The sequence below is a fragment of the Vigna unguiculata genome, chromosome 4 (genome assembly GCF_037176805.1).
Source record: "Vigna unguiculata cultivar grain cowpea cultivar isolate G323 ecotype 2 chromosome 4, ASM3717680v1, whole genome shotgun sequence".
In the NCBI taxonomy this organism is placed as follows: Eukaryota; Viridiplantae; Streptophyta; class Magnoliopsida; order Fabales; family Fabaceae; genus Vigna; species Vigna unguiculata.
Window position 1 is genome coordinate 17039440 of NC_140795.1, and position 72089 is coordinate 17111528.

Sequence of the window (72089 nt, forward strand, 5' to 3'; positions counted from 1 at the left end):
TAACCATAAGAAACACATTAGTTCATAAAATGTGTTTTCAGTCTTCAACTTTATATTGTTTTTTATTTTAGAAATGAATATAATTGCGTAATCAAAAATAGAAATAACAAGATATTTTTCTCTCTAAGAATGTTAGCAAATGATTACTCAAATAATACTAATAATAATAAAAATATAAAATGATATAATAATAATTATTAAATCAAAAATAATACTAAGACATATATATATATATATATATATATATATATAAAATAATGAATATTAATCAGATATCAACAAATATAATAACAATAATAAATAAAAAATAAACAAGGAAAGGAATAGAAATATCCTGGATTGAGGCACGCATAACGCTATCCTTAGAGAGAAAACGCCCCTACTGCACAGGGCTAAACAAATACACAATGATATGTGTTTCAAATTATATGCGTTTCTCTCCCAAGATACAACAACAACCCATCAGATCGATTGAGTGCAGCGAAGGATCTCCGAAACTTATGAACACCACTTTCTTAATAATAAATATAGACAAGAAAAGAAGAACATTGTAGAGAAAACTCTAGTGTTTGTTGTCCCTGTTGTTGTGTCTTTTCCCATGCACCTAGGTGATATTTATAGGTAGAAAAAGGAGACAAAGAAGTAAATAGCAAAGAAGTAAATAGTAATAAGAATATAGTTGTTAGTCATAAAACTTGAGTAACTGTAAGTTTTTTATTTTAATTATTTATTTTTTAAATTATATTAAAATATTTTCAAGAATAAAAAATAAATAAACTAAGAAAAAAAGAATATTCGAATACCTATCCTCCTAAAAAAAGCTAATAGATGTGTGGTTGCTAAAAATAAGTTAATCAATATCATTAATTAATACAAAATATTACATTGGCATTGAGATTGTGTTATGTTTTAGTATGTATATATTTTGATAGTTATATTCATAGTTCTAGATGTTTATGCATGTAGATTCTATCAAGTGAAAGTTGGTTGGATTTGGTTGTTGTGCTAATCATCAGTAGCGAAGTAACGATCAGCAAACTCTCCTAAGCCAGGGATGACATGAGAATTCTCATTGAGTGATACATCAATCTCTGATGTTACAAGTTTTATCAGTGGAAATCTCTCACACACTGCATTTATTCCTTGTGGTGCCTGCATGCATCAAAGTTTCTTAATAACAATGCAATCAAAACAAAAGGGTAAAGAAAACAAATCAAACTCACTTACTGCAACTAAGTTTAGAAATATGATATTAGATTCTGCTACACCTTTCTTCAGAAGTAGAGAGATAGCTTTCACTGCAGAGTTTCCTGATACTTACTAATATTAGACACTCCTTCAAGCAAATTTAAGTAGGCCAAAATTCAACTCAAGTAGAACTAGCATATATGTATAAATATATTTTTTTTAATGATTTAGGTTCAAAAGATACATAATATTTTTGCTTATCTTGTGAGGATTTTTTATTTGTGTAATCTTTTTTCTTTGAAAGAAGATTTACTACGTATTTAAAAGTTTCACATTTACACTTTTAATGTATATCTATGGATATTTTTGTACACACATTCAAAAAATCTTAATATTTCACTCATTTATTTATATATTAGTTATTGTCAATAAAACAACACAAATCAGGATACGAATACACTAGATTAATGAGGTGGGTATTTAGGTTTGAGCACAAAGGTTACCTGTGAAATCTGAAACCCACATAATATCCTGTTCCTAAAAATTAGAGACGGTTTAAATTTTGGGTAAACAATTTTATTTGCTGCTATTGGGAACTTTTTGTTTTTAATTTAATGTAACAAATATAGTTTTAATAAAAAAAATGGGTAAGCTAGGTAAAAATAAAAACTTTAAAGATCGTTTTGACAATGAACATCATGTATAGGTGATTATAGTGTAATAAGATAAATATTTATTATAAAGTTTCATTTTATAAAATAAATTTTAGAACATATTTATCGATTATTATCATTTGATGTAATTAGTTAAGTATGCTAATTATCTCTAATAATAACTAATTATCTAATTGTTGTTTTCAAACATACATTTACATTTAATCAATTATATAGGTATATCTTAAAGTTTAAGGGACATTCAAAATAAGGGAAAAATAATTAAAAGTAATATATATATATATATATATATATATATATATAATATTGAGTTAAAAATGTTTTGTCGCTTAACATGTAGTGTAAATTAGAATTAGTCCATTTTCGAAACTTTTGACCAATTTAGTCTTTCATCTTAAAAAATGCGTTGATTTAGTCATTTTAACCAAATTTTGTAAGTTTATTCGTCGTTTCAAACTTGCGTTGCTCAGCTAATATTGAAGCAAAAAATGTGTCAAATAATGTAAACAAGTCAAATGTTATCATGAAAAATTTTTGAAACGTCAAATTAACTTAACAAAATTTGGTTAAAAGAATTAAATTCACATATCTCTAAAGTCGGGGACTAAATTGGACCAAAATTTCAAAGATTAAGGATTAAAAACACATTTAACAATTTTGTAGTAAAATTAATACTTATAGTTTGCACATACCGATAGTTTATTAGGTGACATCAATGCTTAGCTTTATGATCAAAATGACAAGAGATAAATACACTTAATAAAAAGAAGTATTTAGGTGAAGAAAAGAAAATGAAATGAGAATGGTAAAGCCCATTTGTTATATGGTTTGAAGATGCAAATCTCAATCATAATACAATATACATTTCTCAGCCTAATTATTTATTTAGTTTGTTATTCTAGCACATACCTTTTTTATTGCATCATTGTAATGTTTTATTATTCTATGGACAATGATATTTTGAGAACTAAATTATGACAACTTTTTATTACAACCAGAGGTAGTATCTTCTAAGTGATTTTGGAATATAGAAAAATAAGAAAATGGTAGAATGGAAAGCCACTTCGAAGATGTCACCTCAGGTTGTAAGGAAAAAGTTGTTAAAATTTAGTTATTAAAAAATTATTTTCCTTATTCTATTCATGCTTTCATGTGTTACTATTGATGATATATTGAGTCATCTTTTACATATAAGTAATGAATAAAGTGGCAAGTAAATTGTCAATTTATGTGTTTGTATTTTGGAGATTTTGTGACCTTAAACTCAAGGCGATTTAGTATGCTTATATCAATTTGGTCTTTCTATTATTACAATAAATAATACTTATTTTAGAACCTTTTGAGAGAATATGAAGTTATTTATCCAAAATCAATTTATCCTAATAGGTCTCCACTAATATTGACTAAGATTATGTAATTCACACCCAATTGTCTTACCACTCCATTCTCCACTCTACTTTTTCCATTTCATCCTTTTTACATAACTTTATAAATTCTGCGATGCAAGTTAATAGAATTGAAGGATAATCAATAATAACATTTACACAGTCCATTACTAGCTTGTTATTCTCCTTTTCCGCTTTTGTTCTTATCCCATTACACTAGGGCCTTCATTGAGTCATGATAGAAAACATACCTCAATGAGCTCTCGTATGACATTATACGCTTGCTAGAAATGGATGGAAAGAAAAGAGAAATAGTATTTTACTCGGTTTGAGACAATGGAATCATTCTCATCTAATAATATGAATATTCATTCGCCTTTCTAGGTGAGGAATGTAAAATTGGATTTTCTAATTGGATTTTGTAATATTTAATGGTATAGATATGATGCGACAAATTTTTAAGGCTGAGCAATTTTTTTTTTTGGATAATAATTATCATACACATATGAGCAAATATTAACCATACTTGTCAATCACATAGAGAAAGAAGTCATCCCTTGGTTTCAAGTAATGTTTAGGGATCTATTTTTAATATGGGTGGCTTTCACTTGGAAACTAGAGCTTTAATTTGGCCCCTCTCCATATAAATATCCATGATCTAACTTTTTCAAGCTTACTCAAATAGGTTATGTGCATGATGTTCAGCTTTATTATATTATTTTCTAGGAAACTTAAAACAAACATTCATTATGATGTTATTGCTCAATAACCTCCTTGATTCGCTTTGTGTCTGTATCTAAACTATATGAGTAGAAATACATGGCTAAGCCCCGAACTCACATTAACACTCACCAATCCAAAACACAAACCCCAAACTCTACCTTATCCTTTACTCCAAACGTTAAAATCTTTTAACTTATCACTATTACTTTTGAATCCTACAAATCCCAACACAACCTTAAACAAGAGAACTCAAAACATTAAAATAACGTCCCCTACTAAAATGCAACTGTGTAGAGAGAAAGGATTATGTTTTATTTGTGATGAAAAGTCTTATCTGGTAAATAGATGTCCTAATAAGCATTATTTGCTTCTAAAGATGGAAGAAGATTACATGGATAATCGTACACTTGACCCTATTATTGAAAATATGGAAACATTCACACTATAAGAACATCCTTTGTCCGATAATGCATTAAAATGTTCATTTGGATTGGTACTAATGAGATTATAAAGCACTATCAATGACATGAAAATTTAGAAGTTGTTGGACAGTGTGAGTTTTGATAATTGTTTATAGCCTTAGCTTTCTGTGGAACCAATTCCTATTCAAGTGCTTATAGGAAATGGTAAGGTTGTAGTAGTTGAAGGATTGGTCAAAGAATTAAAAATAAAGATTCAGGATCATACCTTGAATGTACTTGTCTACTTGCTTCTAGTTCTAGGTGTTGACTTGGTTTTGGGCTTGCTTGGTTAGCAACAATACTACAACACATTGCAAATTATAACATTGTAGACTTTAAAGTTTTTGGTTGATAATCTCTTTATTACCTTACATGGGGAGAAAAGTAAACTACTGACCTAAGCCTATTTTCATTAGTTGCTTAAAATGCATTACACTCGCTCTATATCCCCCTTGGATCATTAGCTAGACTTGCCTACCACTATGGAACCAGAACTAGTCTTGTTAAATACTTTTAAGGAAGCGTTTGTTCCCTTAGGTTTGCCTCCTAATAGATGTCAAAATCATGTCATTCCTTTGTAAAATCATGTGTGAGTATTGTAAAAAGTCCAAATGGTCATATACTATTTTTCTATATCAAAATAATTGGGTATTAGGATGCAAAGTCCATGGACTTCTAAAGGAGGACTTTGGACATTATTTATCGGGACATCATTTCATAGTTAAAATATATCAAAAAAGTTTGCAAAGTCTCATGGATCAGGCAATACAAATCTCATAACAATAGAACGAGTTGCATAAGGTCTTAGGTTGACCATTAAATATAAGTCTAGTATAAAGATTAAAATTATTAGTTCCCTCCCAAGATTTTTTTTATAAGTTGTTATCTAAACCTCAAATATAGATGATACCCTTACTTAAAGAAGCATTACCTTTAGTTTTATTAAACTAACATGAACATTACTATCAAATATTATGTTCAAAAAAATTTAATATGTTAACAAGTGAAGTTTTTGAATACTCTACCTTTAAGTTTGCTTCAACCCTTGCCTATATTGAATCAAATTTAGGAAGACCATGCAACTTTCAAATCAACTTTTCGTTGTCTCAACCTTGGATTCAAGATCGGTTTTAATGGGGGAGGAAATGTAATGAACATAAAGGAATGAAAGGTGGCTGAGGAATTTGGAAATATAGATAGTAGGGATCGCATGTTAAACAATCTGTGTGACACAACAATCAACTACAACTCTAGACCTAAAACAACCAATTCACAATTGAATTATTAAGAATGGAATGGAATGGAAATAAGTTTATATAATCTTTTCTTATAGAGAGAAGAAAGACAGTGGAATGTATCAATTGAACCCTTCAACTTAAGGTTCTTCTCTTGGCTTTCTTTTACGCAACTCTATGTAAATTCTTCTATACATGTCAATAGAATCGGAGGATAATCAATAATATGTTTACATAGTTTATTACTAGGTAATTTCCCAGTCCCTATTTATGTTTTTATTTGAAGAATTCTTATCTCATTACACCATGACAAATTTTTAAGTTAGACAAAACATGTAATAATCACATCATGAAGCATGTCTCACTCTTTTCTTTTTAGGTAATTCATATCTTGTTTCTTCCCAAAAATTAGAGTAGAAGTTCAAGTGTATTAATCAATCTCATTTCCCCAATCAATTGATATAACAAAACTATAGGAAGAAAAAAAAATTGACAATTGATGTCACTTTATTCACATGTGCTCTCCATCTTTAACTATCTTTTCATCTTTGGGTAAAGACCTTTCTAAGCCATGATTGTGAATCATTATGAAAAAAAAAAGCTTATCTAATTATTGTGATGACAAGTTTAGGCTTATATAAAAGGCTTATTTCTTCCTCTTTCTTATTGTTTATGATTTTGAAGATTTTATACAAACCATTTATTGTGATCTTACCTAAATCTTTTAGAGAAATCCAATTACACCTATAAAGGCGCAAATTGGCCTAAATAGATTCCAAGAAACTAATCTCAAGAAGCCTTAACTTTAATGGGCCAATTAGGCTAATATCCAATCACCATATTTGTGGATAGTGCGAGTATTCATAGTTGGCCATTTCCTTTTGCACCCCATAATTTTCTTCTACACCCTATTAATATTAAAATATTCATTTTGTCCTTCAATTTAAAGTTTGTTTTGAATTTTTCAATTTGAAAATCATTCGAATTATGCAATTTGAAACTAAAAAAAAATGTCTACTTAATTACACAACCAGAATAGTAATTTTAAAGTCAATTTTGACTATCAAATTATGTCATTCACAAGTCCATATTGTATTCCAAATCACAACCTAAAGGCTCCTCATTTTATGTAAAAAAAAATGACTTCTATATTATGTAATTTGGAATCAAAAGTGATTTCTTGAATGAACAAATTTGGAAGCTTTTTCTTTTGCATAAAAATAAAGATTTTTTGGATTATGTGATTCGAAATATGACATTGACTTCCGTATTACATAATCTCAAAGTTATTTTTGGAAATTTGACTATGGATTGTAAAATTTGAAAGTACTTTTGAACTAGACAAAATTTTTAAGAAAATACTTTTTGAACTCTCCAATTTAGAAGTATTTTGTTTTGTTGCAATTTCTTATAACCAAATTGAGTAGGTGGATGATGTTTTTCTCAATGATATGAGGAATGCTTGAATTCATCTACTATAAAATATTTTCATCTCAAAATGTGGAGTAGCAAGCCCAAAGATTAATAAGAATTATGCTATTAAGATGAATTACAATTACAATAGACAAACCAATGGCAATGAATGTTGAAATGCTTAGAATGATTCTTTTATGTCCCAAATTTTGAGGCACTTTACCTAGGATAGTGTTCATATAAATGTTGGGATTTACAAAAATAGGTTTTGGAATGACAACAAGGCATGATATGTTCATTTTCCTCCTTTACATACTCATATGAGGCGCAAGTGTGAGATATTAAGGTGCAAAAAGAAGAATCCTTCATAGTTTTGTGTAGGATGCAATTATCAAGTTTTTGGGCCTTCCTACATAGCCCACAAATACCTTACATGTTATGATAGGATTTGGATGTGTTGCTCTTGAACCCTCCAACATTCAATTTATGGTTCATTGTCCTTTTAATGTAAATAAAAATCATTTTGAACTTCCATGGTCTTATGAAAATTATCAACCTTTGAAGTTCATTCAAGGATTTTGCACCAAAAGAATACCCCTAATAGAATTTAGTGCTCATAAATATTTCATTACCATTTGTTTTGGAAAAAAATGCATCTAGATTGGTCATAGGAGTTATGTTAAAGTAATAACACCATCATATATCTTATTTCAATAAGACATCTCTTTCCTGGTCTCCTTCAAGCTTCTACATACATTTGAAGGTTCACTCAAATACCTACTCACCAAACTAACAACTTGGGCAAGATATGATCTATTGTAAGCAATCACATACATCAAACTTTGCATTAGATTATCACAAGGAGCATAAGACATGTATTCCTTCTCTTCATCAATCTGAGTAGAATTAAACTTTGAAATATGTATAGAATTTGTCAAAGGTGTATGAATTTTGAACATTCCATCCCAAAACTTCTCAGAACCTTTTGGATGTAATTTATCTTAGAAAAAAAAGAGTTTCTTTTGGACTCAATACCTCTTGATATTCATCCTCAAAATCACTTGTTGTGTTAATATCTTTCATCTTGAATTCACTATGTAGTAATGACTTCAACCACCTAGTTTCAGCCATAATTTAAGATGTGATCAACATAGCATATACTTACAACACAAGTAGATAAACTCGCCAATTTTCATCTCCTTATGATAGACACATATGTCATAAGGACTTCTATTTTACCCTTAAGAAACAATGACCTACTCAAACCTCTTAAACCATTGTCTATGATATTGTTTGAATTCATACAATCATCTCCTACTACAACAAATCTTAAAATTAGCGACGAAAGATTACCAACAGATTAATATTCTTTGATAAGTTATCATTTCTAACAAAATTACAAAGAGATTTCTATGTTAAATTTATCGACAAAAATATTCATCGGTAATGGTTTTATTCTCGACAGATATAATCCATTAGTAAATGAGCGAATGATTTTAAACTAAAATTCCATCCTATGATAGCTTGTCTCCATTGTGAACTGAAAGAGAAGGCAAAGGGCAAGTGTGAGAGGGTGAAACACAGACTCCAACTTCTTCACCAAATTGATTGCAAAAAGGATAGGATTAACACCTCTTGTTCTTGATTGACTCTTGTTCTTGATTTGAAATCACTAATTATGAGGGTCAATGCAAGGACTTTGATCGAAATTCGTTTTACCTTGATTGAAAATCAATATTGTGGATGTTGCCGCTGGACAGCTTTATCTCTAGTGCAAATCAAAAGGGAAGGCAGAGGGCGAATGTTAGAGTGGCAAAACGTAGATTCCAACTTCTTCACCCAATCCATTTGAAAACATTTAGGATTAATGTTCTTGTTCTTTATTAACAATTGTGCTTTAACACTTGTTCTTGATTCCAACTTGTTTTTGTAGTGTCTTTAGTTTACACATATAATCCTCCTTACCTTCCACCTCAAAGCGTTATAGTTGTCGCATTACAAATTTCTCCTTTAAGTGACTATAGAGAAAGGTCATTTTCATGTCCATCTATTCAAGGTTCATATCTTCATTTTTCATAGGAGTAAGCAAGACCTTGATGGACATGTGCTTGGATACCAAAGATAATATCATATTACAATCAATGTCCTTTTTATGATTGCAACCCTGACGTTTCAGAAGAACTTTAAATAAGAGATAATCTGATGTAGATGTGTCATCAAATGCTTCATTGTTATCATTTTTTTCCTAATGTAAATGCTACAAAAAATATACTACTATATATCAAACATTATTGCCAACAGGTGAATCACCACCCTCTCTACTATTAAATGCTATCATAGTTGACTCATTAGATGCACTAATGTCGTACCTAAATGTAGTCACTTCATTAGTTGTATGACTTTTAAGTACTTTTGGGATCTTCTTCTTCAAGACCCACTTTCAACCAATAATACTCTTACCTAGTGGTGTCCTTACCATTTATTGAGGGTCATGTTTTACAACAACTACATCTCTTTATGAATGGTCAAAATCCAATTGGCACCTTTCGCATAAGCAACTACCTTATGAAACATAGTAGGTTTATGTTAGCTTAAATTACTTTGATGCATCGAGATTTGATGAAGATATTGCGTATGGACTTGACTAGATTATGATAGATTGTTGAAGGCTTAACAGAGTAATGAGACTTGAGAAATAGTATGTTGATCAAACTTGATGTGTGCTTAATATGACTATCACGCGAAGATCTTGAAGCTTGAAGGTTGGATCTTGACATCAATACATTTTTTACATAGAATATTATCTTATGTCTTATTATAGTCTTAGTTTGTTAAATGGGCTTTTAACAAGTTAATTGGTTGGCTGTTATAGTTCTGTTATTAGCATATTCATTCAACTAAATTATCATTCAATTAGTTGATTTCACTTAAGTCAAGCGAAATCAACAGATTGAACAGATAAATCAACATGTTTACTATGCTAATAGGTAGATTATAGAGTCTGATTTTTCAAAGAGACTAGTAATGGTTGTGATTTTTTAGCGTGAAATTAGTGTGAATACTTTACAAAATTCTCTCTCTCTAAACTACACAGATATGCAGTTGCTCATGTGGTGTTCTTTGCTTCTTAGAGCATTTTTTATGGTGTAAGAGACTTGGAGAAAAAGTTTTGGTTAGCTAGCGAGAGCTACTACAAAGGTTTGATCTTTTTTAGGTTTATGTGTGTTGTTTGGAAGGTTTCTAAATTTGTAAGTGGGAATCTTGTTGTGCTTTACTTAGATTCTTTTGCGATTCAAGGGTCTTGGTGTAGTTTGTCTTTTCAAAAGTGTAATCTTGTTGGATTTTGTAAAACTTTTGACATAGTGCAAAGTTGGGCTAAGGTTGCCTTGACAAACTAGATGTAGCTCAGATTTGAGTGAACAAGTATAAAATTCTGTGTGTATTTGTTTTATCTTCTTTTCCTTGCTTGTTCATTGTTAAAAAAATGTTTTGAATAATATTTTTATAGTATTTTGATGATTTGATGTAATCTGGAGTTGTAACCCTACTTGTACTACTAATTGGAGTTGATCTTGATTAATTGTGCTGCGAGATTATAACTTTATAATCAATTATGTTTTCTTTATAATTTTTTGAGTTTTTCAATCTGTTGAATAGTTGTTTTAATCTGTTGAATTATGCTAGTATATTTGTGTGACTCTTTGTTAAATGAAATCAACCTGTTAACTTTATTTTCAATCGATTAAAAATGTATATTCTAGTAGAGATTGCTTGTTAATTTGTTGGTTAATCTGATTCAAAGTAAAGGATTTTTATAAAATCAAATTGAACCTAATTTTCTGTAATAGTCAATTTAGTCACCTCTTCTTGGCTAAGAAAGTCTTTTAAAACTTACAATTGGTGTCAAGTGCAGGTTCTTGTAAGATAATCGAGTTTGATCCTAAAACATTTTTTGAAATGACTGAAAATAAACTCCTTTTTGCAGAAGGTGGTTCTATAAAAAGCCCTTATATGTTTAGTGGTATAAACTATCATCTTTGGAAAATTTGCATGAAAATTTTCATTGAATCAATTGACCAAGGAATTTGGAATGCACTCATGAATGGACCATTCATTCCTAAGCATATTGTTGATGATAAGTAGATTGACAAGCCTTAGGCCTCTGGACAAAAAGATGTGAAGAAGGAAGTGTAATATGATTATGCAACCAAGAACATCTAAACATTTGCATTGAATATGGATAAATTTTTCAGAATTTCTCAATGCAATAGAGCAAAAAATATGTGGCATGTGCTTGAAGTCACACATGAAGGAACCAATGATGTGAAGAGGGCTAGGAAGCATGCATTGATACAAGAGTATGAGTTGTTAAAGATGCAACAAGGTGAATCCATAACTAAATCCGAGAAAGGTTCACACACATTGTCAACCATCTCATAAGCTTGGGAAAGTAATTTGACAAAGACTTGGTAAACATCAAGGTCTTGAAGGTTATTGATAGAAGTTGGCAACCTAAAGTCACTGTTATCTTAGAATCAAGGGATTTATCAACAATGATTGTTGCTACCTAGTTTGGAAAGCTTAGAGAGCATGAGATTGAGATGAATAGGTTGAATGAACGAGTAATGAGAAAAAGGTTAAATAACATGGCCTTGAAATCTAGCATCAAGAAAGATGAGGAAAATGATGAGGATCTAGTTGAATCCAAAGAGAATGAGAATTTGAATCTACTTACCAAGAAGTTTGGAATGTATCTAAAGAGAAAAGGTAACAAAGGTAACTAAAGGAGGTACAATTCTAAATGCAATAATTCAAATAGTACTCCTAATTTCACTTGTTGACGGGAATCAAACCAAAGAAAAAGGTATTGAAAGGAAAAAGGAAAGCAAGCCCAAGGAAAGACGTGCTTACATTCCTTGGGAAGATAAATTGATTGAACAACTAGCTCATCACAAGAAGAAAGTGAAGAAGCAAACTTATGTCTCATGGCTGGATATGGGTTATCATCATCAAGCCAAATAAGTTCTTTGTCATCAAAAGACAATCATGATTATTACCAACTACTGCATGACTTTGACGAATTGCATGATGTAGCTAACAGAGTTGTTGTCATAAATAATTGACTAAAAGGTTTAAATAACTAGCTAGAAAACAAAGTTAATCACCTAGAAACAGAATTAACTAATTTAAAAGTTGATTTTGAAAACATGTATATGATTTACAATAATTCAACCTATTATAATGAAAATCAGTGATGTCAAAACCTTGTGAAAACTACACTATTTTAGAAAAAAAAAGTCAAATACCTTATAAAAACCTATGTATAGAAGATTCACAAGAGGAAAAATAAATTTATAAGTTGTTCTTAGCTCTCAAAATTGTGTTTTTAGAAAGGCTATAATTGGTTACAATTCCTTTAGTGAAAAGAAAGTCAAGAAGTTTGCTAATTTCTTTTGCACCACCAAATGAAGTGATATATCGTTGATTGCTTGTAATTATTGTATGATAAAAGGTCGTGTTTCTAAGAACTGCAAAGCAAGAAAATATGATGTACCTAAGGGATATTTGAAATGGATCCCAAAAGGACCAAGAATAGATTAAACATGTTGGACGTAACATATCAAGGGTACCATGTAATGTAAATCTATTTTATAGGTCGCAAAGAGTGATAAGAAAGATTTATGGTACCTAAATAGTTCAAGGTACATTGTAAGACCCGTAAAAATTAATTAATTAAATAATTAATTAATTAATAAATGCGGGTAGTGGGAGCCTTTATGGCATTTAATTCTAACATGTGTGATGTGGAGAAGTACTAGTTCAAGTGGTTGAGAGAACTTAATTGTGTGAAAGGACTTGGGTTCGAGTACTTAATTTATTATTATTTTTAATAATATGCTTGAGCAGGTTGAGGGATAATATAATCATAGGATTATATGAATTACCACTAAACGTGAATTGATTAAATGGTTGTGCATTGATTTGGACATAGGCATGGTTATGGGTTCAAACCTTGGTAGTTTCACATTAAACTTTATTTTTGCTAAGATTAGTTTTGGTATGAATATGAAAAGCCAGAAACCCTAGCGGCCAAGGGAGGGCTGGAAAACCATCATAATACAACCATTGAATGACAATTAAACTTAGTTTTAATTGTATTTTCGTTTTGTATCATTTACCTCACATTAAGACAACATTTAGTGATCAATTAAGGGTAAGAGAGAGTGCTTTTGTGGCTGCCATTGTTGCATAGTGGGAGGAGTACGAAAATTGAGAGTTGGTTGAGGACTGAGTGAGGAAAGGAACTGAATTGGAAGAGAGTCAAAGGGAGGCCATTGGTGATCAAGGGAACCCTCCAAATTTTCAATTTTAAGCAAAAGGATCCAGGTTAGGGGAGCTAAACCGTACCTTTTGTTATTGTGTTAATATTTGCATGAAATGTATGATAAATTAAATGCATAGACTCTGTTATCTCGTGTATTATTGTGTTTTCTGGAATTTCTAGAAACCGCCTGGCGGGTGATAAACCGCCTGGCGGCACGAGCCTTGCCGCCAGGTGACACGTGATTGCACACCTAGTTTCTAGGTTTCCTGATGAACTACCTAATGATTATGAACATCTGCCAGGCAATGTGAGTTGAATTGACTCTATTTGGATGTTTTTCGTGTTCTAGGAGGTTTCTGATCGGGAAGAAACCACATTCTAATCGTGATAATGATTAGACCCCGTATTTGCCTTGAAATTCATAGAATGAGGGATTAATTGAGATGAAAATCACATGAAGGTTATCTTAGGGTTGATGAATTGGGGATCTCTATAGTGGCACTAATCTAAATAGAAAAGTGTGAATGAATTCGGGTTTGGGAAGTGTTAGAGATGAATCGTAATCCTAAAAGCTGGAAGTGTATGTTATGGAGTTGTGAAATTGATTAAAAACAAAGTTGTGTTCATGGGTTAGGGTTCGCAGGGCATGGGAAATTTGGGGTTCCTGGAACTACAGGAACTGCCTGGCGGCATCTTGGCTGCTGCCAGGCGCCATATCAGAGTGGTATGTTTGTGAGTTTTGGGTGTGAAGTGGTGGTTGGGAAACTAAATTAGGTCATGGGTGATGAAATTGTGGGATTTGAAATACTATAGGGAGTTTCCTAAACTGAAAACTATGGTAATGGAAAGGGACTTATGACTTATGAGGTTAAGGGAGAGAAGCAATAGAAGATTTCTAAGTATTAAGGTGAATTGGACAATTAAAGGACTGGATTATCTTGGTAGTGAATTTAATTGTGTGAGATATTGTGTTCTTAATATTTATGGAAAGCCTATTATAAAATTAAGTTTGAATGTGGGTAAGGATTACCAATACTATGATTTAAATGGGGATGCCTTAATGTAGTAATGATGTTGATGAGTAGGTGCAATAGCCACTCTAATAGGCACAGAAATGACAGTTAAATTGGTTGATAGCCTATAATTTTGTATTCAGTTTAGTGGGAAGTTGAATTCTTAAAGAGAATTGAAGGATAACACACTTTGTAAGTTGCGAATGATAGTGGTTAATGCATAAGGGCATATATATATATATATATATATATATATATATATATATATATATATATATATATATATATATATATATATATATATATATATATATAATTATTTAGACATGGATATAAGAGGATTCAGCAACCTGGATGCATGATATTACAGTACTAAAGTGTTGGAACTCGACTAAAAATGTGCAAAACTACTTAGATGCATGTTACTGGTGTAGTGCCTAGCGGCGATGTCTGAACCGCTAGACGATAATCACGAAACAGTGCGTTCTGGTGCAAGTAGGTGGTCCTGCCAGGCGATAGTTGTTGCGTCAATGGGCTCTTGGAATGCTTGCGCCTGGCAGTGATGGTATTCCCGCGAGCAGGGCTACAGCGTTGGTATTTTCAGAGGCGCTACGCGCCTGGCGGTACACGTCCCCCGCCAGGCGGCCTAGAAGTCTGCAACTATTTTGGGTTGTGCTTGCTTTGATTGCGTGGTCTACAAGACTTCTATGATATCTTAAAGGTCAGTTTGCTTGTGTTCCTTGAGTTGTGGCTCGGGATAGGGGTTAAGCATATGGTATTCCTTGAGTTGTGGCTCGGGATAGGGGTTAATCACGTGGTATTCCTTGAGTTGTGGCTCGGAATAGCATCTCTTGAGTTGTGGCTCGGGAAGGCGGATGAACACGAGCAACTCTTGAGTTGTGGCTCGGGTTGGCGAGTGTGAGTGTGCGGGTTGTGGCTCGTATGATGGGTCCAGTAGATTGCCCTCCTCAGTAATAAGCTGACGAGTTTGGTAGTCTTGGGACATTACGAATGCTATTCGTATTGGGAACTCCACCTAGCGTTATGGTATATGATCCATAGCATGGTTTTCCGCACGTGCTCTATCAGTTGTGGCCGATAGGTGTGGCAGCAAGACATCTTGAGGTACTCACTAGAAGACGTAGAATACGGTTAACATGGTTGTGACCATGTGGTATGAAATCAAAGGATGGAATTCATTTGGTATGATTGTGTTATATATATATATATATATATATATATATATATATATATATATATATATATATATATATATATATATATATATATATATATATATATATATATATATATATATATATATATATATATATATATATATATATATATATATATATATATATATATATATATGTGTGTGTGTGTGTGTGTGTGTGTGTGTGTGTGTGTGTGTGTGTGTTGTATATATGTTTTATTCTATTAGCTCACCCCATCTGATTGTGTTTGGCGATGGTCGTGTATGCGGTACACGGGAGCTGATTATGTTCCAGGTGGATCCGATGAGATTTAGAGACGGAGCATGGGCTAGCTTGGGAGTTTTCCATAAAGTTGTTTTTAATTATTTATGGAATTTACATATTTGTAATCATTGATTATGAACACGGTTTTATTTTAATAGAGTTTATTAGTTGAATTCGAGATACTTTATGAACGAAATAAAGTTTTAAATTTCCCGCATTTTGGGAAAAGTTATTCAATAAATTAAGTTATTTATTAATTCTCTATTTTATTACTTTAAATCTATAATATCTGGTCGACATGTTACACACATGACTGATGATCAATCAAAGTTTGCAAAGTTGAACTTAAAGGGTGAAGGATTTGTGACTTATAAAGATAACAACAAAGGAAAAATCCTTGGAACGGGAACAATAAGCAATTGATCCTCATTCAACATCAAAGATGTACTCCTAGTTGAAGGCTTAAAGTATAATTTGATTGAACCTAGTCAACATCAACTTTGTGATAAGGGATACAAAGTAGTGTTTGAACCTAGTCATCATCTTATTTTTGATGCATTTGGTAGCATTGTATTTTTAGGAAAAAGAATTAATAATATATACTTACTTGGTCAAAACCATGCATCATATAGCATATATTGTTTTCTTACAAAAGAAGATGGTACATGGTTATGACATAGAAGGCTTTGCACATACATATACAACATTAAAATCGGCTAAAGAGAAAATAGTTGGTTGAGGAACTAGCAAAACTCAAGTTTCAAAAGGACAAGGTGTGTGAATCATGTCAAAAAGGAAAAGAAACAAATGTTTCTTTTAAACCTAAAAATTGTGTTTCAACATAAAGACCTTTACAACTACTTCACATGGACCTATATGGACATTCACAAACCATGAGTCTTGAAGGGAACTTCTATGCATTAGTCATAGTAAATGATTTATCTATGTTTACATGGAAATTGGTTTAGCATCCAAAAATATCATGTTTTCAAAATACTTGCCATGATCTTAGAAAATGAAAAGAGTTATGAAATAGTTTCTATTTGAAGGGATCATGGAAGAGAATTTCAAAATGAGAAGTTTGAAAACTTTTGTGAAAAACGTGGTATAAAACACAACTTTACTACTTCTATAACTCCTCAACAAAATGGTGTAGTTGAGAGGAAGAATATATCACTTGAAGAACCTTTTGGAACCATGTTGAATGAAACCTTATAGCCAAAATACTTTGGGGCTGATGCAGTCAACACAACTAGCTATATTTTAAATTGTGTGTTGATTAGGCATATTTTAAAGAAAACCCCTTATGAGCTTTTCAAAGGTAGAAGGCATGTTCTGACTCACCTAAAGGTATTTAGTTGTAAATGCTTCATTCTAAATAATGGAAAAGAAAAACTTGGCAAGTTTGATGCAAAAAGCTAATAAAGGAATCTTTCTTGGTTATGCTACAAATAGTTATGCACATAGGATGTATAATAAAAGTCTTATGATTTTTGAATAGTCTGTACATGTTATATTTCATTAATCTAACTCAAAGTTGCAAAACCAAGTGGTAATTGATGTAGATGAAGATGATGCCATTCTAGGAAAGCAAGCTAGAACAGAAAATGAATTAGATGAAAAGGAAAATCAAACAACTGAAATACCTGTTCACAATAACTTACAAAGGATTGGACTACTCTTAAAGGACTGTTAAAGGACAACATCATTTGTGATATCTACTAGGCGCAAGCTTAATAATTTGTATCACAAGTTGAACCAAAAAATGTGAATGATGCATTAAATGATAGTAATTGGATCATTGCCATGCAAGATGAATTTAATCAATTCACTAGAAATTATGTATGGTATCTAGTTCCTACAAGTGATGATATGAATATAACTGGTACAAAATGGGTGTTTAGAAATAAAATTGATGAAGATGGTAACATAGCTAGGAATAAAGCTATGCTAGAAGCTAAAGGTTATAATCAAAAGGAAGGAATTGATTTTGATGAAACATATGCACCTATTGCTAAACTAGAAGCTGTGATATTGCTATTAGCATATGTGTGCATGTGTAACTTTAAATTGTTTCAAATGATGTTAAAAGTGCATTCTTGAATGAAGAGATGTATGTATCACAACCACTTGGTTTTGAAGATCATCTTTACCCTAATCATGATTTTAAATTGAAAAAGGTATTATATGGTTTAAAGTAAGCACCACGTTAGTGGTATGAAAAGCTAAGGAACTTGTTACTATCAAAATGGTATACTAGAGGTGTTTTTTATAAAACCTTTTTCATTAGAAAATATGAAAGTGATGTGATATTTGTTCAAGTGTATGTTGATGACATTATCTTTTGTTCCAATAATAACTCCTTATTTGAAGAATTTATTGCAGCCATCTAGGATGAATTCGATATTACCATGATGGATGAGCGAACCTACTTTTTTAGGCTGCAACTCAAACAACTTGAGCCGGGAACACTTGTAAGCAAGTCAAAATATTGTTTTGACCAGTTGAAAAAGTTTGAGACGGAGAAATGCAAAGAAGTTATCACCTGATGGCCACAAACTGTTAATGGATTCAGATGAAGCTAGAAAGCAAATTGATGCAACAAAATATAGAGGACTAATTGGATCATTGCTCTATCTAACCACAAGTAGGCCTGATATACAAGTAAGTGTGTGCATGTGTGTAAGATTTCAATCCAATCCAAAGGAATCACATTATAAAGCTCCAAAAAGGTTTCTCAAGTATCTAAAAGGGACAATCAATGTTGGATTGTGGTATTCAGTTAACTCCAAGAAAAATCTAAGTGGATTTTCATATTCTGACTTTGCAAGTTGCAAATTGCATAGGAAAAGCACAAGTGGAATATGCAACCTACTTGGCTAAAGTCTCATATAATGGAATGATAAGAAATAAGCATGTGTAGCACTCTCTACAATTGAGGCAAAGTATATGTAGTTGGCTATTGTTGTGCACAAATCATATAGCTTAGGCATCAACTCTTGGATTATGGAGTGAAGTTTGTAAAAGTACATTTGTATTGTGATAACATTAATGCAATATATCTAATTGAGAATCCAATACAACACTTTAAAACTAAACACATTGAAATAAGGAATCACTTTATTAGAGATCATGTGTTAAAAGGTAATTGTAAAATTAAGTTTGTTAAAACAAAAAATCAATTATCTAATTTGTTCACAAAACCATTAGCTTGTGATAGGTTTTACAAGCTAAGAATTGAATTACGAATATTGGATATGAAAAATGTGGTCTAATATTTTTTTTATCCTGTAAATCATATAACTCCATTTGTTGATTTCATTTAAATAAGCTAATGTGTGCATAAAATGTCATTTGACATATCTAGCTCGTCAATTTAACAATTTTATGTGTTGGTTTCACTTAAACAACTATTGTGTGCAAGAAATATGATTTGATGCACTTTTAACCTATTGATTTTATAATTTTATTTGTTGATTTCAGTTAAACAACTACTATATGCTAGAAGTATGACTTGATGCACTTTTAACATGTTGATTTTATAATTCTATGTGTTGATTTCACTTAAATAGCAAATATGTGCATGAAAAAGATTCAATAGTTACCGAGTCAAAGTCATTATCATGTGATCAGGCACAGTTTGTTTGTAACAGCTATTGCATCTACTATTTGTTGCTTTTCATCTTCCATTAACCATAAAGCATACTTATTATGTAATTCCAATGTCTTACATGATCTAAACTTATTACTTCACTCTTAACAACTCATGGAAATACAATGCTTTTTGCTGATACAAATAATCTAATGCATTTAATATGCTCTAATTACATGAAAATGAGTGTATATAGAATTACATATAAAAAGGTGTCCCAAGTTTAATATTTAATTTAATGTTTAGATCTTATAAAAATATTTTTTTCAATTATTATATATTTTTTCATTTTAGTGTCTAATAACATAATACATATCATATAATAACATGATCATTTAATGATGAGATATTTTATCATATTATCATTTAAAGATATGATAAACTATACTACCATTGTGATAAACTCTACTAATGCAAAGTCCATTTGACTTCCCTCAATATATCGCGAGTTTAAAAAAAAATTGAAGACTATAAAAATGCGATAACATTTTTTAAATTATTAGGAACGTTTAGACATCAGTTTTTTGAAAAACTGAAGCCTATAAATGAACAAGCTTCGATTGTCTCGACCAATGATTTCAAAAATGCCATTGTATTTAAAATATTTTATTTTAGTTGCAATCTTTAGGCTTCAGTTTTTTGTAAAACTGAAGCATATTAGTTTATAGGCTTCGGTTTTACTGAAGCCTAAAGCTCAGCTTAGGGTTCATTTCATGAATTTTACAAAGGCGCTAAGTCCATGTTTTATTGCACTGTTACAATATATTTCATTCTCTTCTTCACCACTACGAACATCATTCTTCCACCATTCTCACTCCTTTGTTCTTCTTTTTTACACCATCTTTGTTGAACCAACATCCAACACATTCTCATTGTCCACCACAATGAACAAGAGTTCTTGAGGACCTACACCGCTAAACCCGAGTTCTTGAGTACCTTCACTCTTTGTCGTCACTACTCAATGTCGAACATTGGTTAGTGGTTTTTCTTTCTTTCCCATTCAATTTAATTTTTTCTTGCATTTTTCATTAAGTTTGCATTTTCCTTGAGGTTGGTTGTTACTAAAGTTTGCAATTTTTGTCACCATTCGTGTCTAAGTACTATTGCATTGTGGTGGAATTGATTAGCTTTCCAAAATGTGCTCAGGGTTGCATCCTCCTCCATTGTTGCTCGCATTTCGTGCTCCCAGTTTCCTATTATTTAATATGAGGCCTATACTTTTTTAATATGCTAATTTTTTTTTCTCTGTTAGATATGATAATTATATGATTAAATATATTGATTTATTTTCATTGATTTGTGATTGTTGTCACATTAAGTTGGCCTTAGTTTTCTATTTGGGATTGAATACGAAAATTATATACAATCTCCAAGTTTTTGAAAGAAATTGTATTTTTTTCAAATTAATATAAGAGGCAGCAATAAGAATAATTTATATGTATTGACTCTTGAATTGTTAGACTGGACAGTTTAAGAAGATTAATCAATTTTTCATAGTTTATTAGTGTGTGTGTGTGTGTGTGTATATATATATATATATATATATATATATATATATATATATATATAATTATATGTCTTAAAATTCATGAATATTTACCAATATTTTTTATTGATCTTCTTGTACATATTTGATTGTGGTTGATAATTATTTTTATATCGAGTAACTTAAAGACCAATGCGAAATGCTAGCAAGATTTTGTGAAATTTAAGACATGCTCTTTAAAATTATATGTACCTATAAACTAAAAAAAATTGAATCTTCTTGAATGGGATAAGGTCACACCTTGAATACAAAAGTGAGGGCATCATACATTTAAAGATTACAAAAATTGTTCACACGATTTCAGTATATATAGGTATGGATCGACATTGGATTAATTCACCATGCATGATAGAGGACTATCCCTTTTATCCAATGTAATGGAGAAAGAATCTTTAAGTCGTAAGAATTTGAGGACAAATTCTCTTCAAGAAGGGGGTATGATAAAGGACTATCTTCTTATTTAATACAAAAAGAACTTGAGGAGGAGCCTTTGCAATTCAAAGGATGTGAAGATCATGACTTGAAACATAATTATAGAATAATTTTTAAGCATCAAAGTGTCTACGGTTTATTTTAATTTTGTAAGTTCGTTGGGTGAACATTTTGTTCTTGTTTATAATTTTCAAGTTATTTTTTGCCTAATATCTTTGGGCTTTCTTTTAGGATTTCTTAGGTTGCTTAAACATTTGTGACTATATATAGGGGCACCAAATACATTTGTACACACTTTTGAGTCATATTATATACATTTACATTATTTGAGAAGGGGTTCTCTTGGTTTTTGGTTTATAACTCTGATTCTTATCAACGATTAACATCTTTGAGGTAAATCTACACTTGACATATCAATATGTTAGATTGAGGTGACCCCAATCCTTGTCTTGTTTCGTGTTCTTCTCTGATTTGTTTTTGCGGCACCTCTTAAGGATTCAAATTCAAAAACGATCAACTCTTTCATATATGAATTATTTTTGTTGGCCTTTAAAGGATTCAAATTCAGAAGCGATTGTACCATTTCCTTGATAGGATTGTATCAACAAATCATTATTGAGTATGACAGAGGAGTTAAATAATTTATACAATTTGCACAACGTAATAAGGGTAGAAGTGGTGATGAAGTGAAGTTTAGATGTCTTTGTCTAAACTGTTTGAATGGGGGAAAGTAGAATGCAACTAAAATTAGAGAATACCTTATATCTAATGGTTTCCTTCGAAGTTATACAACATGGACATGGAGCAGTGAATTAATAGACTTCCAATTGTTTCCTGAATGGAACATGTTGTCGATTCCACCATGGAAGATCGATTGGAAGAAGACCAATTAGAGGATATGGTTCATGATGTTGGCATGAATTTTTTTGTTTAGGTATATGTTTAGTGTCAGTAAGAATGCAGGGTTGAGTGATGTATATGGGTTCATGGACCCCAATCTCATTCATTTTGGCAATAAGTTTGATGACAACCAAGCATACATCACCAATTGTTTTGAAAGGGAAATTATAGTCACTTGTATACATTTGTAAGTGTAGTTTGTTGTATTGTAATTATAATTCATCATTTTAAGGTATAACACTAATTTTATTTTAAATTTAAGCTTCATTGGCAGCTAATATAATTTCCCTCAAGGAGAACATTGTTGTATGGTTTTGCTCATTGCACAAGTTTCCCCTAAGCATCTCAAACAAGTAATATATCGGTAAGAACCTCAATCTTATGTATTTCTTTGTTATATAAGCATATCCTAAGACATTGTCCTTTTCCTAGTTCATTTGCTAGACATAGCATGTTGTTAGGGAGATCAACTAATACAACTCAAAAGCTTCCATGATTGCCTCTCCATGTTTCCTATTTTGGTTCATACATAATTGTTTGATTCCTTATCTTCCTCAATTATTTATAATTGTGTTCATAAATTGTAGTGTCATAAATAAATTGGCTCATATAAGTGTGGTTACTATGTTATACAATGAATAAAAACAAATTGTTGTGCTCATGTTACAAGTTGAGAAACAACAATAATTTAATCGAGTCAAATACTTTGCCACTTTCACTTTTTATATACTAAGTGAAATCGTTTTCTTTTGTGCAGAGATTGAACAATCTCAAATCAATGCACTAGAACTCAATAGAGTATCTAAGGAAACCTTGTGCAAAATATATAGTAGAAATGTATAATAATGTGTAATTAAGATGTGTGGAACATTGATTTGTACATTATTTAAAGCGCTTTGATTAGACATTGTCAATTATTGTTGTATCTGGGTTTTTTTTGTTGGTTCTAGTTGTTTATATTCTGTCAAAGTTTGTTATTTAGGCAGACAGGCAAACAGAAAAAATATTTAAAAATAATGTCTAGAAAAGGCTTTGATTCTGAAAATAATTGAATCATAAACGAAAAATAGGCTTCGAACATGGTAATAACCAAAGCCTAACCCCTTTCTAATTTTAAACATAATTTACATTTAACGGGAGAAGAACTAAAGCCTATTCAATTATATGCTTTAGTTTTTTAAAGAATTGAATTCTCTTCTCTCCTTAAATTTAAATTATTTTTAAAATTAGAAAGGAATTAAGCTTCGATTATTACAAAAAAACTGAAGTCTTTTCGTTATCTTTTTTTTTTCTATCTTTCTTGATAATGTTATGCTTTCGGTTTTCAAAATCGAAGCCTAATATGAAGTTTATGTTCCAAAACAAAGTCAAAAGACCTCCATTTTTTACTTCACCTAGGTATGCTTCGATTGTGGAACCAAAATACAATATTCAAAAGAATCGGTGCCAAAACTCTTCCCTGTACTAGTGCCATCACAATTTTTTTAATATAGAGAAATGAAATAAAAATAAAATAAAATATAATAAATTGGAAAAAGCAACTAAGAAAATTAAAAAAAAAAAAAGAAATGCAACAAAATTAGAGAAAAAAAATTGAAGATACCAAAATTGAAAAGTGTTACATTTAAACATATTAAAATATTTTTCTGAAAATTTACTCAATTTTTTAAAGAAAAAAATATTTATTTAGTTTAGAAACTATTTTTATTTTTTAAAAGTCTATAATATTTTTTAAAAAGAAAGAAAAGGAAAAATAGAATAAAAACTTAGTTAGAAATATTGTATTTATAAAATGTTTCGCTTGTGTTAGAATAAGAAATTCCAATGATTTTAAGAAATTAAAATAATAATATTTGAATTATCCGTGATCAAATTCTCTTTACTTTTAAATATTTTTGTTTGTATACCAAAATATCGTACATTTCAAATTTCTTTGTTAGAATAAAGTAATTGAATTTGTTTTTCAAGATAAAACTTCATTTGAAAAATATGTATTTTAAAATTAAAATTTACAAAAAAAATTAGTTAAACTTAAATTAAAATAATATTTGACAATTCAATTTTATTTTTTGTTTATCAATATGGCCTAATTCACAGAGCTTAGACCTAACCCACATGGATTAGAGCCACCAACAAAGTCCATGAGGTCAAAAAGCTCACATAAGAAAATCCTAGAAGGTTAAAATATTAGCAAAAGTCATATGAGCCAAGCCCAACTAATACGTCGATTTATGTGAATCAATCTTAGGTCAACATAGACAAGGTTGGATCAAGACCAAGTCATGTAGGTCGTTCAGGTGGGATCTAAGTCAAGTTGTGTTGAGGTTAAGTCAAGGTTCATAGAGTTTGGTTAGAGTCAAATACACCTCACGCTAAGTCGAGTTTACCTGAGTTGAAGTTCAAGACAAGTCGATCGAGGTTGAAGCTCAAGACACGTAGACCTAGGCCAAAGATTGATACATGTCGGTTTAGGTTAAAGGTTGAGACAACTCGGCTTGGACCGAAAGTCAAGACAAGTGGACCTGAGTCGAAGGTTGAGACAAGTTAGTTTGGACCATGAAATGAGCTGAGTCAATCCTAGTTGAAGATCAAGTTTAATCGATCGGGCCAAAGAATTGAGCCAAGTTAGTTGGACCGAAGAATTGAGCCAAGCCAGACTAAGCCAAAGGTAAGGTTCATCCGAGCTAGCCCTAACAAAAGGTTGAGCTAAGTTAACCCATACCAAAGGTCGAGCTAAGTCGGCCTAAGTCGAAGGGATGAAGGTCAAGCTAAATCAGCTTGGTTTCAAGGTAAGTTGAGTCTACCCAACCAAAGGTCAAGTTTTCAATTCGGCTAAAGATCAAAGCGAGTTTGCATAGGCCGAAGGTCGAGTCAAATTGGTCCGGGAAAAGGTCGAGTCGAATCGAGAAAACCAAAGGTTAACTCGAGCCAATTTGGGGCGACAATTAAGGTGAGTCATCCGAGGCTAGAAAATTGAGTTGATATACCTTGAACCGAAGGTTGAGCATAGCCAGAGTCGAAGTTATGTCGAGTTGTCTCGAATAGAAGATTGACCTGAGTTAGCTCAAGTTAAAAGGTAGAGCTAAGCCACCAAGGCCGAAGGCTTAACCTTTCAACCTACGTTGACTCGTCTGAACCTTCAGCTCAGTCAACTCGTCTGAACCTTTAGTTCGGGCTTACTCAATTTAACCTTCAATATGTGTTAGCTCACCTTTACCTTCGATCTAAGTTAAATGTCTTTGATTTAAGAGTTGATTAAAGTCTTATAGTAAGATCAAATCCACATTGATCCTGATCCTAATCCACTTATAATCCACTTTAAGAGGAAGTTATAGGGAGTGAGACTTTTTTATGTCCCTCCCATTTGATAAACCAATAAAATGAGAATTATTTAAAGATGATTGAGGTTAACCCATAGGTCATGGATCAAATTGCCTAATAAAAAGGAGATAATTAGTTGTGAAATTTCAATTTCCAATTTTAATAAATTTTAAATTTTATTTTAATTATTTAAAATACTTCTTAAAATTTAAAATTTCTTTTCGTCTACACAATTCGTTTTGTATAAAAAAAATTTAAATTCACTAAATAAATGTTCTTCTCCTAAATTAACTAGTTCAAACACGTTTTTAGGCAAATATTTTTTTCTGGCAAAGTGAACAACTTTGAAAGTGTTAAGTAAAAAGTGTATAGTGTAAAACCTGTAGCGAGAACCGGATCGAGTAACAAAACATGACGACTTGCAATGTCTTTCGGCAGCTTCTCATATATTAACTGCATTATATTATGCAGAGAAAAAAAAGTGAGTCTTATAGTTTTAGTTTATAATAAAAAAAAATAATTAGAATGGTAAGAATTTTATATATTTAATGTATGACAATTGATCTATCTGAAAAATTTTAGAATCTCACGAAAATTATTGAAATTATGCGGCAAAAGTTTGAGTACTTATTTTTCTTTGGTTATATCAAAATTCAGGATTGTTGAGTATCTATTATCGAACATAAAATGATAAAGAATAGAGCTCAAACTTTAAAACAAAATATACATGATGGGTTTTTTCATAGAGAGGTCGTTATATATATATATATATATATATATATATATATATATATATATATATATATATATATATATATATATATATATATATATATATATATATATATATAATATAATATAATATAATATAATATCAGTCTAACATACATAACTACTTTTAGTTCAAAATTTTAAGAAATTAATTTAACTTTATATAATATTTTTTCCCAATATTAAACTTTAACTGACATTTTGATTATACCTAGCAATACAAAAAGATAAATATGATAGGATATTATTGTTTATGATAAAAACAAAAGTCAACCAAAATTGAAAAACAAAGGTTGCCTTATGAAGTCGAACGAAAAAAAATTCCCATTCATTTATTTTTTGTCAAAGAAATAATTTGACAAATATTTGATACCAATAATAATTCCATATTACAATATATAGTTATTTTGCACTATTATTTTGTTCCTTTACGCTTTTAAGTACCTATAACATTCAAAGTTTAAAATGATTTCCATATGATGTTTTTTTTTTTTTAAAGGTTAGTAGGAAGAGATTATATATATTTGATTCCCAACTTTTAAACCTTAAACCTTATAGATTTTTATACAAGAAATTTCCATCATTTTTAACCAAAACTCTAAGACATTAAGTTTATGAATCTTTAACTTATAATAATTCAAGTATGAGTTTAAGTTTCATATAGAATAAAAGTAACAAAGTTATACATCATATAAGAAAATAAGACTTATATACTCCATATCTAGAGTAGGGATGTCAACGGGGCGGGTAGGGTACGGGTAGGGTACGGGTAGTAGTTTTTCCGTACCCTACTCCCTGAATAAATATCCGTCATGTACCCATCCTCATATCTATTCGGGTAACCGTTATGCGAATACCCACATATATTTTAACATATTTTAATTGTAAATTGAAATAAAATAAAATACATCACATTTATAAATATCAAACAAAGTCCAAATAACCTATTTAAATAATGTTGAATTGCAATTTACAAAGTAATGAAAATTTTTTAAAACCAATTAACAAAGTAATGAAAATTTTTTAAAACCAATTAACAATTTTTTAAAATCAATGTGTTAATATTTTAATCATATTTTTAATTTAAATTAGAGTATAGCGGGTACGGGTATCCACGAGTACGAATACTATGATACTCATACCCACCCCGTTAACATGTAGGTATACCCGTCCCATTACCCATGAGTATTCATTTCCTACCCGTTACGAATTTTATCCACGGATACCTTCGGATACGAATTTTTTTGACATTTCTAGTCTACAGTTTTTGGATCAAAAGTAATGTCAATTCGTATGTTGATTAGATTCAAATTTTATATATATATATATATATATATATATATATATATATATATATATATATATATAACCTCTTCCTAACCGATCCTCGAAAAAAAGAATAAAAAAACATTATCGCTAGAGAACCCATTACAAAAACTCATCATTTTCATATGATTTTGTTGGCAAAAGCAATACAAGTCTAAATGCTGAAGCAAGATTTTGATGACGATAAAAGAAGCCTGAAAGCCATCTGGAAGGCAATATGAAGAACATGTGTTGTTATGTTTAAAGCTATCTTGTAAAGTGTAATTAGAATAGTTAGAATCAATATTGCACAAAGAAAATTCTAGTATTTCTCGAAAAATCAAAGTGATAATCGATTATCACTTAGGATAATCGATTATCTGGAGCTAAGTTAATTTTTTTTCAGGAAAGCATTGGAATAATCGATTATAACCTCTAATAATCGATTATCTGTTCAAAAATTTGTTTTTCATAAAATACACTAGTGATAATCGATTATCCTGGTCAGTTGGGCGCGACTGTTCAGTTTTTTTACCTAATTTTTTTGGAACCCCTATTTAAGGAACATCAGAGTTACTTCTCACTTGCCTTTTTGAGAAGCTAGAGTGCTAGTGTTGTGACTACAAGAAAGTTCTCTGAGTGTTCTCAAAAGAAGCTTTGAAAAACCTAGTATGGGTAGAGTGATAACTTTTCTTGAGAGGTGTTCTAGGAGATTGAGTGTTGTTGTTGTTGCTAGGAAAGCTAAGGTCAAGTTTTTCTGTGTGATTCAGAGAAAGGTGTTCATCTCTTGTGTGTTCAAGAGAGGTGTTTTCTTTCCTTGCTCTTTTATTATCTGATTGTAATCTGTTATTTGTTAGTGACTTAGTTAATCTCGTTTTTTAGAGATTAACAACTGGACGTAGGGTCTTTTGATCCGAACCAGTATAAATACTTGTGTTCAATCTTCTTCTCTATCTCTTTATTTCATCTATTATTGTGTTCATAGAAATTAATATTTGATTTAATCGATAAATTTTGGAAAAAATTTAAAGTATTAATTTTATTACTTAAAACCAATTCACCCCCCCTCTTGGTTTTTGTCCAAACGCTTAAACATTCCGCTGCACGATACCAACAATTGGTATCAGAGCTTGCTTTGATAGTTATTCAAATTTTTTGAAAATGGTTGGACAGAATCAAACATTTTCTGAGGGTGCGTCTATCAACAGACCTCCTCTATTTACTGGTGAAAATTATCCTTTTTGGAAAGTTAGGATGCAAATTTTTCTGGAATCTGTTGATAGAAGTATTTGGGATGCTGTGTTAAATGGTCCATTTGTTCCTGTTAATATTGTAAATGATGTGTAGGAACCAAAGCCATTCTCACAATGGACAACAGATGAAAATAGACGAGCTTAGTATGATGTAAAAGCTAGAAATATAATTTCATCTGCCTTAACCCTAGATGAGTTTTACAGGATCTCAGTCTGCACCAGTGCACAAGATATGTGGGAAATATTGCGTGTGACTCATGAAGGAACGAACGATGTAAAAAGGGCACGCAATAACTCCTTAATCCAAGAATACGAAATGTTTCGGATGCAATAAGGAGAAACTATCTACGAGTGCAGAAACGATTCACAAACATCGTCAATCATCTCACAGGTCTAGGTAAAACTTTTGACACTGATGAATTAAATATAAAAATTCTTAAATCCTTGAACAGGATTTTGCAACTGAAGGTGACAGCCATCACGAGTCATAAAATCTTGCGACAATGATGATGGCGGCTCTATTTGGAAAGTTGAGAGAACATGAGCTTGAACTAGGCAGAATAAATGAAGAAGAAGATATTGGAAGAAAGAAGAACATTGCCTTCAAAACTGAAGTGGTTAAAGGAAAAAAGCAAAAGGAAGAAGAAGATTCAGATAACGATGAAAATCTTAGTCTTATGATTAAGAAGTTTACAAAATTCATGAAGGCCTAAGGTAAAAATCAATTCAAGAACAACAAGAAGGATAATCAAGGATCATCCTCAAATTTAAAATGCTACGGATGTGGAGAATCTGGACACGTTAAGGCTGATTGCCCAAAGTCAAAGAAAAGTGAAGAAAAGAAGGGCAGAAAATTCTTTAAAAAGAAGGCATACATAGCATGGGAAGACAATGCCTCAAGCTCATCAAATTCTAGCGATTCTGATAATGAAGAAGCAAATCTATGTTTGATGGCTAATCACGATGATTCTGACAGTGAGTTAAATTCTACTTGCAATGAAAATGACTATGATGATTTGTATGATGCTTTTCAACAATTACTTGTTAAATCTAGTAAATTTGATACTGCTCATAAAAAGTTAAAATTTGATTTTAAAGATTTACAAAGTAAATTCGAAAAATCTCTTGAAGAAGAAGAATTTCTAAAAAATAAAATTTCAATATCAGAAAATAAAGAAAAAGAAACTGTTGAATGTGCTTCATGTAAAAGTTACATGTTTGATATATGTATTTTGGAGAAACATCTTGAAGATGCCTTAGAAAATAAAAATTGTGAAAAGTTTAATCTCAAGAAAAACCCAAATAAGAACAAGCATGCTCATAATCATAATTTTAAAAATAAAACTAAGAGATCTCGTAGAGTTTTGGTAGAAAAAGGAACATCTCATTCTATGAATACATATGCATGTACTGCTACATGTTTTTATTGCATGAAAATGGGTCATACTTCAAACAAATGCAATATTAAACATTTTGGTGTTCCAAATGGGAAGTATCATTGGGTGTCTGTTCATAAGTAGATATTTTTCTTCTAACCCTAAGGACCCAAACAAGTTGTTGGGGACCTAAATGAATTGTTTCCTTATTTTGCAGATAACTTCTAAATCCAGAAGATCAATGTGGTATCTTGACAGTGGTTGCTCGAGACACATGACTGGAGACAAAAAGAAGTTTAAGAACTTTAAAAGAAAGGAACAAGGATTTGTCACTTATGGGGATAACAACGAGGGAAAAATACTTGGAACAGGTGATGTAGGTGGAAGAAATACTTTGGAGATCAAGGATGTACTGTATGTGGAAGGACTAAAGCACAATCTTCTCAGTATAAGCCAATTATGTGATAAAGGACTCAAAGTAATATTTGAGAGTGACTACTACACTATTCCTCAAAAGGACTCCAAAGAAGTAACCTTACAAGGTATGAGACACAATAACATTTACTTGATTGATCTTGATAATGCATCATCTAGTGATATAACTTGTTTGGTTGTTAAAGAAGAAAAATCCTTGGTTGTGGCATAAACGAGCTCCTCATATTCACATGCAACAATTAAACAAACTAATTTCTAAAGAATTAGTAATTGGATTGCCAAAAATAAAGTTTGAAAAAGATAAACTATGTGATGCATGTCAAAAAGGAAAACAAGTAAAATCGTCATTTCATTCAAAAAATGTGATTTCTACATCAAAGCCTTTAGAACTTTTGCATATGGATTTGTTTAGTCCTTCAAGAACAAAAGGTTTTGGAGGAAATTACTATGCTCTTGTTACTGTTGATGATTACTCAAGATATACATGGACCTTCTTCTCACATTAAAAAGTGAGGCCTTCAAAGCTTTTAAGAAATTTGCAAAAGTGATTCAAAATGAAAAAGATTTGAAAATTAAAGTTTTGAGAAGTGATCATGGTGAAGAATTTCAAAATGAATTGTTTGAAAAATTTTGTGAAGAAAATGGAATTATGCATAATTTTTCTGCACCTAGAACACATCAACAAAATGGAGTTGTAGAAAGGAAAAATAGATCTTTAGAAAAATTAGCTCGCACAATGTTGAACGAATATGATGTGCCTAAATATTTTTGGGCTGATGCTATGAGCACAGCTTGTTATGTATTAAATAGAATGCTCATTAGACCAATCTTAAAAATTACCCCCTATGAATTGTTTAAAGGAAGAAAGCCTAATGTAGCACATTTAAAAATATTTGGATGCAAATGCTTTATTCTAAACAACGGAAAAGAAAATTTGGGTAAATTTGATTCTAAAGTCGATGAAGCTATTTTCTTAGGATATTAATTAACTAGTAAAGCCTATAGAATTTTCAATAGAAGAACCTTGAATGTGGAAGAATTTGTGCATGTTGTTTTTGATGAAATTGTGGACCTTGAGGAGAACCCTCTTGAGTCAAATAAAATAAATGCAAGTGATGAAGAATATTTTAAAGAAGCTCTTGATGATATGTACCTAAATAAGAACTCATTGACTGAACCTGAAGATCTTGCCAAAAGCTGGAAATCACCTAGAGGATTGTCTCTGGAAAATGTCATTGGAGATATATCAAAGGGAGTAGTTATTAGAAATATGTCAAATTTTTGTATGGCTGTTGCCTTTGTTTCACAGATAGAACCTAAAAGTGTAGAGGAAGCTCTTCAAGATGATCAATGGTTTATAGCAATGCAAGAAGACCTGAATCAATTTCAAAGAAATGAAGTTTGGGAACTCATTCCTAGGGATGATTCACACCAAGTCATTGGAACAAAGTGGGTGTTCAGAAACAAGTTGGATGAAGATGGAAACATCACTAAAAACAAAGCCAGAATTGTAGCAAAGGGATACAAACAAGAAGAAGGTATAGACTATGATGAGACATATGCTCCAGTTGCCAGGTTAGAAGCTATATGTTTACTTCTTGCCTACGCTTCTCTCATGAAATTTAAACTATATCAGATGGATGACAAAAGTGCTTTCTTAAATGGATTTATCAAAGAAAATGTGTATGTTGAACAACCACCTGGATTTGAAGACTATAAGTTTCCTAATCACATTTATAAATTAAAGAAAACATTGTATGGATTAAAACAAGCACCTAGATCTTGGTATGAACGATTAAGTACATTTTTGTTAGAAAATGGTTTTGAACGAGGTAAAATTGATCTAACCCTGTTTATTAAAAGATTAGATGAGCATATTTTGCTAGTTCAGATTTATGTAGATGACATAATATTTGGGTCTACTGATATTTCACTCTGTAAGGGTTTTGCAAGCATAATGCAGGGATAATTTGAAATGTCAATGATGGGAGAATTGACATTCTTTTTGGGTCTACAAATTAAGCAAATGGAAAATGGAACTTTCATTTCTCAAACTAAGTACTGTAAAGAAGTACTTAAGAAATTTCGAATGGGTACTGCTAAGGAAGCAAGTACGCCTGACATTATGCAATTTGTGTGTGTGTGTGTGTGTGTGTGCTCGTTTTCAAGTCAATCCTAAAGAATCACATCTTACTGCTGTAAAAAGAATCTTAAAATATTTAAAAGGAATTGCATATTTTGGACTTTGGTATCCTTCAGGAGCATCTCCTAGTTTGATAGGCTACTCAGATGCTGATAATGGTGGTTGTAAAATAGATAGAAAAAGTACCAGTGGTACTTGTCACCTCTTAGGAAGTTTATTAGTCTCTTGGCACTCTAAGAAACAAGCTTGTGTGGCTTTGTCAACTATAGAGGCTGAATACATAGTAGCTGGAAACTGTTGTGCTCAAATTCTTTGGATGAAACAACAATTAGAAGACTATAATATCTTTCTAAATCATATACCTCTGAAATGTGACAATACAAGTGCTATTAACTTAACCAAAAATCCCATAATGCACTCTAGGACAAAACACATTGAAATAAGACATCATTTCTTAAGAGATCACATAAATAAAGGGAACTGTGAGATAGAATACATAGATACAAAGCATCAATTAGTTTATATCTTTACCAAACCATTAGCTAAAGATCGATTTTATGAACTAAGAAGAGACTTAGCAATATTAGAGATTTCTTAGAAATGCCAAAACTCAAGTTCCTTCAAAAATCTGAAAAACAACGTCAATAATCGATTATCGTTTCTAATAATCGATTATCAGCCACTCTTAAAAATTCCAAAAACATTTTGGAATAATCGATTATTTGAGGCAATAATCGATTATCCTTAATTCTGAGCCAAATATCAAAAACTCTTTGGAATAATTGATTATCACTTAGGATAATTGATTATCAGCTCGTCAGGATTCATATTTTACCCAGTTTTTGAAACAATAATCGATTATTGCCTTCTGCTAATCGATTATTACACGTCGTTGGATCAAATAAATTCAAAAACTAGTCGTTGTAATGGCTAGATTTGCATTAAAAAGCGTGTATATGGCCGTTGGAGACATTTCTCTATAAATATTAGTCATTTTGGTCGTTGATACACTATTTTCTCACCTTCAACACTCAAGAACCTCTCATTTTCTCAAAAACTCTCAAAGCTTCCTTCTCCTTCACTTCAAAAATGGCTAAACCTTCTCGTCGGAAGATTCCTACCCGTAGAAGAACTGCATCTCGTGCTCCTCAACCCTCAAATGCACCTAGGACTGCCTCTATTGAAGGATGGATTTCAGATGAAGATAGAAGATCTGAATTCATCACATTATGGAAAGACAAGCCCCTTATCACTTCGAAATTCATCCAATCTCAATGCTTTGTCAATCGACGTTTCACAATTCCTGTTTTTCTTGTTGAACAAGGGGTTAAATTCTTCACATAGATGCAAGGCACCTACTACCCCGATCTGGTACGAGCCTTCTACACCAACTACAAATTTAGAGATGGAGTGGGTTTTACAAAGGTGAAAGGTGTTGACATTATTCTGGATGATGATATTTGGAAAAATATTGTTCAATTTCCCATTCATGATGGCACATCTCCAATCCTCACTACTGACATTAAAGGGTTCAATAGAATATTCACCTATAGATCCTTTATGCGACGACCAGATCAAGAAATAGGCCGCCAATTGCTAACAGGACCTCTCAAAGTTGATGAGCGTCTACTTCACTATCTTATTGTCTGGATTTTATGTCCACGTGGTACAAATCTCTAAAGAACAATCTCATAACACCACTGAGGCAAACAAAATTGCGGAAAACTCCTTGAAACAGATGAAATTTATTCCTTTTGGGAATACCTACATTCACAAGGATGATATGCCTCCCTCGGACAATGAAGAAGAAGAGAATCCTATTCCTCCTATTGACACAAATATTGGATCATCCAATGGTGTTGGTGGCTCATCCTCTTCTTTAGAGGATCACATTTTAAACCTAAACCAGAGACTTGAAGAATTCTTTCTTCTCTCCACTCACCGACATGAAGAAGTCACTGACTTAATTAGAGGACTAGATTCTAGGATTTCTAATTTAGAACATAAGTTTGATAAATATGATGAAGGTGATGACATGAGTCAAGACTTTTAAATGTCTACATCATTGTTATTTTTTATTGCTATTGTAAAGTGTTTTCCAGTTTTATTATTTCTTAATAAAAGTCTATTTTTATTGTTATTATTTACAATTTTCTAATTGAGGGGGAGCTTTTCTATTAAAACTTTTTTCATATGATCAAAACGGGGGAGAAAAAAATTAAAAGTTTAAAAGTTTAAACCAAACAGTGCTACTAACAAATCTACTTGTAAGATATTTTGATTGCAGATACTTTAAACATATTGTTTTGATCATCATCAAAAAGGGGGAGATTGTTGGCAAAAGCAATACAAGTCTAAATGCTGAAGCAAGATTTTGATGATAATAAAAGAAGCTTGAAAGCCATTTCGAAGTCAATATGAAGAACATGTGTTGTTATGTTTAAAGCTATCTTGTAAAGTGTAATTAGAATAGTTAGAATCAATATTGCACAAAGAAAATTCTGGTATTTTTGGAAAAATCAAAGTGATAATCGATTATCACTTAGGATAATCGATTATCCTGAGCTAAGTTAATTTTTTTTAGGAAAGCACTGGAATAATCGATTATAACCTCTAATAATCGATTATCTGTTCAAAAATTTGTTTTTCATAAAACACACTGGAATAATCGATTATCACTAGTGATAATCGATTATCCTGGTCAGTTGGGCGCGACTGTTCAATTTTTTGACCTAATTTTTTTGGAACCCCTATTTAAGGAACATTAGAGTTACTTCTCACTTACCTTTTTTAGAAGCTAGAGTGCTAGTGTTGTGACTACAAGAAAGTTCTCTGAGTGTTCTGTGTTGTTGTTGTTGCTAGGAAAGCTAAGATCAAGTTTCTCTGTGTGATTCAGAGAAAGGTGTTCATCTCTTGTGTGTTCAAGAGAGGTGTTTTCTTTCCTTACTCTTTTATTAGCTTATTGTAATCTGTTATTTGTTAGTGACTTAGTTAATCTCGTTTTTGAGAGATTAACAACTGGACGTAGGGTCTTTTGATCCGAACCAGTATAAATACTTGTGTTCAATCTTCTTCTCTATATCTTTATTTCATCTATTATTGTGTTCAAAGAAATTAATATTTGATTTAATCGATAAATTTTGGAAAAATTTTAAAGTATTAATTTTATTACTTAAAACCAATTCATCCCCTCTTGGTTTTTGTCCAAACGCTTAAACATTCCGTTGCGCGATACCAACAGATTTATATTTATCACACTTTGTATCCAAGCTAAGTGAAAAAAAAAGGAATATTGGAAACAATGTATTATTTGTCGTCAACTAACCTGTCGACCATTTGTGCCATGTCCATGAATAAGGATTTTACCGATCTTGATTCCTTTACAACATGCTCTTAATGCATTTTCCATGCTTTCTCCACTAATGTTAAAATATGAGGAAAGTGTTCAATAAAAATTGTTAATAAACACATTTAATATTATGTAAACGCCAAAAGAAAAAATGTTGAATAAAAACATTATCATAAGGCAACATATAGCAAGTATTTATAAAATTAAGGAAAAATATAGTCCTATATTTTCAATGTTAGACTAAACGATTTTTCAAAGGTTTAATTTTGATGTGTAAGTGACTATGACCAAGGACAAGGATCCATTTGTAAGACTTGGAGGACCTATAATAAGAACTAGAGTAAGAAAAACAAAGAAAGTTCTTCAATAAGTGTTGTACATATTATTAGAATACAAACCCAAGTTTGAAAGAAAAAATACTAAGGTGGTAAATTACATTAAGGCCCAAATGGAGGAGGACTAACACGTCACTTTGCTTCAGTTTTTAAGTGATTAGTTTGTTCAAATAATGACTCAATCTTTTGTAAAATTGGGTGACCCAAAAATGTTTTGGGTTAATTTAGATTGATTTTATTTCAAGTTCTAATAAGGGTCCACTTGGCAACTTATGCATCAACCTTTAGGAGACCAAGAATTGAATAACATAATGTTTTTGGATCTTTTGATTGCCACAATCTTAGTTACTATCAATCTAAGTAGTGGGAACATTATTAGCGAAATTTGGATCATTATTAGTCTAAGTGGGATCATTATTAGCATAAGTCAAATGTAATTTCAATTAATGGATCTTTGTAACTCTGGTGGCTAAGTTTCTGTGTAAACTAAACCATTTTTATTTGAGAAAAGTGAAGTTTTATTCAGAAATATTAAAGTTTAACTCTTTTATCTTAGTGAGAGTGGTTTTCCTAAGTTCTTGAGTGATTCAAGAACCTTTTAGCTATATTAAAGGACTTTCTCATCCTTTATCTGTTGCCTCCCCCTGGAAAAAGTGATTCTTTCCATCTACCTTTCATATCCACCTTTTCTTCTTCCTTCATCCATCCGAATTTAAAAACTCACTTTTGTCCAGGTTTATTTTGTTGTCAACTCTCTCATTCTATTTGTCTAAATAAGTGATTCTAGAGCCTAGATTTAAGTTCAGAACATGGACTTTCACCTATTTTTGGAATCATCTCAATTGGAGTTTTATAACTCGAGATATTGACATTTCTAAAATATTATCAAACTTGAATTTTAGCCACTTTTTAATTCATCTTCTCACTAATTTTCCAAATTTACTACAAAGTTCTAACTCTAAAGATCTTAAATCAGCCATTATGCAATTGGGGTTTACATCAAATTTAAAGTCAAATTTAAAGCCAAGAAAGTGTTAACATTTGTTGAAACAAATGGTCACTTTCACATATAACTTGATCAAATTTGGCAATCTTTTTTCTTTATATTGCAAGAAGCACTTTGTAAGACCCACTCTAATTCTGTCCTAAAATTTAAAGGCCTCTCTTAGTCAATTGGGCCTAAGGCTAGCTCATAGGGCATCCCAAAACTCCTAAACCAGCCTAACCCTCTCATGTTCTGCCCACTTTGCAAAATCATCTACCTTACTCCTCTTCTCTTTTCCCCTCAAACAGTGCTCTGCTAGGGTTCGAAGCTCATTCAGATTCAAGTCCGTTCAACCTTATTCTCTGCTCCACGTAAGTTGTTTTCTCGCTCATGCTCTTTCTTCTTCAGCTTGTTTTCGTGGTTCCTGTTAGGGTTCACCGTAGTAATCCTGTTTTCATTTTGTGCCATTGTTCTCAACTCTTAAGTATGCTCCTGAAGTTGTTGGGTTCATTATCGTAGGTGCCTGTGCTTTCCACTAGCATTTGTCCAGGTGAAGGAAGCAAGGATTTTTCATGCTTTTATAAATAATGTGCCTGTTTTGGTTCTGTTGGGTGCTCTTAATGATTTGATGTGCTTTTGATGGTGTGAAAATAATTTGTGTACAGTTTTTGGATGGATTTTTGGCTTTGCATGCGTGAGAGCAGGTGAGATCTGCTATGCTCGCCTAAGCAAGCTGTTTCTCGCCCAAACGGAAAGCTCTCGCCCAAGCGAGGAGCTCTCACCCAAGCGAAGAACTCTCGCCTAAGCGAGAATGGCAGTAACTCGACCCCTTTTGGTTTCGAGTGCTCGCCTGAGCGAAGGTCTCTCGCTTGAGCGAGATGGGCTAGCTTGAGCGAGAACTCGAAGTACTCTCTGTTTTCAATCTCGCTTAAGCGAAAGCTTTTCGCTTGAGCGAGAGACCCCTTTCGCCTGAGCGAGAGCTCCTTAGCTTGAGCGAGATTAACAACAGAGTTGTTTAAATGCTTGTATGCTCCCATGATTGATTTGTTTACCCTTTTAAAGCATGAAATATGATGCCAATGTTTTATACAACGTGCTTGTGTTTTTCTTAAATTTTTGTTGTTTGGGATTTCGTGTTTTTACATGTTGAAACCAATGAAAATCTGTTAGTTTAGCTTAAGCGAGATATTTTAGCTTAAGGGAGATTAGCCTAGCTTAAGCGAGAATTTCTAGCTTAAGCGAGAATTTCTAGCTTAAGCGAGAATTTCTAGCTTAAGCGAGACCAGTCTAGCTTAAGCGAGAATTGCTGCAGAATTTTAATTCCTTACTTTAACTTGAAGTTGTGGATTGATTCAATTACTTTTAAAAGCATGAATTGGGTGAATGGGTATGAGTAGAATGGTTTATGGCCTGTGATTGATAAGTTTAACATGACATTGGCATGTGACTTGTATGGGATGGTTAGTTATCAAAGTGGCATGGTTTTGGCATGATAAATGACTCTATATTGATTGTTGGAAGCATAATGATTGGGTTGGTTAGGACATAATTCCACGATAGTTTCGTGGTGGTGCCTCATTTAGTTAGGACGTAATTCCATGAGCCTCTAGGTGAGACTTCCTGGTGGTGCCTCAGTTGGTCGGGACGTAATTCCATGACCCCTGTTAGTGGGAGTTCATGGTGGTGCCCATCTATTTAATTTAGTAAGGATTCAAGGTAAGGTTGCATCCTGACACTCTAAAGAGTCAGTTAGTCTCACATAGAACGTACTGACTCTAGTTGTGAGAGTAGCAGGAGGCCTGGAACTCATTAAGGACTAACCTTGTGTGTGGGGAATGAAACATTGTAACACTTAGCTCGGTAGAGCAGGGAAGTTCACCACAAGTGCAAGTATCTGTTGAATCCAACTAATTATATGTATCCAGATGAGTCATGTCTTGAGTCTTAGTGTATTGGTTGCATGTCATAACATGATTGGTTGATATTTGTATCTTTGGCTATGAAAGTTGTATGCATGGGTATGATAAAAATCGTTTTCTACTCTAGCATACCATTTCTGCTTGTTGTATGTTCTCTGTGTGTGGTGTTCTCTTTTTGCGATGATCATCAATTTATTGATGTGAGCATATGCGAAAACTCCTCGTGGTCAACAGGATAATGGAGACTCCACTACTTAGCTTTCGGTTGGATTCTGCCGTCCAAGTTTCTTAGGGTTGTAGCCCATGTACTTGTCTGCCCTTGGGCAATTATTTTGAATATTGTAGACTCTTACTCCACTTTGGTCATTGACATCTTGGTGTGCCTAAATTTCTATTCAGATTTCTCTTGGTTAAATGTTAGGGGTAGTATCTATACTCCTGACCTTTATTTCCGATATTATCATGTGTGACATTTCCTTTAATTAGCGTTATTAATTAAATGGGGTGTTACACACTTCATTAAAAAATAAGTTTTAAACTCAAATTCATGCAATATTTATTTGGCAATATATATGTATATAGAATTAAGTAAATTATTTATGTAAAATCTTTTATTTCAAAAGGTGATTAAAAAAAACACTTAAAATTATGTACCTTCTAATTACTGAAACTCCACACAACCTACTACAGAAAACAACACCAGAATATACAGATCCTGTATCAATGAGATAAGCTACCACTTCAACATTTTTGTTGATGATATTAGCAAGTGTATCACAATAAACGTAATTCAGAAAATATATAAATAATTTTAACCTATGAATATTTCTTTTTCCACAAGAATAAAATGTTTTCTAATAACTTTAGGTTGTGAGCATGCACAAATATAAATTTATAAAATAATAATCACATTATTAAAGTTAAAGATGTTAAATGGGTCCTTACAATTGAGTCAATTTGGCTCGCTACATATTTGAATTGGTTTAGGATTTGGAAAAAATTAAGTTCTTTTAGGAGTCGAAGAGAACCCGGCACACATAACTCACACTTAAATGAGTTTGAATAGAGTTAATCTATAACCCTCCAATAACAAACCTTTGTTAATTTTTTATCATTTTTCATAATTTTTTTTATTATAGTTATTTATTAATTCTAATTATGTAGGTTGACAATTTGACAATTTGATCTTTTTAAATACTATAATGTTGTGCAATAACATTTTTAATAATAATTTTCATATTTAATTTATTTGTTCGATCTTTTGACAATTTAATTTTTAAAGTACTATCTATATAATAATATTTGATAAAATAGTTGAACATTTTAATTGTATTAAAATAAAAGAATGAATCAAGTCCATTGACTTTGATCATAGTATAGTAAATATATAAAATAAATTAGAAAAATAAAACATCTTAAATAAATTAACTCACTAATTCATCAACCTCTAATAAATCGAACTGAATTATAAAATTTCTACAACACAATAAAATTAGTTGGATTGAGTTGATTTACTTTTAGTTGCTAAGTCAAACCAATATGAACTTCAAAATAATTATAAAAGTAAACCTTACTATACTACAATATAATATAATATAATATAATAATAATAATTATTATATATATATATATATATATATATATATATATATATATATATATTATGGAATGGTTTTGTTACGAAAGTAGCTTCTGAATAAAGAAATTGATTCAAGATAAGAAGAAAAAAAAATCTTAGAATGCACTATTAAACATGCACGACGTAAAATATTATTTAAAATATAGTTCAAATAACATAGATAGTCTGTAAATATGATAATTCTGATTTTAGAAGTGATGATTCTTAATCCAAAAATGTTGTTTGAAATTATCCTACAAATGCTTTACCTGTTGGTGTTATCACCTGCTTCTCCGAAAAAGGAAGGTGACCCAATCCATGTTCGACAACCTACAAATTTTCTCACAACGTTATAATTCTTCAAATTTAAGATAATTTATAATAATACTTCAATTTGCACATAGTTGTTACCAATCTAATTAGACGATCTGAGTAGAAGGCAAAGTCATGCTTTGTTGCCTTAGCATCACGAATGAGAGTATGCATTCCCTTTATCTAATTAAAAAGAAAAAAAAGAAGTCAATGTAATAATTTAGATTCATCATTGTTATCTTAAACTTCACATTGCAATTTATATAAAATGTTGTGGTATTCTAGAGGTGACATTGGTATTTAACACCTATTAAAAGATATACAAATTTTGAATACTCAACTTATTAAAAAAAAAAAAAGGTAATAGAGACTTTTTTAAAATTACTCGCATTTATTAGACTTAAAAACCTAAATATAGAATACCACTAACACAGAACATAAATATGATAATTTACCTGAAATGTTGAAAATATAACAAAAATATTGGGATGTATTTTGCATAAATCATTTTGGCCAAGCTTCATACGTATGTGCTGTACTATTAAGTCAATGGCCACATCGTTATCCCCTCCACTTGGAATAATAATATCAGCATATTTTTTCGTTGGCAGCACAAAATCTTCAAAGCTAGGCTTTACAAATTTCGAATACTGAAATATAATTTTTTTCATTAATCAAACACTTTGAACAAAAAGCTAAAGGTTCATGAAATCAACATTATACAAACATTTTATTTATAATACTCTCTTTCAAACACAGAAATAAGTGTAAATGTCTTCTTTTTTAGATTTTGTTTACTCCCATACACTATACATAGTCTTATTTACTTTGGTATGTTTGATTGGTTTACTAAAAAAAGGAAAAGAAGGTGGTTTAATTTTTAAAAATTCATACAAGTGGAAAATCATATGAAATGCTGGGTTAGATTTTCTATTACGCCGATCTAAAAAAATATTAGATTTTTTTTTCTCCATGTTATATCTTTAAAATAAACTTATTTTTATATAATGATATATTTTAAAATAAAAAATTAGTATATTTTGAAAAGAAAGTAAATAAACTAAAAATAAAAAAAAGAAGCCAAATTTCAATTAATTTTATTAAGCTATGTTTAAAGGTTGCTACTTTGAATGAAGAATACAACTACCTAGGTCTTTGTCACCTTAATTTATTCACTTAATCTAATTCGTATGCAGTTTTTTTCTTCAAAATGTTTTTATGCAAAGAATTCAAACAATTATCTATGATAAATTTCGCAATAAAAAATGCGACCTGCGAACAAAATCGATTTAAGAAAAATAATTAGAATCATCTTATAGTTTATTTTAAAAAATTAATGAAAACTGTAAAAATTTAAAAATAAAAGTATGATCTACGAACATCAATTTTAAATTTAAAAATCAATTAAGTGTAAACATTTTTCAAAAACAATACCTTTACTTAAAAATAAAAATAAAATTAAATATTTATTTTTCTTCGGAAATAAGAAAAAATAGCTACAAAACTTGAGAGAGAATTCAAACAAATGTTGATAATAAGGACTAAAGAGTAGGTTTACGTACTTGATCTAGCACATTCTCTACATTCCTTCCATGATCAATAGCAAGACGTTTCATTCTTCGTGAAAGACGAACATCAGAATCTGCATTGCTTAAAGAAAATAAAATTGGGTGAATAAAATATAAAATATTATATTAAAATTTGAAATACAATACAAACTCGATAATCTCTCATTACAAAGAACACAAAACAGGATGGAGCAATACAAAATAGATTTTCCAATCCCCAACATGTTTTTTTGTTAGCTAAAGAAAATATCAAAATAATTAATTATTGGGATTGGAGATCTTTTCAAAATGATAATTGTGATAAAGTATACAAAATCTTAATCTAACTAACACCACTTCTAATATAAAATCTTAAAATGATAAATTTGAATTTTCTTTCTTACGAAAATCATCTTTTCATACACTTAATTTTTTTTAAAATGGATTAAAAATAACTAACCTTCATCAACAAAGATCTTCATGTTCAAAAGATTACGAACACCTGAGTCATGAAGAACTAATATTCCTTCTAAGATTATGATATCTCCGGGATGAACCTAAATGACCAAGAAAAAGAAATGTAAACCCATTTGCATGAATATCAATAAAAGGCAATTGAAAATTATAAGAACAATATCAAACACTTAATTAGATCTATTTATGTTTCTGATTTTCCAAAATTCATATTAATAACAATACCTGACGTTCAGCTTCAATTCTCTTATGGTGTTTGAAATCATAATTTGGTATATCAACATGTTGTCCACATTTTAATTTCTCCATTGTCGAGAGCAAAAGCTTCATATCAAAGGCATCTGAAAATTCAACAAAGACCAATTATTCTCATGCTGGTTTATATTTTCAAATTTTGAAATTCGTGTGCTAAAAAACAAAAATTTGATTCACTATGTACTCACCAGGATGATCAAAATTATACTCATTAACCTTTTGCAGTGTCTGATCACTCAGTGGGTAATAAAACGAATCCTGTAGCACATGTAAATGAGTTATAACCTAAAATTTAAAACAATAAATTATTTATATTTAGACAAATCCACGCCATAAAATTATCATTAAAATTAGCATGAAAAAAACCATTCAAACTTGTTTTGTCGTAATTGTAGAGAATTATTTACTTGGCTAATGAGGACAACACGTTGATCACGAAGTTGGGTGTTTATCATATTACAAACAGTTGTTTTTCCAGATGCAGTTCCACCAGCAACGCCTAATTTTTTTTTTTTTTTTTCGACAGTAAAAAAGAAATTAGAGAAATTTGAAAATTGAAAAATGAAAAACACTAAATATGATATATTATTACCGATGAAAAAAGGTTGCTTAGGTGTTGGTGGAGCTGTGGAGTCATTGGATTCGATCGTAAACTTGTCTTCAATTTTGAGATTCATTGGAATTTCAGCCTCTTTTGTAAAATCATTGTTCTCCATACTTCAATCTAGATGCATCTATGACCCTAAAGTATTAATCACTTAACACATTAATTTATATACACGAGATCAAAAGGCCCAGCATGTATGGTAAAAGAACATATACCCACCTTTTATCTCTGCTTACGTTGTGGAGAGTTTGTTACTCACATGCGTTTTAGTTAAATCTTATTAACTAATTTTTCTATAAATAATGTTGTTTTTTTTATTCTAGTTGGTTATTGTTCATTTTCTAAAAAATAAAATGTAAAGTATAAAACATATTTAATGATTGCTAATTTTGTTGATGACCAAAAGGAGCTTGATAAGTAATATCACTACATATGATTATGATTATTATTAGTAATAATAAAAAACGTTACTAAATTTTAATGTTATTACTATATAATATGATTTAGTAGCGCTACATCAAATGTTAGGCATACTATATGTTATTAATTACTTTTACCTTGTGTTTGGATAAAACATTTCAACAATTTTAGGAAATTAAAATGCATTATATTTAAAATTTTAGCGATTGAATTCCTTTCATTTTTTAAATTATATGTTTGGATAGAATAATTGAAATACCTTACAATTCAATTTCTTGTTTGGATAAAACAATTGAATTTCTCTTATGAGATAAAATTTCATTTTACTAATATTTACTTTAATATATAAATTTTGAAATTAAATTTAACAAATATAATTGTCAATTTAAAATATTTAAATTCGGTCAAATTTTGATCGAGCCGACTTGACCAAATTCAACCAAATTTTGACTAGCGTAAACTCAGTCCAATTTTTCCAAATTTAGGTTAGAGCCAACTAGGTCACGTTCGGCCAAATTTCGGTCCGTGTTGACTCGACCAAATTTTTCAAATTTCGGTCAAGGTCGTCGACCCAGCCCAATCTATATGCGTCGTGGTTGTCGAGCCTGTCGACCCGTCTTGGTCATCGGACCCGTTTGGGTCATTTGGTCCGCTTGTGTCAGCCCGTTTTGGTAGTCAATCCTGCCCGACCTACCTTGATCGTCAATCCACTCGGCCTGTCTTTTTCGTCAGGCCTATCTAGATCGTCAAGCCAACCTGACCTGTGTATGTCATCGGGCTAGCCCGACCCGTCTAGGTCATTTGGGTCGTCTGAGACAAATTGACCTCTCTAATATTAAACAATGTGGAATTTCACAAATTGTGAAATTTCAATTTATTTCCTTTTTGAGTGAATTTGAAATTCTACTATTTTAGTGATTTGAAATACCTTCTTAAAATCACTCAATTTCAATTTCTTTCTAATATCCTTATCCAAACAAGTCATTTTACTTTGAAGAAATTCAAATTCTCCAAATAAATGAATTACCCTCTTAAATTACCTCATCTAAACACACCATAAGGGATATTTTTACATATCAATCGAGACATTTGTAAGGATATGATTAGATATTTTTAGTAACATTATTTAATGAATATATAACATTTTAAAAATTTGTTACTAAATCATTTTAGTAATAGTTTTTTAAACTTAACATTATTAAATTGTTACTATATATCTTTAGTAACATTGTTTTAAATAGAGACACATTTTTAAATTGTTAATAAAATTTTTAGTAATATTCTTTTTATAAAGATAACATTATAAAAATGTTACTAATATTAATATAACATTTTAACAAATCACGGGTACATTTTGAACTTTCTAACTTGGCTTTTATGTCTCGGTCACGGCGAAAACGAGGCATAAAAACATGCAATGGCAATTTTGAAGTATATGCAATCTTTTATGTTTCAGTTACACACATCCGAGGCATAATAGTCCATTATGTCTCAGTTCTCAAACACCCGAGACTTAATGTCTCTTAGAAATTTTCATTTTCTCACTATTTCGAATTTTTAAATTTAAATGAAAAGTGTTTTGCCTCTTGCGAAGGACCCGAGGTAGAATAACCTTTTATTGTAACATTTTAAATTGAAATGTCATAGACAATTATAAAACATACACTTTTAGCGATAAAACGATTATTGACAAAATGTACTTAAATAAAATCAAATTTAATTATACCATTTTGTAGTTAAAACGTCAATTGTCTTAAACTTTTCAAATGTTCATGACAAATAAAAGAAATTACACGTCTTTAATATTTAATTTAAACAACTTAATGAAAATAAATAAAATTACACATCTTTAATCATTTTGGAAATACTTGTCCCAACACAATTTAATCATTAAGGGAAGAATACTATTTGCATATATAATTGTGGCCGAGTTAAAGGAGAAGAGAGGAAAAGTAAGCTATAACTTTTGAAACAAGTGATTGCATTATATCCTCCATTATTACTTAATAGAAGTTTTTGCTTCCTTAAATTTTGTTCCTCACTTACATAGAGAGGAATTAATAACAATTACAACACTATAAATATATAGAAAGAGAGATGTCACAAACTAGCATGGAAGGCGAATACAAAGTGTTAGGATTTATTGTGTATCTTCATGTGGTGATAGCATCCAAAGCTAGGATGGTGCTAAGGTTCATAGGGTTCATGTAAGCTTTAGAACCTGACATGATTTCCTCCACAATAAGTCTATTGGCCTTTTCAGATGGATGGAAGGCATCCCAAAATACATACTGCCCTCTGTTAGGACACAGGTTGGAGAGTGGTGTGCATAATCCAAGACCATTGTAGGGTCCTTGTCCACAACAAGCTACCTTTGAAGTAACAAATCCTACATAAAAATAACACCACAAATGTTATAGTTTATTGCTTCATTAAATATGTAAAATATTCACATTATTATAATTCTTAAATATTATAGCTTAAATATACAATAATATTCTACTTAGTATCAAATTGATCCTTAAAATTACATTTTTAGTAGCAAAATGGTCTCATTGAAAGTAGGGATGGCAACGGGGCGGGGCGGGGACGGGTTTCACTATCCCATACCCATCCCCGCATAAAAAATTCATCCCTATCCCCATACCCAAACCCAATGGGTATCAAATTTTTTTCCTATCCCCATCCCCACCGGGTAACGGGTATAATCTCGTACCCATACCCGTACCCATGTTCTAACTACTTCAATATTAATTTTTATAAAAGAAAAAAAATTACGGTAAAGAAAACATAATATTATGAAATATTCAATATTAGGAGGATTTTCTTCGATGCCAAATACATTAAAATAAATTATAATTGTTTATATTTTATATTAGAATACCAAATAAAATTTTATGTGAACCAAAACATTTATTAAATTTGCAAACTACAACATTAATGAACTTAGTTGATAAAATTAAAAAATATTTCAAAAAAGTATAAAAGGAAAACAAATATTCAAATTAAAATATATTTTAAATGTTTGTTTACTTCAATTTTTTAAATTCTAATGAATCTCTTTTTTATACACTAATAAAAGTTATAATATATCACTTGATCAAAATGACACAAAGAACAAATATTCAAATTAAAATATATTTTAAATATTTGTTTACTTCAATTTTTTAAATTATAATGAATCTCTTTTTTATACACTAATAAAAAGTTATAATACATCACTTGATCAAAATAACACAAAAAACAAATAATAAACATAATAATAAGATTTTGACATAGATTTTGTATCTTTTGAACTTCAATATATGTTGCATAGTGACAAAAAATATTCATAGAAATTACATCAAATTTTTATATTGTAGTAAATAAAAGTTATTTATACAATTAAAGTAAAAAAAATTACAGTATGATTAATAGTGAGTTATAAAATAACAAATAATTAGATAGAATATATCGAAATATTTTATTCTACATGATGAAAATAAACAATAAATAAAAATATTAAAAAACTAACAAATGTGTGTTTTAGAAATAATTTGAGAGACTATCGAAAGAAATCGCACAAAGGAAATCAAATGTATAATTAAGGTATGATAAAATGAAAAAAACCTTAGAGAACTAATTATTAAATTATGTTTGAAGTGGTTAAAAATAAATAGAAATATCATTAGTGACCAAAAAATTTATCATTAAATTACAAATAAATTAGTAATTAAATTGGTCACTAAATCAAGTACCGATTCGATCATTGAATCAGTCACTAATTTAGACAATAAATCAACTACTACCACCAATGACGAAAAATAGTGACTGATATGGGTTACTGACTAAATCAGTCACCATTTCATTTTTTCTTGTAGTGAATTATCATATACTATTCCTAAATATCATTATATATATATATATATATATATATAATTTTAACCACTTCAAACAGAATTTAAAGTGAAACAATTACATTATGATATATTATTCTACATGATGAAAATAAAAATAATAAATAAAAATATTAAAAAACTAACAAATGTGTGTTTTAGAAATAATTTGAGAGACTATCGAAAAAAATCACACAAAGGAAATCAAATGTATAACTAAGGTATGATAAAACGAAAAATATCTCAGAGAACTAAGAAAACTTTTCAAATATCAACATATATACTTAATGGTTGAAAAATAACGAAAATTACTTTAATGAAACAAAAGAGTTCTTCAAATTAAACAAAAATTAATAATAATAATAATAATAATAAGTAAAGAATTTTTTTTATATTACCTTAAATTGAGAGTATAAACATTCTCATGTGAAAGGAAAATTTATAATAAATAAAAATATTAAAAAATAATATAAATATTCAAATGTAAGGCATAATTTTTTTTATTAACATATATTATTTTAACATAATTACATAAAGGTTATGATAAGATAAAAAATATATTGGAGATGAGAATGAGTTTAATGACAAATGAAATAATTAAAAGAAATAAAAAATAGAATATATATATATATATATATATATATATATATATATATATATATATATATATATATATATGGGTTACTTGATTAATTGTGAATATTTTGATAATTTAAACGAGAATGAAGATATGGCGGGGACGGGTATTATGGCGGGTATATGTACATCCCCATACCCATCCCCATACCCAACTGAAAAAGTCGGGGATTCCCCATACCCATACCCATACCCAGTCAATGCGGGGATTCCCCGTCAAAACGGGGACGGGTTCGGGCAATACCCACGGGGACGGGTTTATTTGCCATCTCTAATTGAAAGTCAACAATAAAAAAAAATTGACAAATATTTTACGTTAAGAGACTAAATAAAATTTGTCCTGCTCAAATTACTAAGTTATTTATTCAAAATATATATTCTAATTCTTTTTCTTTTTTTTACATTTTAGGCTATGTATTAAATATGAATTAAAAGTCTCCCATCAAAAGATAAAGTTAGATGATATATAAAAAAATATCAATAATAATTGAATATTAAAATTTTGTATTGAATGCGATGATTTCTTTATATTTCAGAAGTACTAGATCTCTGTTTTCTATTTTAGGCAAAAAAAAAAAACATTTTGCTTTTATAATTAGAATTGTGGTTGTGGCTTGATAAGAAAGACGTGAATTGTGAGCATTATTAGAAAAACAGTTGAGGTGATTGATGATATATTTACCAAACTGTCGGGGGTTAGAAATGAAATCGTTATGCGCTTTTCCTGTGTTTGCAGCAATGAAAACGTCCCTTCCGAGTTTTCTGTTGAGTTGCTGTAACATCTGTTCCAGCTGAGGGTTAAACAACGCAGCAGCTTGTTGCAAATCAGGAGCACATTGTCCATTTCTCCCTCGTTGAGCCAATTCTGAAGGAACACAACCCAAAGGTCCCGTCCCTGTCACCAGAACTCTGCGAGCTCCCAAATCATACAGTTTCTGCAACACGCATTTATCATTAACCGATTAATCGTCATCACCAACATAAAATAAAAGCACACATTATTATTTTGTTACCTGCAAAAGTTTTTGGTACTCAGAGATGAGATATGTGACGTATTGAGGAAGTGGGTATTGGCGAGACCTTGCTGAATTGGGCACCAAGTAATAGTTGTTCACAAAATCGTTTCCTCCTACAGTGATGAGAACCAGTGCTTGATTCACCAAGCTCTTGGCTTGTGAAGCTCCGATTATAGCACTCACTCGGTTCTGGTACTCTTTGAAATACTCCAGCTGTCTGTACATTCTGATCACGTTCACCTGCAGAATGTTTGTGTATATTCTGTTAGGTTGAGGTTTTGAAGAAAACATGAAATGAAAGTAGGAAGAAGAGAACTTACAAACTGAATTCCTGTGTCATTAAGGATTCCAATTCCGGCTGAAGCGAAATTGGCACCAACTAGAAGCCTGTTTCCTCTTAACTCTGGACTCAAGTATGGCAATGTAGACTCGGCACCAAGTTTCTGACCTGAACACAAACCAAACCACATACTTAGACATACACTTCCTGTCGTTGTTAAGGTATATTATATGCAAAACTATCATTTTTTATACGGTTCTTTTTAAGGTCATTCAAACGTGAGACTAAACTATCACTTGCTGCTACCTTACCAAAAAGGATTGAAAAGCACAAATGTTGAAGATAAAAATGAAACTTAAAAAGATGAACATTGAAGAAGAAAAAATGAGGGAAGAGAGAGAAATGCAAACTGAACTGATAAGATCAGGAATGTTGAAGCCATTGGAGAAACGACCAGTTGGGCTATGAGAGGGAGCATAATCAATGCCATAAGGAGGAGCATCGGCACGTGCAGTGGTGGCCAAGTAATTGTTGTTTCCACTATCAACAAGTGAATCTCCAAACACAAAGAATGCCCTTGGCCTTGCTTCAGCACCACACACAATCATTCCAATTACTACAACAAAACTAAGAATGGCCAAAGGAGCAAAACTTGACAACACTGCCATATTCAAAATGAAGTTTTGAATATGAGAAATAGCTGGTTTTTGATAAGTTGATGGAGGAATTGAAGAGGTTCAAGTGTTTATATAATAAACATTTTCACAGGATTTGATAGCTCTTACTAGTTTAGGAGGCTACTTTAGTGCTCTTTAATTCAAGCTTCTATGTTCTTCTGAAAACCGTGGCATTCGTCAAAAACATAAATGCAAAAGGTTGGATTCATTCAAGTGCAGCTAGAGATGGTTAGATATGTAATTAATATGCTTTCTTCAACATTTCTGCCAATTTCAAATATATATACCTTCTTATTTATTACTGGGATTACAATACTTTTACTTTTATTTTCCTACTATCAACTTTTATTATAAAATTCTCATTTCATTTTTAATCTGTTTTTTTTTTTTTTTCAAATATTTGTACAGAAAACAGTGTACTAACAAACGTGATTTTAAAATATTTTTTAGACCTATCTTTAATAAGTTATTGCAGAAAGGTGTTTTAACTTTAACTTTACTTAAATGTTAATTTAAATCTTGTAAGGAACTTAAGTAATATATACGTACAACAAAATTATAATCTTATCAAGTTAAGTTTTTAGTTGAAGATAATACTTTTGCGACTTTGAATTAAGTTTAATTTTTTTTTCTAAGTTTTTACTGAATCTCTTTCCACAATCCTATCACATCCATTGAACGTCCTTCAATATGGATGGACTTTTTTTTTCCGTTTGTTATTTAATTAAATTTATGTATAATGTCTATAACGACTTTAAATGACACAAGAAGTACCCGAAGCATTTATGTTATCCTTATGTTTGTATAAATATTAAAACACAAATGTGTATACTCTCTTGTTTTCCGGAAGAGATCAATTTCTAATGGATAAATCATAATATATATATATATATATATATATATATATATATATATATATATATATATATATATATATATATATAAATATAAGATGATTGTAAAAGTTAAATCGAGTTACTTTATGCTTAACTAGTATATAGTATAATAATAAAAAGGCTAAATTAGTCTTGTTCTTGCTTTTCTTCAAAAGTGTCAAATTGTTCCTATATTTTTTTTTGTTAATTTGATCATGGTTTTTTTAAAAGTGATTCAATTTGGTTCTTACCATTAGTTTTTCATAAATAGTTAAAGTCATTGTCACTTGTCAATTTATAGTTTTTTTAAAAAAATGATTTTTAAATTTTTTTTACACGTGTCACTCCATAATTGTAAAAACTAAGCAATATTGTCTCTTTTAAATCGAGACTTAAATTACTTGTATAAATCTTATGTTGATATTCTTAATAAAATTAAAATTTTTATTAAATATTTATGGAAATATTTTTAAACTAACTTTAAAATTTATATGAAATACATGTTTGAGATCATGTTAATTAGAGTTTGAATGTGATTATTAAATCCAACGAATACAAAGCATGCAACAAAAAATACATGAACAAATTAAAATCAATAAGTTGAATAGTATAATTCTCAAAATTTAAGTATTAACTCTATCAATTCACCCATGTGAATTGTTCTAAATATTTCATATAGATTTGAAACTTTGTTTAAAATTATTTCTATAAATATTTAATAAAAATGTCAATTTTAGTAAAAATATTTATAAAAAAAGTAAATTGAGTCTCAATTTGAAGAGAGATAATGTTTTACTTTTATAAAAATTGGGACTAAATTGAAATTAAAAAACAAATGTAGAGACTAAGACTCTGTCCACGTGGCACAACCTTGTAGGGGCGGCTTAAGAGTTCGGGAGGTCTAAAACAAACTTAAAAGATGAGGTCTTCTATTTAAAATTTATTTTTCAAATTTTTTTTATGCAAAATTATTTATAAAATTGTCATATAATTAATTTCATTTAACATTTCTTTCTCAATAGATAATAAGGTTAATCTATTTAATCTTTATTGTTTATACCCATCTATATTTACTAATTTATTTTTCTTACTTACTTTTATAAATTTAGTCATAGTTCCTTTTTGTGATACAATTAAAGCCTCAATTCTTCTTTTCTTTTGGATTTTTAAATAGCCAAATTCAATTTTTTTAACATATGTATATATTTTTATATGAAATAAAAAATTATAATATATAAAACACTACTATAATAAGTATATAAAATGAGCGAGTTAAAACAATAAAATTTAGTTCTAGTTGTCAAGAAAGTAAATTAGTAGACATGTAGTATCTTGAAGTTTTAAGTCTCTTTCTCCTTCTCAAGTCTCAACTTTTTCACAAACATGTAGGGTTTACTTTAAGAGTAATCATTAATAAAAATAATTTAAAAAAATTAATGTTCTTAACTCGATAGTAAGTTTTTTTTTCCTAAACTTGAATTGTCTTTGTATAGAAAACTTAACTATGAATTATGCTCAAGTTAATCTATTATCCACCAAAAGACTAAATCTTAATCTAATTAATAATTATGTAGAAAAATTACAACTCCATGTCAAGGTATACCCAAAAAAAAAACACTTGAAACTCGTAAATTGAAAATTACCGAAAAATAAAACTGGGCAAATGAAACACATTTATAATTTTAATACAAATCCAAAACAAAATAAAAACAACAACATAAATAGAAAGAAAAAGCATACTAACAAGAAAAAAGATGAAAAAAATGGTACACATGGACAAGGTGAGATTCAATAATCTACCAAAATGCTACAAAAAAGATACTTAGGAGAGAAGAAAGTAAGAAGAGAGAAGAGAAGTCACATATAAATAAAAAGATAAAAAAAGAAAATAGGACTCCAGATTGATTATATAAGAATAAAGATAACTAATTATTCTATTTTTTGTAAACAAAATTATAATTTAATAAATATTAATTATAATTTTTACACTAGTGCAGAATAAACTTTTCACAGCGTCCAATATACATCGGTTCATGCGCAAACGAGGCATATAAAGACACGGTGGCACTTTTGTAATTTTTTCAAACTTTTATGCCTTGGTTGTACATAGAACTGAGGCATAAAACGTAGCGTTTCACTTCTCTTCGGTGTTTTAAAGCGCGTACACCTTGGACTACACCAACTCCACGAGGTTCTTATGCAGCACCATGTTCTCGTCGACCTCGCTTTGCAGCTAGTCGATGCGGTGTCGTTTTGATGTCGCGTCGGATTTAAATTGAGGATAGAGCTGGGAGCAGAAGACGTACTCGATCTGCGCGATGTGGTCCTTGGCGTCTTGAATTGAAGCGACGAGGATGGTGCTGAGACCGCCGACATAGTTTGCGGCACCGGCCTTGGTGAGAGGAAACCCTAACTTTGGAGAGGGAGGGTGGGTCAGAAAGTTTTTTTTTTTTTTTAAATTCGTGATACCCATTAGGCCTCGGTTCCCTTCAGAACCGAGGCAGTAACCCTTGCATATGCCTCGGTTCATAATCGAGGCATAAACATATCCTTTTTACCTCGTCAGTATATGTTTCAGGTGTAAAATCGAAGCCAAAAGGTCAAAATAACCGCGGTGAAATCCCTCCCCTACACTAGTGTTAATACCAACAAAAAATTAATAAACACTAATAATAATTTAATTAAATTTTGTTCTAAAACATAAACTTATAATTAATTTAATAGAACTAGTAATAAAAAAAATTAGGCATTTTATTAAACATAATTTTATAATTAATTTAATAGAAAAATATTAGTAGTTAAAAACTTTAGAGGCTTTTTTTTGTGTGGAAACCTAAAATGAATGTTTTACTTGCTTTCCCATTTAACTGATATGTAACCTTGTAGTGATGTGTGTAAAAGTAATTCAAAATTCAAAAAAGTTAAAAAATTAAAAACTAAAAACAAAACCATTGACAAGTGATATCAACTTTAACATAATTTGTGAAAACTAACCTGAAAGAACAAATTGAGTTAGTTCGAAAAAAAGACTAAGACTAAATTAAAACAATAAAAAAACTAAAAAACGAATTTCACACCCAAATAATTTAGCCTAACAAAAATTGAAAGTCATTTTCATCGTAGATTCTAGAAAACCGTTTACATTACTTTTGGCCTCCATAAAGTTTTCACATTTCACTGTATTAGATATTTATGGTACTTGTAATACGTAATATTGTAACCGCCATTAATTTAAAAAAGATGTTCACACACCATGGTCATACAATCCGGAGATAATTGAGTGATATTTAGGGGTGTAAAAAACATCCGTACCATAGGTATTTCGGATAAAACTTGTAATAGATAGGAAATAGATATTAAAAATGGATATCCGCAGATAACGGGTATGAGTATTTTTATATGTAAAACCCTAGAAAATGACATTTTAAAGGTGATAGTGGTTTAAAAATAGTGAGACTCAATTATTTTAATATTAAAAGGTTTTAGTATAAATCAAATTGTTATAAACGAGTTTCATTATTTTAAAACACATCATCTCTCTAAAAACCACTTTTCTAGAGTTCTCTTACTTCTCTCTAGAAGTTCTGTCTCTCTGGTCGTCTGATTGAAGAACCGAGACCGTAGGATTGATCCTCTCGGCGAGCTCTTCAAATTGGACTGATCAGTTTCTTCGTTCGCGTAAGTTGAGTTTCCGCTATCTTTTTTAGTCTTTTTCTGTTTTCTGTTGCATGCGAGCCTTCTTCCGCTTGTTTGCGACATTTTAATCATCAGTATGAGTCTCTGCTGATCAGTGATCATACCGCTATGTCCTGATCGTTCTTGTGATGTTTCTATGTGTAGATAGAGCATCCTGTGGAGTTAGAGGTGTTGAAGTTTTTAAGGCGTTGACGTTTATAAAGCTGTCTAAACAGGATAACAAGTAAGGGAAGCTAACTGTTTTGCTTTAATTTTGTATAGAAATTATTCTGATGACTTTGAATTGCATGATTGAGTGTTGTATGAGTGCTTGAACTGTGTAATTGAGTGTATGATTGAATTGTGCTAGATTTCTGAACTATTGCATATGAGAACAGATTGGGAATTTGGTATTTTTGCCTAAGCGAGCAGCTCTCACCTGAGCAAAAACACCAGAAACTCATCCCTTGTTTCGGCGCGAGATCTCGCCTAGGCGAGCCAGTCTCGCTTGAGCGAGAGTCACTCTCGTCTAAGTGAGACAGCTTAGCTTGAGCGAGAATTCGCCTAGAGTTTGGGTTGTTCTCTGTTTCGAGCCTCGCTCAGGCGAGAATGACTTGCCTCAGCGAGATAGCCCTTTTGTTTGGGCGAGACCTTCCAGATTGGGCGAGAACCTCTGCAACTGAGTGTTATTTCCCTGTTTCTAATGGATGAAGCTATGTTTAAATGTTAAAATCTAAACCTAGTTATGATATGCATGAATTGTTATGACTGGTAATATGTGTGGTGAAATTGCATGAAGTTGGAATATGAGAAGATGTGGTTGAACTAGGATTTCAAGGGAAATTCTAAGAGGAATGCTTTAGTGTATGTAAGGACATAAGGACTCAGTTTTGGTTGGTATCCTGACGCTCCAATAACGATTAAGGCTCATGTAGAGCATAATGGATTATGTCGGGAGGAGTAGCAGGAGGTTCTAGTTTGTGGACTCGATCAGTCACAGACGCGAAGGGGACTTACCCTGGAAGTGGTTGGGTGATAACCCCTTGTGTCCAAACTCTGCAGAGTTTGGGAACCGTTACAAGTGCAAGCCACCAAGAGATCCAATGTCGCTTACATAATCCGGATATTGAGTCTAGAGTCATGTATATGTGCTGTGGTGGTCTATATGATTATGGTGATAATGAGAAAGATTGTATGGTTTCTGTTTATAATTGAACTGCATGATTCCTTTAATCAGATTAGCTTACCCTTGCTTTTTATGTTCTTGTCTTGTGTTGTATGTTTCCTTTTGCGATGATCACCTATTCGGTGGGAGCATATGTGGTTGCAGTGTCAAAGGCACTTCTGGAGGATGAACAACCATCGTTTTAGTGTTGAGGAGGAGGTTTCCAGTGGGAGCTTTAGTAGTGGTCAATTTAAGTATAGAGTTTATTAGTTTAGTTTAAGTGTATAAGTGATATATTTTTATAGTCATAACTTTTGTAAGACTGTATTAATATATTGTGTACATTAAATTATCCATTTTGGAACTATGATGAAACTCCCTATTTTTATTAGCTTTAAGCTGCTGAAATTGGGATGTTACATTATACCTGCATATTAACGGGGTGGGTATGAATATCATAGTATTTGTATTCGTGGATATCCACACCCCTATACTCTAATTTAAGTTAAAAAAAATGATTAAAATATTAACACATTGATTTTTAATAGGTTATTTTTTTATCAATTGGTTTTAAAAAATCTCTATTTATTTGTAAACTGTCATTCAACACTATTTAATTGGGCTATTTGCATTTTGTTTGAAATTTATAAATGTTATGCATTATATTTTTTTTTTAATTTATAAATAAATTTTGTTGTTAAATATTAAATTTTTCGTTTCGTAAATACCCGCGGATATCCGTAGATATCTGTAGATATTTAAAAATATGCAAGTACTCGCATAACGAATGTCCGCACAGATATGAGTACAAATACAGGACTAATATTTATCCAATGAATAAGGTACAAGAAAGCTACTCCTCATACCCTACCTACCCCGTTGTTGACATATCTGGTGATAGCATTTCAAAATTTTACTTTTGTATAATGTAAGAGTATTATATATAATTGATTGTTTAAATTCTATTATAATTATTCCTGAAATATTGAAAGATAATTTAGTCATAGCATTTCAAAATTTATTTAGTGATACATACTTAATTTATAAGTCCAAAAATAATAATTTATAATTATTCTTGAAATATTTAAAGATAACACTGTTATTTGTGAAATATATTTTAATTACTATTTAGCAGTATATCAACTGATATATTTTTTAGGTCCAAATTATAAATATTTAAATCTATATAATACTTGTCATTTTACTTAATATTTTTTATTATTATCACATTATTCACTCATTCTTACTTACCAAAAAAATATTTTGTAGATGAACTTCTTTTTCACTCTATCAACCCATTACTATGGACCAAAGATATGATGATCGAAGATCTCTCACTCGACTAATTCCGATTAAAACAACTAGCAACTAATATTAGTTAACTAATATTAATTAATTAAGTTTGTGTCATACTAAATGATTAAGAAATGTATGTAACTGAATCCTCCATAATAGAGAACATGATTTGAATGGTCAAATAGTAGAGCAATACACAATGATTTCATATTAATTATAAAGTCCTTCTATATTTTCATGTTACCTGTTTTGTAGGTGTTACCTACTTCTACTCCCTCATTATAGAAAAGGCTACAACCCTACCTCTTTTGTCGGTAATATCCAATTGCAATAAGTATGAAAAAAAGTAAATATTTAAGGCTTTTCATTTTTGCATTCCATTATTACAAACTGTTTCATATTAATAGGAAAAAATATATTGTAGAAGAAAATGTCATTATGTCTTCTAGAAACTTTGTTTCAAAAAGTTCGATTCAGAAAATTCATTCTTAAAGTTATTTTGGAAATTCTGTTATAAAAAAGTTATTTTAAAGAATGTTTCATACATTTTGAATTTTTCATTCTTAAACTTTATTTGAAAAATTATATTCTAAAACAGAAATTTTATTTCAGAAATTATATTTTAAAAATTCTGAAAAGCTTAGAATAAGTATTTCGAAAATCACTTTTTTAACATAAATCATGGGTGCAGACACTAGTGCAGAACAGGCCTTCCACAATGTTAAATAATGACGATTATCCAAAAAGTGTCTTAGAAAAAAATGTGGTGACATACTGGTAATTATAGTGCGTGTTTTAATGATGATTAAGTGTAGAATTGTTATCATTTTTCAAACGGGGATCTATAACGACAGTTTAACGTAGAAGTGTCGTCATGTGTTCTTAATTTTCTCTTTTACAGAACGTTTGCATTTTGTGCCTTAGTTTTTCATTGTATTATTTCTCTCACTACAAAAAAACATGTAAATTGTGACGTTTTTAATGTGACGGTTGTTTAAAACTACCGCTTTTTACCGTATAATACGACATTTAGAGAACTGTCATATTTTACATATAAAATATGACTGTTTTAATTGCCATTTTTTAAATTGTCATATTTTAGACACAAAATATGACGTTTTTAATTGCCATTTTTTCAATATATCTCAATATTTTATTTTTACTTTTTCTCTGTTTTCACTTTCCCTCTCACTTGATATTTTTTAACTTTCGCAGGCCCTTATTTTCAAATTTCGCCCATTACCCTCTATCATTCTCTTTACCACTTAGGGTTTAATTTAGGGTCTTGAAATGAAGGGCTTCTCCTTTCCTTCACTCTCTGCTCCCACTCTCACCATTCCCTTGCCAACAAGTTCTTCCTATTCATGAAAGTGATTTCATTGTTGGCTTAATCGGGAAAAGTCGCGTTGCGCAGAAGGTGACGCTTTCGACACCAAAATTGTGATGGTGCAAAAGGCCCTCAAAGGCTAAACGCTTTGCCATCAGACTTGACAAGATTGGTTCAGAGGAGCTAGGGTTTATAGTGGGTTTCCTCCTTCCTCTTTGCAATGTGCTTGTGGTGATTCTATAAATCTTGATTTTGTGGGGTTAAGGGTCTCTTAGGTTTTCTTTTTTCTTTTTGTGTTTTATGAGTTGTGTGCTGTGATATAATGTTACTTTTTTAATTTTTTTATCATACAGTCTCGCTGAAGCAGCAGTAACGATTGCTAGGCATGGTCGGTCTCCTCCCCTCAGTTAAAGAGAGCTTCACCATCCCCAAGGTATTTTTATCTTACTTGTTATAGTTATTATTTCAACATATAATTTTAAGGCTAGTGCGATTGTGGATATTGATGAAGTCAGGATGTGTTCCTTGTTAAAGTTAACAGGATATAGAGAGTTGGAAGGTGCAAATTAGTATTGGGAAAACGAAGTTGACGAGTTTTATGTTGTCTCAGGCATTAACACTCTGATGTTCGTCATGTCCATATACTTCAAATCATCGAAATGATAATATATTTAAACTTTTGTATTTCACTTCATAATGTTAAATTCTATTAGGTGCTCTAGATGTGATTCTTTTATTGTTTTTTCCCACGCTGTAGGTTGGTGGCAGCTCATACTCGTTAGTGTATTTAAGTAGGGGCCTGGGTGGTGGTAGCAGTTATATAGGTGGAATTGGTGCTCATTACTTAGATATCCTTTCTGGAGCAAAATAAGGGAACCAATATAGATTGGTGCATTTGTCTTTGTGCAATGTGAAAGGAGGTTATATACTAAATAAACAAAGCAAATAAAAACCATGACGGTGATGCTTTAAGAAAAGAAAAAAAGCCAAAAGAATAAGGCTCTTGGTGTTGCCATTTTTTCAATCAATCATAATTCTATATAGTATAATTGTTTTGATGGTTTTTTTATTTGTTGTGCAGCTGCCACAGAATCGTTTATAAGCTTTTTTCCAAAAGTGAAGGCAATGGCATGCACAAGACAACTGTGGAGTGGGCTCGTTAATAATGCATGATCCATTTCTTCATAATGATTCATTGGTTACCTTCATCTAGGTGTAGCCACGGCCAAGGCAGGGATGCCTTTTTATTTGGAAAATGCATCTAATAAAAGTTAAGCGCATACACTAATTTATAAAACTTTTTCCTTCGATTTGTGTTACATGTTTTATATCTATTTCAACCCATTTTCATTAGCTTTGCCATTTTTGAAGGGGAAGTCACACATAATTCTGAACTTTTTTTGTTATATAGGTTGAGGAGATGATTCATACATTCAAACAGAGAATAGCCCAAGCAAAAGCTATGGCTCGTGGTGACGTGCTTAGTTCCAGCCTGAGGTATCTATGGATTCTTCAAAATTCTAAAACTGGTAAAAAGGGCGAAACACGGTGAATTTTGAGCAAGGTGTTGGCATTTGGAGAAAGTATTGTTACTTGAAGAAGTTAAGCCGCAAATTTCTAGAACTCATGTTACATTGGTTGAGAATATCTTATTAGCCCCAAAGGAAGGTAAAGGGTGTGTTTTCTCTTTTATTTTATATTTTTTGGTTTACTAATTATTTTAATTAATTATTTCATTTTATTGTTTAGAGGATAGAACACCTTTCTCCTTGTAAGGATCTCTTTATTTATTTGAATTTCACTTATTCATATATACTTATATTCTTTTTTTATTGTAGGCACCGAATGTTGGCAGCGGTGTGCCATCTCCATACTATATACTAAGTTCAAGTGGTGGAAGCAAAACAACTTAGAATTAGCCGTGCAAGTTTTATAATTGTCTTATGAAATTTTAATGTTGTCTTTTTTTTTGGATAATTGAATATTTTGGTACTTTGGTGTAATTATGTTATGTTGATAATAAAATAATTTAGTCTATTAATTTCTTTTTTTATAGTGTTATAATTTTTTATATATTTTATACTATCATAAAAATAAATTTTATTAAATTATGAAAGTATAAATACATGTGAAAAATAATAAATAATAAAAAAATAAATAATTAAATATTAAAATTATGTTTTCTATTAATAATGTCAGTTTTAAGTGTCATTTTTTTCATTGAATTTGTTTTCTATTAAAAATACTACGTCAGTTTTAATTGACGTTGTTTACCTCTTTAAATCGTCATTGTATACATAGTATAAAATGACGGTTACTGCGGCGGTTCATCTTAAACCGCCATATTATACTTTGTGACGACAAGAATTACGACATTTCTGGAAAACGTCGCTCAAGTAAATAACGACGGTTAAAAATGACATAAAATACAAAAATAATTGTCGCTACTTACACGTTTTTTTGTAGTGTCTATAGTTGCCTGCCACTTACAATCTTGTCATCGTTGCTCAATAGCCGTTGAAGAGGTTGTCGTCGTTCTTCATTATTGGCGTTCATCCTTCCCTAGGTCGCAATCGTCGTCATTCCTTCCGCAAGTCATAGTTGTTGAAAGGATCAGTTTGTTCGCAAAGTTGGTCTCTCCTCTGCTGCCTAGTTCAAACTCCTTCTACGCTAGGGATGGTAACGAGGCGGGGCGGGCACGAGTTTCGCTATTCCATACCTATCCCCGTAAAAAAAATTCATTACATCCCCATACCCAAACCCAACGAGTATTAAACTTTTGACCAATCCCCACCGGGTAACGGGTATAATCTCGTACCCATACCCATACCCATTTTCTTACTACTTCAATATTAATTTTAATTAATTTTTATAAAATAAAAAAAATTATGATAAAGGAAACATAATATTATCAAATATTCAATATTAGAATGATGGTTGTTTCTTCGATATCAAATATTTTAAAATAAATTATAATTGTTTATATTTTATATTATAATACCAAATAAAATTTCATCAGAACTAAAACAATTATTAAATTTGCAAATATTATGAATAATTGATAAAATTTTAAAATATTTTTTAGAAAATATAAAAGAAAAACAAATATTCAAATTAAAATATATTTTAAATGTTTGTTTATTTCAATCTTTTAAATTTTAATAAATCTCTTTTTTATACACTAATAAAAGTTATAATACATCATTTGATCAAAATGATTCAAAGAACAAATAATAATCATAATAAAAGTTTAAAATAAATTATAATTGTTTACATTTTAGATTATAATACCAAATAAAATTTCATGAGAACCAACACATTTTTTAAATTTACAAACATTAATGAAACCTAGTTGGTAATATTTAAAAATATTTTTTATAAAATATAAACCAAAAACAAATATTCATATTAAAATATATTTTAAATGATTGTTTACTTCAATCTTTTAAATTCTAATGAATCTCTTTTTTATACACTAATAAAAGTTATAATACATCATTTGATCAAAATGATACAAAGAACAAATAATAATCATAATAAAAGTTTAAAATAAATTATAATTTTTGACATTTTAGATTATAATACCAAATAAAATTCCATGAGAACCAACATTTATTAAATTTGCAAAGATTAATGAAACCTAGTTGATAAAATTTAAAAATATTTTTAAGAAATTATAAAAGGAAAACAAATATTCAAATTAAAATATATTTTAAATGATTGTTTACTTCAATCTTTTAAATTCTAATGAATCTCTTTTTTATACACTAATAAAAGTTATAATACATCATTTGATCAAAATGATACAAAGAACAAATAATAATCATAATAAAAGTTTAAAATAAATTATAATTTTTTACATTTTAGATTATAATACCAAATAAAATTCCATGAGAACCAACACATTTATTAAATTTGCAAAGATTAATGAAACCTAGTTGATAAAATTAAAAAATATTTTTAAGAAAATATAAAAGGAAAACAAATATTCAAATTAAAATATATTTTAAATGTTTGTTTACTTCAATCTTTTAAATTCTAATGAATCTCTTTTTTATACACTAATAAAAGTTATAATACATCATTTGATCAAAATGATACAAAGAACAAATAATAATCATAATAATAAAATTTTAATATAGATCTTGTATCTTTTGAACTTCAATTATGTTGGATGGTGATAAAAAAATATTAATGACAATTACATTAAATTTTTATATTATAGTAAATAAAAGTTATTTATACAATTATAGTGAAAAAATTACAGTATGATTGATAATGAGTTAAAAAATAAAAAATAATTAGATAAAATATATCGAAATAGTATTATGCATAATGAAAATAAACAAGAAATAAAAATATTAAAAATTAACAAATGTTTACAAACAATTTGAGAGACTATTGAAAGAAATCGCACAAAGGAAAACAAATGTATAATTAAGGATATGATAAGTTGAAAAATATCTTAGAAATCTAAAATTTGTTTTCAAATATCAACATATATATACTCATGGTTGAGAAATAACAAAACTTTGTTTTAGTGAAATAAAAAATTTATTCAAATGAAACAAAAATTAATAATAAGAATAATAAGTAAATGATTTTTTTTATATTACTTAGTAAACGAAATGTTTGTGCTATTAAATATTTAAATTGAGAGTATTAAACATTTTCATGTGAAAGAAAAATATACATTAAATAAAAATATTAAAAAATAATAGAAATATTCAAATGTGAGACATAAAAAATTTTAATTAACATACATATTTTTAACATAATTACATAAAGGTTATGATAAGATGAAAAATATAATTGAAATGTGAATGAGTTTCATGACAAACCAAATAATTAAAATAAATAAAAAATAATATATATATATATATATGGTGTTTCGGGGTAGGGACCAAGAGCCTACTAAAAGAACCTCTCCAGACTTGCGCTACCCTTCTCCACTCCAGTAACTTCAACGAAATCCAATCCTTAGCTCGATCAGGTGGGATGACGATCGGGGTACCTGTCTAAAATACTCTGATGCTTAAGTCAGTAAAGGACCGATCGGTGTACCAATATATCTGCTGTAATAAATGCGAAATTAAGATCCTCACCAACCTACCTTTGGGCCCTATTTAGAGTTTTCTGTGTGGGCCTGTGATTAGGGTTCCTTAATCACGGTCCAATGATCCTTTAATCAAGATTATTGACTCGTTTATCGTTAATTAACTCGATTGACTAACTGTCTGATCGTGCGACCGATGGCCGCTTGGCTGGGTTAGTTATACTGTTTTTAATAAGTGAACCCTTCATGTACGTCTGGCCGACCAACAAACACATGCGTAGGACTACACAAGTCTAAAGAGATTGATCAATCGAGGGTTGGTTCATTGATTGTCGTGTTATGGTTAGGTGCTACACGTACTTGTCCGATCGACCGGTGTGCAATCGAGGGTCCGTGTCGCTCGACCAGGTGCTACCGATGGACCGGTGGGCATGAACATGGCTGGCTCATGACTTATTTGTTTAACCGTTTGACCGATGGTCTTATAGTTTATTCGTGATCCGTTCGACCGATGGTCTTATAGTTTAACGATGCCACGTGGCTGGTTGACAGAGCCGATTCTCCGGTGGTCCTATAATTTATTCGTGAGGCCGTTTGACCGTTCGACCGATAGCCTTTCATGTACTAGTTTTTCAACTTTGGCCGATGGGCCTAAGAATTAGATTTGGCCGATTGACCGATGGACATATAGTACATATGGTTATTTAATTAATTAAGAATATTTTAATAATTTAAACGGGGACGGGTAATATGGCAGGGATATGTACATCCCCATACCCAATTGAAAAAATTGGGGATTCTCCATACCCATACCCATATCCAGTCAATTCGGAGATTCTCCGTCAAGACGGAGACGGATTCGGACAATACCCACGGGAATGAATTTATTTGCCATCTCTATTCTACGTTATGTTTGCTCGTGACCACCTTCGCTCGCCTCGTCACCGACATTCAATCTCCTTTATTCTTCTCTACCATGTTCGCCACCGTTTGGGGTTCTCTTTGCCAACCGTCGTTATGAGACATTTGACTTTTTTTTTTCATTTTCTAATAGCTTACTGACAGTTCTTCGTGATAACCGTCATTATATTTTTCTCTCTTAATTAACTTTATTACAATGACGTTTAAAAACTATCGTGATTTGGATTAATATAGTGATGGGTTTGAAACCATCGTTGTTTCGAACAAACATTTAACTATCACTAATTTAACAACAATTTGAAAGACGTAGTAAAATATCTGTTTTAATAGTCATCAATACACTTTTCTACAGTAGTGAGGACAAAAAAGTCACCTTTTATTTATCAGATTTGCTTATTTCCATTTTTGTCAAATAGTTTTAAAAATATCAAGCAAATTAGATTTTAAAAATTAAGATGAATTAAAATAAATTTAAAGATAAATACTTTATATATCATGATTTTTGTATTATATTTTATGGTCAAGAAAAATATTTTTTCATGAATTTGTTTATATTTAAAAGGTTTAACCATAATTATATGTTTCACCAGTGGCGGATCTTGACCAACATTGTCGGGGGAGCCAAAATAATACATCGCATTTCATTATTGTCACTAACACAATAAAAATGAATATATAACTTAGTATAACGATAATCTAATGAATCTATTCTTTTATTCTTCATCAATATACCTATTTAAAAAAAATACTAAAAAATGATTTATCATAATCTAATAAAAAATTTAGAGACATAAATACCAAAAGAAAATTCGATGATAATCAAACCACACTTAAAATTCAATTATAAAAAACACACAATACAATCATTTGTTCTTCTATGTTCATAAAATAAAAAATCAATATAAAAGAGGCTCATTAAATAGATTATTAAACTAATATTTCACTATCAAGTGAGATAAAAGAGAATTACGTACCTTCCTTTTTAGGATGGAAGAGAACATTTGAGAGATGAGAGCAAAAATAATTGATCTTTTTCTCTTCAGAAACAAAAGAAGATAGGTAAGAATGGAAGATGAGAACAATTTGTAAGAAACTCAAGGCATAAACATATAAAAGAGGCTCATTAAATAAATTATTGAACTAATATTTCACTATCAAGTGAGACAAAATAATTACTTTCTTCTTTTCTTCCTCGAGGATGGAAGAGAATAAAGAAGAAATAAGAGAAAAAATAATAGATCTTTTTCTTTTCAAAAACGAAAAGAAAAATAGATGAGAATGAAATGTGAAAACAATTTATGAAAAACACAACCTATAATGAAGACAAATAATATAAAATATCTTGATAAATCTTTTTAATCTTTATTCTTTATTATATTTGATTTTATATTTTATTATTTATTAGTATTATTTATTGTATTTATAAAAGAAATAAAATATTTGATTTAATATTTATAACAAAATAAAATAAAAATACCTAATATCTATAATAAAAAAAATAAAAATACATATTGTAAAAAAAAAATTCAAAATTTTTGGGGGGGCCACGGCCCCTCCCTGCTACCATAATAATCCGCCATTTTGTTTCACAATACAATGGATCGCCCGTATTATAATTTTAAAGTTTAAATTGAGAAATAAAAGTACAAGTAAATATACATCAATATATGTAACATCCATTTTTAGTAGTTTTAAAAATAATAAAATAGAACATTTCATCACAGTATTCAAAACAAGTAACCTAGTATATAAAGCATATTATTATAGTTTTATAAACTATAGGACTATAAAAATATAACATTTATACACTCAAACTAAACTAACAAGCTAAATAAAAAAACTAACAACTATTAAAGTTTCCTGAGATCTTCCACTACTCTAACTAGTGGCTCTCCATCCTTAAGAGGTGCCTATAAACTTATAACTTCATCTGCTCACACCGATAAGGTGGTCATATAAAATAGAGAGATAAGCAAACACAAGAAACACAAAGCACACAAAAAGGGTAAGCTAGTGTTCCAAAGAGTTATCCTTAAACAATTAAATCACATCCAATATAAACTATGCTTGGATAAAAATATAATGAATATACATATGCACATAAAAAGTTGACACTAAACTCAATTATCCGAATACATACCCTTGAAATAAGAATTCACTAGAGGCGTGCACTTGTATAGTATTTATGCTCTATAGAGCCCTAAACAAAAGGGTTATCACCCTAGTACTCATAAGGTTAATCCCCTTCATGCCTAGGACCAAACAAGTTTATTGACTAGGACCTCTTGCGATTCTCACCACATAACCCATTATACTCTACATGAGTGTAAATGGTTATAAAGTTCAGGGTACCCCCTTAGTGAATCTCATACATCAATGCATACATTAAAGTTACCACCATCAAGAATTTGTCATTGAAATTCCGTAATCACCCTCTCTTAGTATATTGGTTCAAAATAGTTTTAAAACAGTGGGCTTATGTTGAATTGCTCAACTACTCATATTCTAATTCTCTAAAACATCACAAGATAAATCCAAACAAGCACAACCATTCTAACATGCAACCTTCAACCAAATCATAAAAGATCACCTCAACAATACACATCAAAGCATAATTATAAAAATATTTAATGTATCCCCAATTAATCTATCAATAGCATGCATCCATCAAATAGAAAAAGCACCACAAAATAAGTCAAGATTAGCTTCCCCTATGTGCTAAAACTGCTCAACAAGCTTTAAGACACCAAAAACACCTTTAGTTTCACTGGATGCTCTATCTATACTTAGGAATAACACAAGAACGATCAAGACATAACGTTGTGATCATTGATTAGCAAAGACTCATATAGAAGATTAAAAAGACACATACAAGCGAAAAAAGCCTCACATGCAACATAAGATAAAAGAAGACCAAGAGAAAAGGGCTGAAACTTAACTTACCGAACAAAGAAACTCATCGGTCCAAATTGAAGAGCTCGTCGTGAGGATCAATCTTATGATCTCGATTCTTTAATAGACAAGCAAAGAGAGGAAAACCCTTAGAGAGAAGTCAAGAAACTCTAGAAAAGTAGTTTCTAGATAGATAATATATTTTAAAATAATGAAACTCGTTTATAACAGTTATATTCATACTAAAACCTTTTAATATTAAAATAATCGAGTCTCGCTATTTTTAAACCACTATTATTTCTAAAATGTTATTTTCTAGATCTTTACAATACATACCACAGTTACATTTTTTTTAATAATTAAAATAAATATTTTTAAGAGAAAAACTTACAACTCAATTCCATCATGTTTTATATTTGATACTTTACATTTTTATACTGAATAAAAGTAATCGTGTTAAAATAAAAGAATATTTCAAAATTCCAGCACAACTAAAAATAAAAATAAAGTTATAAAAAAGACGAATAAAATGTGATATATATTAATATATTATTTCTATTATGTAAACCATTTTATCAAATTCTAAATAATTCAAATATTAATATAAAAAAATCTTTGAATAATGAAAAATTTTAGTAACAAAAAATAATCAAGTCACTATAGTGACCAATTTAAAAACTAAAAATTATTGATAACTAAAATAGTTTCAAAAAATTATAATTGGTCTCTGAATTGGTACCTAAGAAAAGTGTCTATTATAAATTGGTTTCTAAATTAATCACTAACATAACCAAGGTTTTGACTATCAAAGAAATTGTTCCCTAATTAAATATATTGTTCTCTAAATATAATTTCGGTTATTATTTAATAGTTTTCTTGTAGTGTATCTTTAAAAATCATTAAACAAACTTTCATTTTGAAATATTTTAACCAAACTAATTAATTTCTTATGATATTAAAATTTTAGTACTTTTAAAACTAATAAGGAAAATGAAGTTAAAAATGAAAATCAAACCGAAAATATCATTTTTAAATACTTTTTCATTTTCATTTTTTTATTTTTAAAAATAAAAAAAATAAAAGTCTTTAAATATGACTTGTTTTAAAACAAAAAGTTACTTTTTGATCATGGTACGATTTATTTCGGATGAAATTTTGTATGAATTCTTTTTCCAAGCAATCATAACCTCTCCAAACAATTTCTTGTTGACCATACCTATGAGACCAAGTTACCTGAATGAGATATAAATATAAGAGAGAGATGGGAGAGACAAAAGAGAATAATTGAGTAAGGAAAAGAAATGGAGAAATATTGTATCAAGAACAAAGGAAATGAGAAACAAAAATGCATGGTCAAATCAATAGAAGAATTGAAACTACAATCTGGTACACATATTTAAGATCTTCTTCTATCATTTTAACTCTTTGTTTATTGTGAGTTGAATCTCTAATTTAACCTTGTGTTTGGATAAAGCATTTCAACAATACTGAGAAATTGAAATGAATTGTATTTGAATTACTTGCAATTAAATTCCATTCATTTTTTAAATAACTTGTTTGGACAAAAAAACTAAAATACCTTACATTTCAATTTTTTGTTTGGATAAAATAATTGAATGTCTTGTGAGATAAAATTTCATTTTAAAAATATTTATTTTAGGCTTAATTATGTTTTGAATTCATGATAAATTTGAAACGGGCTCAATGAGCTAGATGGGTCGGGCCGCCCCACGACTTAGTCGGGTCGAGAAACCCAGACGGGCTAGGTTAGGTCGGCTTGACGATCGAGACAAGCCTGATCAACCTCACGGCCCATACGGGTCGGTCATGCCCGTCAAGTTCGTTGACCCAACCTGACCCAACCCGTCTAGGACGTTGACCCATCTGGGTTGTCGGGCATGCTTGTGTCATTGGGCACACTCGACAAGTCTGTGTCGTTGGAGTGGCCCGACCTAGCAAGGTCGTCGGGCCAGTCGGTATCGCCCGGGTCTTCAGGCCCGTCTTAGTTATCGGGTAGGTTAGGCCTGACTAGGTCATCGAGTCGGTCAAGCTTGTTGTAACATCCCTAAGGAATATTACTAATTTAAATAAATACATAAAGAAAAGAAAATAAACATCACGGTATTATTATTCCCAAAACGCGGGAAAATGAAATAATTTAAACATCGCGCCACATTTATTAAAATCGTAGCATTTAAAACTTTACAATTTCCAAAATAAATTAAAACATAAGTGATAACATAAATAGAATCCTAGCTTAATCCCAGCTAGCCCTCACTCCGTAGCTTGAGCGTTCTCAGCATCACCTATATCACTATCTGCTCCCGTGTAACGAATTACACGATCATCGCCATACACAAACAGAAAGGGTGAGCTTATAAAAGATAAAGTAAACATATAATAAATCAGAAATAACAACAACACACCCATTTATTCTATTCCATTTAGTTCTTGGCCAAGTTCCTAATTTCTCAAGGTTTTACAACCTTCAATTCACTTAACATTGTTAGCCTTGGACTCAGGGTTTATGATGCTCGCACGAACATGCCCGCTTGTGGTCCTGCTTCTACGAACCTCCCCGCTCGTAGTCCTACTCCACGGACATGCCCGCCCGTAGTCCAACACACGTGATCCACCAGCTACGTACCTCCCCGCACGTAGCATCTCTCAAGTGTGAGACGAACCATACGAACCTACCTCGCCCGTATCCTTACACGAGAGTAACTGGATATGAACCTCCCCACTCATATAATCACGTATTACCTCCATCCATGAACCTACCCGCTCATGGCACATAATCCCCTGATCCAAGTTTCGCCTCAAATGCCTCCAAACAACACACACAAATCACAATTCTTGCTTAGGCTAGAAGCTTTAGCTCAAGCAATCAAGCCTGACTCGCTTAAGCTAGGCTCTCTCGCCTGGGCAAGCCTGTGACAGTGAAAATATACGAGAACTCGCTTAGGCGAGACCTTACTCGCTCAGGCGAGAACTCCCTTCGCCTGAACCCCAAAATTCTCTCGCCTAGGCGGCGAGTCCTGCAACCACAAGCAATCCATCACAATTTCTCGCTTAGGCGAGTACCTCTCGCCTGAGCGAGCCCCTCGAGCACAACCTCCACACTTCACGATCTCTCGCCTAGGCGAGATACCCTCGCCTGAGCGAGATGCTCAAGCAACAACAGGGTTTGAGTTTCTGGTAATTTTGCCTGGGCGAGACTGGCTCGCTTGAGTGAAATTAACAGACATTCTCCTCTGATCACGCACCCCGATACCAATTCCAACCCAATTTCCTTCCTTCCATATTTACCAAGCAATCCAAAACACTTCGAGAGTTATATGGACATTATTTAGACATAGTTTGACACCAATTTTTGATATTGCCCATAACACATCATACAACAAAGATAATACCTCCATCATATTCATAACAGGGTATAAGGCATTGTCCAACAAACATCCAAATAACCAACAAACCAATTCACAGCACATAGGCACGAGAATTCAAAGCAAACCAACATACAATCATGGGCATATGACTCTTAC

At 30.7% G+C, this 72089-nt stretch overlaps 2 protein-coding genes and 1 long non-coding RNA gene across 4 annotated transcripts; 1 reads left to right on the forward strand and 2 right to left on the reverse strand.

Annotated features, from left to right (window-relative positions):
• Positions 1-890: 890 nt before the first annotated feature.
• Positions 891-44593, reverse strand: LOC114182639 (uridine kinase-like protein 5). Its single transcript, XM_028069549.2, has 14 exons — positions 44419-44593; positions 44234-44325; positions 44015-44084; positions 43797-43912; positions 43558-43654; positions 43113-43192; positions 42006-42200; positions 41650-41733; positions 41508-41568; positions 40275-40335; positions 36358-36451; positions 26130-26202; positions 1228-1310; positions 891-1152 (listed from the first exon to the last, which is right to left on the reverse strand). Exons 1-14 carry the CDS (start codon positions 44540-44542, stop codon positions 1006-1008), a joined length of 1377 nt encoding a protein of 458 aa, XP_027925350.2. The 5' UTR covers positions 44543-44593; the 3' UTR covers positions 891-1005.
• A 2224-nt stretch (positions 44594-46817) lies between these two features.
• On the reverse strand, positions 46818-51383 carry LOC114181585 (GDSL esterase/lipase At5g33370-like). The gene is made up of 5 exons (XM_028068081.2): positions 51076-51383; positions 50701-50828; positions 50378-50620; positions 50047-50299; positions 46818-47242 (listed from the first exon to the last, which is right to left on the reverse strand). The coding sequence occupies exons 1-5, from the start codon at positions 51326-51328 to the stop codon at positions 47007-47009; spliced, it is 1113 nt and encodes a 370-aa protein (XP_027923882.1). The 5' UTR covers positions 51329-51383; the 3' UTR covers positions 46818-47006.
• An 8214-nt stretch (positions 51384-59597) lies between these two features.
• On the forward strand, positions 59598-61712 carry LOC114181586 (uncharacterized). 2 transcript variants are annotated; one of them, XR_014994207.1, is made up of 5 exons: positions 59598-59870; positions 60029-60108; positions 60757-60945; positions 61087-61343; positions 61514-61712. It is a non-coding gene; the product is annotated as an uncharacterized LOC114181586 (long non-coding RNA). The 2 variants fall into 2 exon arrangements; XR_003603855.2 differs by having other exon boundaries at positions 60757-61343.
• The last annotated feature ends 10377 nt before the right edge of the window (positions 61713-72089 follow it).

Excerpts from the sequence above, each read along its gene's own strand:
- LOC114182639 (XM_028069549.2), bottom strand. The coding sequence starts at position 44,542 with ATGGAGAACAATGATTTTACAAAAGAGGCTGAAATTCCAATGAATCTC. Across the intron at positions 43,193-43,557 it reads GAAGATCTTTGTTGATGAAG|ATTCTGATGTTCGTCTTTCA; the intron begins GTTAGTTATTTT and ends TAAGCAATGCAG. Across the intron at positions 1,153-1,227 it reads TATTTCTAAACTTAGTTGCA|GCACCACAAGGAATAAATGC; the intron begins GTAAGTGAGTTT and ends TGATGCATGCAG.
- LOC114181585 (XM_028068081.2), bottom strand. The coding sequence starts at position 51,328 with ATGGCAGTGTTGTCAAGTTTTGCTCCTTTGGCCATTCTTAGTTTTGTT. Across the intron at positions 50,300-50,377 it reads AGTACCAAAAACTTTTGCAG|AAACTGTATGATTTGGGAGC; the intron begins GTAACAAAATAA and ends TGCGTGTTGCAG. Across the intron at positions 47,243-50,046 it reads TTCTAACCCCCGACAGTTTG|GATTTGTTACTTCAAAGGTA; the intron begins GTAAATATATCA and ends ATTTTTATGTAG.